Consider the following 72089-nt stretch of genomic DNA (forward strand, 5'->3'; position numbering starts at 1 on the left):
GCTTGTCTGCCAGCTGTTTCCTGTCGAGCACAGACCTCCATAGTTCCTCCGGGGAAAGATTTTCTTCTGCTTCATGACAATACTGAGGCTATTATGCTTTCTTTTACGATGATTAGTTTATAAATTGTAACTATGTTAAGATAACTGATGTTCCAAAAGTCAATCTTTTCCCAAAAATATCCAGAAAAAATGAAATTTTATTAATGGAGGCATTTCTTAATTTCTCCTTAAAAGGTTATTAGAACCTACTAGTCAGATATTTTAAAATTATTGTCTTAGGAAGTTGACATTCCTTTAATCAGCACTTTGGAGACAGAGGTAGCCTGATCTGTGAGTTTGAGACCAGCCTGGTCTACAGAGCAAGTTCCAGGACAGCCGTGGTTACTCATAGAAACTCTCACAAACAAAGAAACAAACAAAAAAGGTCATAATAAATGTAAAGAAGAAAATCAGATTTTCATTCACAATTTGTATTCTTAATTTAAATCTAAATCAAATTAGTGTATTTAGAATTTTTAATTTGAGAATGAATATAATTTAACTTTGAAGGGTCAGCTCCTGTGAATCACACTAATTTTTTAAAATGTTTTTATTTATTGAGAATTTCGTACAGTATATTTTGATCATATTCTTCTTCCTCTTCCAACTCCTCCTAGATTATCTCCTACCTTCTAACCTACTGCTTCAATGCTATCTCTCTCTTGAAAAATAAAAAAAAAAAATAGTGTCTGACTCCTCCTGAACATAGGTCCTGCCCTATACTATGGTCAATACACTTAGTATCACTATATTGAAGAAAGCAAGTTCTCTTTCTCAGCAGCTATTCACTGTGAATTAACTGTGCCCACTTTCCCTCTTTACATCTCAGTCTTCAATGATTTTTATTCTTGAAAACAGCAGAGAAGGGAACTCATAATTATTTGCTGAGTGAATGATGGTTGCTGAGCAAAGATTAAGGAAACAGAACTTCTTTACAAATCTTGTTCATGTTTGAGTGATTGAATTTTCTGTGTCATACTATCCTTATACTGTAGGCTGGCATGTCCATATTTTGTTTAACTTGAACTCTTTTTATAATACCTGTATATTGATAGAGAAGTTTAATGACATAAAATATAAGAGAGATTTTGCCTTCCAAGACCCCTCATTTCAGAATGGCTAAAACTTCTGAGAGTGATGGAATTAAAATGAGGAAGTGATGTCAAATTACACCCTGATGAATACAAAAATAATATTTTATCTGTTCATTTAATCATTTTTCCTCAAGTATATATGATTTGCAGTATAACAAATAACTCAGTAACCCATGTTGAATAATGTCAAAATAGTTTATGAGATCAGCTCACAAAAGAACTTTACCTGTCCACTGATTGGGATTAGTGAAGTTATTAAAGCAGGTGTTGGCATTTGAAACACAAGAAGATCATTGTGCATAAGTAGATACAGAACTTGAACTTGTTACTTCATGTGTTGCTGAGACAAAACAGTTTACCAAAGCCATTTACAAAGGGAAGAATTTGGGCTGGAGAGATGGCTCAGTGGTTAAGAGCACCAGCTGCTCTTCCAAACGATCCTGAGTTCAATTCCCAGCAACCACATGATGACACACAACCACCTGTAATGAGATCTGGTGCCCCCTTCTGGCCTGCAGGGACACATGCAGGCAGAATGCTGTATACATAACAAATAAATCTTTAAAAAAAAAAAACAGTAACAAAAACAAAACAAAAGGAAGAATTTATCTTGGCTCATGGTTTGATGGTATAGTCCACCACACTGGAGAATTGTTCATGCAAAAACTTGAGGTCGATGATAATGTTGCATTTGCAGCCAGGAAGCACAGAGGGAGCTGAGTTCTGTTATTCGGCATACTTCCCTCTTTTATGCAGGTTATTGACCTGAGCCTATGAAATGGTGTTGCCCAGAGTGAAGGTAAGTATCTTCATTTCACCTAGCCTAGTCAATCTAGAAACTCACTTGAGACAAACCTAGAGGCTTGTGTTTCTGTTGATTCTAAATCCTGCTAATCTGACAATCAAGATAATTATCACACACCTGTAACTGGTGTGAGTGTGTTCAAGAAATAAGAAATAACATAGACTAATGATGCCAAAGTAGAAAAAAAACCTAGAAGGTTGGTAGTTTTATCACTCCAGACAATGCCTTAGGTGTTATCTGTGCGTTTTTCTGCATGTGTATCTGGTAAACAACAGAACCCATCTTTTAAAATCAAGTCTAATATATTAAATTATTATACATTATTCACCCAATGTGTACATTTAATGTTAAGCAAAAAAATCAGTAAAACATATTTAACAAAATAAAAACTTCTTTGCCTTGGGATAAGAGCATCTGCAATTCAACCATGAGGACCTGAGTTCATATCCCCAGAACCAACATACAAAATTAGGAATGGAAAGTCATCTGTGTATGTAAACATAGCATTATGGGAAGCAGAGACAAGAGGATAACTGAGAATTGGACGGCTGTCATCCTAGATAAGGTTTATGAGACTGTGTCTTAAGGGAATAAACAGTGAGCAATGCGGAAAGATGTCTGACACTGTCTGTTGGTTACTGTGCATGTACAGGTGCATGCACATGCATACACTTGTGTGTGTGTACCACGTACACTCATACACACACACTTCCATATGTTCCAGCAATAATATACCCCTGGATCTATCTATCCATCTATCTATCTATCTATCTATCTATCTATCTATCTATCTATCTGCAATGTCCAAACAAACAAACAAACAAACAAACAAACCAAAGCCAACTCACTCTCAAAATACATGAATGCCTGTATTTATCACAATACTATCCACAGTAGCCAAATCATGAAGTCAGCCTATATGCCCATCAACTGTTAAATTAACAAAGTATAGTATAAAAACATAATGGAATTTTTACTCAGCCAAAAACAATTAAACTGGCTGGGTGGTGGTGGCAAATGCCTTTAATCCCAGCACTCAGGAGGCAGAGCCAGGTGGATCTCTGTGAGTTTGAGGCCAGCCTGGTCTACAGAGCAAGATCCAGGACAGGCACCAAAACTACATAGAAAAACCCTGTCTGGATACCATGATGAATGAAGACCCCAGGGGAATAGGAAGAAGCAGAGTGCTAGAGAGGTCCCCAGAAATCCAGAAAGGTACCCCCCACTGTAGACTACTGGCAATGGTCAAGAGAGTGCCTGAGCTTACCTGCTCTGGTGATTGGATGGCCAAACACCCTGGCTGTCATGATAGAACTCTCATCCAGTGTCTGGTGGAAGCAGTTGCAGAGATCTACAGCCAAGCCCCAGGTGGAGCTCCGGGAGTCCCGAGAGAGAGGAAGGATTGTGTGAGCGAGAGATATTGAGACCATGACAAATAACCAAACTAGTGGAAACATATGAACTGTGAACCAATGGCTGAGGAGCCTCCATGGAACTGGACTGGGGCCCTCTGGATAAGTGAGACAGTTGATTAGCTTGAACTGTTTGGGAGGCCCCCAGGCAGTGGAGTCAGGACCTGTCCTTGGTGCATGGGCTGGCTTTTTTGGAGCCTGGGGCCTATGCTGGGACACTTTGCTCAGCCTTGGTGTAGGGAGGAGGGGACTGGACCTGCTTTGGCTGAGTCTACCAGGCTGGGCTGACTCCCCAGGGAAGACCTTGTCTTGGAGGAGGTGGGAATAGGGAGTGGATTGGGGGGAGGGATGGGGGTGGGAGGAGGGAGGACAGGGGAATCTGTGGCTGATTTGCGAAGTTAAGTTAATTATAAAATAAAAATATTTAAAAAAAAGCAACAACAACATCAAAAAACAATTAAACTGTATCATTGCAGGAAAACTGATAGACTTGTAGAACAATGTTAAGTGAAACAGGCCAGTCTTATAAGAGAGTACATGGCATCTCTTCTGTGGATTCTAAGGGAAAAATAAAGGAAGGTCATGAAAGAAGGGCACTTCATTAAGGAATATGGAAGCTGACATGGGAAAGAAGGTTTGAGACAGGAAATGGTAATAGATGGATTGTGTATGCTTACATATGGAAATACAACAGCTAAACCAGTCACATTTTACAATTAATATACACTGATAAAAATACAAGTGTCTCCTATATTCAAACACAGTTTTTAAAGGTGTGTGTGTGTGTGTGTGTGTGTGTGTGTGTATGCTTCTGTGCTGAGGTGTGCATACAAAGGTAAGTGGACAACCTAATCACTTACAGAAGTCAGCCTTCTCCTTGTACAATGTAGGCATAGAGGATGAACTCTAATTGTCAGGCTTGGCAGCAAAAGCTGTCACCCACTGAGCCACATACTGGTCCTTACACGTCACTTCTGATGCTCTTCACTACATTTGGCAGATCAGAATTACATTATGCAGAAATATTTATTTCAACGTTTCTTTATTGAAGATGTGCTGAATTTTTCTGTCTAGTGGAATTTATTTTAAGGTTTCTTTTAGTTCATTAAAATGTTTAATCACTGCTAATATTTCTTTTATTTTACGTGACTATCATTTAATAAATAGGCAACTTACAATGTAGTGTTTTCATCATAATCCTCTAAAAATTAATATCTTAGTTTATTTTCCTTTTTCTATGATAAAGCACTCTGAAAAGGCACCTTAATGGAGACAGAATTTATTCTGGTTCAGTCTGAGCACATAGTGGTCACTGGCAGGGAAACAGAGCAACAGGAGCTTTCAACAGCTAGGCACATCCAAACCATAATCAGGGTAGAAAAAAATGAACGCATGCTGCTGCTTTGCGCCCTCTCTCCACTTACATAGTTCAAGATTCCAGCCAGGACACGGACCTACCCATGGTGTCCTGGCTTTCATACATCAGTTAATACAATTAAGATAATTCCTCAGAGGCACATTGCGTAGGTGTTCCTAAAATCTGTTCAGGTGACAATGCCAACCATCATATATATCATATTAATTTAACTTGTCATTATATAATTTTGGGGACTTTTGTATGTGAGAATATAATAAGTTAATATAATTGACATCTCACTTGTTTACTCTGTACTGCTATGGTTACTTTTAAATTTAAGCAAGTGGGTATTCATACATTTGAATTAAGAACTCAAAATAGAAAGAAAAGACAGAAAATAGAGAAAGGAGGGTTATTGGAGGATAAGGGCTAAATACTGATAGTAGTTTTTTAAATCTCAGAACACAAAATTCTCCAGTGAAAAAATATTTAAAAGAGCTTCAAATACTATGCCAAAGATTTACATAGAGCTAAGTACAGGCAACATTATTCATTTGTTGAAGATACCCAATATCTTGTATATTGAATTTTTTATTAAAAATATTAGCAATTAAAATATTGGAGAAAAATACATGAAATAAGTACAATTTAAGCACCAAGCATTCCAAAACCACTTAAAACCACTGACACTGATCATGGAAGGAAATACTGTCAAGAAAAATACATCATTTCAACTTCAATTTCTAGGTAGAGATTTCCAAAATCTAAATGAGGTTTGCCTCATGTACAGATAATGAATTATTGAGAAAGCAAATGTAATGACAGATTTAAAAAATTGTACTTTCCCAATAATAAACATTAAATAATAAACAAATATAACCTACACCATACTACCTATTTCCAGTTGCCTTGAGTATTTAATTTGGAGATGAGTATGTATGAGTAAATATATGCTGACTCTTTTCCTAAACAAAGCATTGTAGACATTTTTGTCCTAAGAAAATGGCAAATCAGCAGTGGAAATTTCTTGAACAAATGAGTAGCAGCCGAAAGGAGTGATTTACGAAGCCTGTTCTAGTGTCTAGGCTGTTCGAACTATCATGACTTAGGGGAATTCTACAGGACTCAGTACTCAGAATTTGAATCCTTTTCAATTTATCTGGATTGCCACAGCTCCTTTTCTTTGAAAGATGGATTTTTTTGTATGTGATCCTTTGGGATAATCTTAAAGGGTAAACAACTTGGAGTATTATTTCATCAGAAAAAATCTATCAAGAGCAGATATTTTTATTGTGAATACAAATATTGAAATTTAGTCTCAGAATACTCTAGAGGACAACCAAAGTCTGCAGAGTAAATTAACCACCAAATACCTACACTCCTTCTCAGGAGCAGCAGAGCTTGACAGTGCTCTCAGGTGACTTTATCAGACTTCCTCAAATCATGACAGTTTACAATTTTATACAACTTTCTTTTTGGAGAGTAATTCAGTCTATTTCAGATTACTATAAGGTACAGATGACTTGGGGTATAAACGGAATGACAGTGTGTATCAGAGATTTAAAAGAGTTTAAGTGGATCCATGAAATTTCTTTCTCAAACCATAGGTTATTAGATGAAAATTCCAGTTACCAGGGATGGACTATTTTCCTTTAGGTGGTTGGTAAGGGAGGCCTCAGTGGCCCCTAGTATATTGACATTTGCTTCAGCTGGTGACTGCCCACTAGATGTTAAATTTTTAATGTTGAAGATACTTTATGCTTTGGTCCCATGATGTGAAGAAGTCAAAATGGAACTGGGCTGGAAGCCTCCTCCCTGCTGAGTACCTTTCATAGAGCCAGGGTGTATGCTGTGGGAGAATTGCCACCAAACATCTTACTCCGCTAGGAACCCAGTGTCCTATACTATTGACAATCCAGTCAAGAAGTGCCTGCTATTGCAATAGTGGCAAATCATTAATTAGCATAATCAGTTGATTACTGACCAGATTTGAGGCATGATGCACAAAAGGAACTGTAAACCTATGCAAAAATGCTTGCCACAAGGGGTCTTTGGCCCTAGTGAGGAAACAACTGTTATTATTCAGTTTAAAAAGACAGGATGACATACACATTAGATGCCACCTAAATAACAATGTTTGTCCTTATAAACTTGCAATATGGTCAGATTTGGTCACAGATACTTCCCTCTGAAGTGAGCAATGGTCACTGCAGAGGCTCATAATGGCTCCAATTGTTGATAAATGACTGCTGAATACTGAGCCATAAATGGATCATTGTAGAAAGAATGTAAGAACAAACAAAGATCTGGAGGAAGCAGTTGAGTGGGGGTAGAACACTCTTCTGAGCACAGCATCCCTATTCTACTCTTGATTCCACAGCAGTTGATATCACTACTAGAAGACCTGTGAAGGGTGGAGCCTATCTGTCCCCAAACCTGAGAGCACACAGAGGGATGGCAGCTAACAAGGAAGGCTCCCAATGCCGCCCTAAGTATCGCTAGGGTTTAATGGTGGCTGAGGAAGGAAGCTTGTTTTCCTCAGTGTAATCACTGGGAAGAAGTCCATGTTCCTATGAATAATCTTTCAATGGAGAACCTGTGTACTTCCAGGCCTTTCCAAAATAAATAAATAAACAAGAAAGAAAGAAAGAAAGAAAGAAAGAAAGAAAGAAAGAAAGAAAGAAAGAAAGAAAGGAAGAAGAAAGGAAGAAAGAAAGAAAGAAAAAGAAAGAAAGAAAAAGAAAGAAAGAAAAAGAAAGAAAGAAAGAAAAAGAAAGAAAGAAAGAAAAAGAAAGAAAGAAAGAGAGAGAGAGAGAAAGGTGTGAAAGTAGAGTGGCTAGGTGGGAAGGGGAAGGCTACTAGCTGAATGTAAGGGGAATAGGAGAGGGTAATGGGAGATGGATGTAATAAAAATACAATATATGTACATGTAGAAATGTCATGATGAAATTCATTATTGCACATAATCATCATATTCTAGCACAAAATTACAATCTTTAAAAAAGGATAAATGCAATGAATGGCAAAGAAATGTCTGCCTTACATTTTAAATATTGTTCTAAGTCTACAGATGTTGCTTGCCATGAGTAGCTAATTAAATTTACACTTAAAATTAAGTCAAGCATTTGGTTTGTCAGCAACATTGGCCTCATTTCAACAGTGGCCAGGTGCTTCTGTTTTCACAGAAACTGTGTTGTACCACAACCTGGGTTTTAAGTATCTTCCAAAACTAAAATAAGTCTGAAAGTAATTTGAGAAATTATGATAGCAAAATGTTTAATATATTACTGCCTGTTTTTATATTTGTGTGTAGTTTATATAAACAATTGTATCTATCTCCATATTTCAAAACCACTCATATCTAATGTAGAGATTCTGAAAGTGTGATCATTTTGAGAGGGGTTTTCCATATTAAACTGTAGCTGGAGTAAATAATGAGTCATTATTAACTGTTGGTAATACACAGTGGTGGATTCATTCACAGAGGTTGCTATTGGCAGTAATGGAATGACTACAATGGTCTGTTACCACTTCCAATTAAGCCTGAAAATAAAACATGTAATAAGTATCAACATTAATTGACATTTAACGGTCTGGCACAGGCCATGGTACAAGACATGGCTCTGGTCGTGAGGTGGAGGACGCTGCTTGACAAGGTTCCAGCGACACTTCATCAAGAGATTCAGTCAGCGTGCTGTCTCCTGCTTCACGTTTAGGAGCAGTTGTTGACGTAATGGGGAGTTTCCTGCTTATGCAGTCTCTGGGGAAATGTACTCATGTCCCTGAGAGAAAACTTTGAAGACATGTGTCATAGCCTGAAAGAAGAGTCACAGAACGGGGAGTCTTCCTTGTGCTCAAGTATTGTGGCACCGATAGGCTGGATTCTGAGAGATTTCTTGATCAACTCTGGATACAAGATGTCCCAAGAATGTCCATTCCCTATACTGGGGACTCTATAGAGGGAAAAGGAATAGTGTGGGTTGATGGAAAAAGAGTGAGATACCAGAGTCTGCCTTTCTGGGAGCGCATGAAAACAACAGGGCTAAAGAACAGGAAAATGCTATAAGCAGCCAGTTAAATGGTTATTATGAGATAATTTGTAAAGTTTGCATTTTAGAAAATATCAAATGATTCTACATGTAACTTGGTTAAGGTAAAATAATTTCAGACTATATAACATATTGTAAACCCATGAGCAGTCAACCTAGACCTGGTCTATAATTAAAAATAGAAGGTTCCATGTTTTTCAGACCCTGAGAAATTTGTAGCTTCCTGATTTAACAAATGCTGTCTGAAGATGTTGTTTAGGATAAGATTGTTTGTTTTGTGCTTTGCTTTTTAACCCTGGGCATTTAATGGGGAAATGAAAAAGAGATCTGAGGCTCTGATGAGTGCTAAATGACTTACGTAGTCAATATGCTATATAAATTAAGAGTCATTCTTGTTGAGAAAAAGAGCTGCTGAACACTCAGATGTGCATTCGTCCCTTTCCTCCCCCACCAGTTCCACACCTCCTTTTTGAGACATGAATCCCTCTAAAGCTGGACTTCAGCAAGCAGTCTATCAGATTTGCTTATAATAATTGTGAATTTCTCAATTTGAAAGCTAAGTGATTGATTAAATTAGAATAATATTAACAAAAATTCCTAAACAAAAGTATAAAATAGATTTTCTCAAAGACATCTGGTCTAAGTAAAGTAAATAAAAAATTTATTTTTTATTTAGTTTTGTTCACTTCTGATAAAAAAAACCTATCTGAAGTTTTTCTCTACATTTTAAGTCAAGTTCATGCATGAAATCTAATGTGACTGAAAGATATCAAAACTTCCTCAGACATGGATATGTTGAGTAATTTTATCCCAAGTAAACTTAGGTTCAATTTAATACATTCACATAATTTTATTAATAAAATGATTAAGATATTTATCTATGTGAGTATATAAATTAATGGGCTAATATCAGAATACAAAAACTTATCTAGAGTAAAAAGCAATGGAAAGAACATTTCCTTATTGGACTCTTGTCAAGAGGATAACAGAGATGGCTTAGTTTAGAAAAAAAGATGAAATCTAATACTTTGTCTTATCACCAAACATTCAAATATGGAGCATAACTTTCAAGGTTACACATAGCTCAAACATTACATTCAGGAGTATAGAAATGAATGTCCAGTAAACTGCACATGAACCATCAAAAATAATTCCTTTATACTTTAACAACTAGATATGTACTGAAGATGAAATTTACTAATCCAAAACCTTGATATTGCATACAAGCCACTAAATAATAAGGATCTCACCGCAACTTCATTGCTCATGTAAACATTTATTGTGGTTAAGTTCTATGTATCAAGCATTGTTCCTGAAACTAAGACTTACCCAATCAAAGTTTATCTTTAAGAAACAGAATGAGATCAAGAAGCAAATATTTTTCTTTCCTTGGAGAATGTTAACATTGTACAATTACAATACTTGTTACAAATGTAATAAGAGTTACAGTGAACATCTCTCTATAGAAAACAAATGTTCTAGCAAAGGCATGAAATAAATCATGTATTATTTAAATTTCAAAATAAATGAGTAAGAAGTGTCAACTGAACAGGTCTTGACATAGGTATTCTGAACAAAAGACACTACAAGCCTGTCAGTTCCTGCTGTATTCCCACTGCCTAGATATCAGATGATGCCCTTTTGGGTATCTCACATACTGTGCTTTTCTTCTACTTCTGAACTAAACCTCCTAAGAAACTTTAGAGCCATTTCCTTTGGTCTTTGACTTCTCTATATATACTCATAGTTAATTCCTGCCATCATTGACTATGATAGCAATCTTTTACTTTAGTGTTTCTACCCCTCCTTCCACATTGTTAAAATAGAGTGACATTATGAAATGTTAATGCTGCCCAGAGTGCTAGCCTCCAGGCAGCATCCAATGTATGAAAAATAAAATAAAATAAAAAAATCCAAGAATGCAGCAATGGCTAGACTTTTTCTGAGGGTTGCTAAAAAAGGAAACAAACACTTTCTGATGTTAATTTTCTCTTTTACTTCATCTTGAAAAATCTCTCTCTGAAAATCTCTCTGTCTCCACATAGCACATATCTTCTTCACCTCTCCCTTTTCACAGCTCTCCTCTGCACATCTACACATCTTTCCACACAGCTCTCTCCTGCACATCTTTATGTTATACACACTTCTTATCTCTATTCTGCTATATTCCTTCACACTTTAATACATCACTCACTCACTCCTCACTCATTCACTCACTCATTCTCCTCTACACATACATCTCTGTCCTACATACACATCTCTGTCTCCACAGCAAAAAACTCTGGACAAGTATGAGTTACATTTTTAGGGGCACAAAGCATTTCTTGAGTAAACAATAAGAGACAGAGCCATTCTGATACACATAAGAAATCACATAGTTTCTCTCAGACTTGGAATGTCACACTGACCAGCCAGAATGTAAGCAAGCACATAGCTCTAAGTGGTCAGCATTCCCCAACAGAGAGTGACATTGGAATTCAGGACTTAAACAATAAACAATTAGTTGGCTTAACCTTGAGTCTTGTATCATAAACTGAGGTTAGGAGTACATGCAGAAAGTCAATTGCTGCAGGGAGTTATGCCTTAATGTTATCAGCCTCACTTTGGTTCAACAAACAGACACCTGGGAACTTGCTCCTGTATAATTCATCTCCAGGGGCAATTTGTCTATTTTGGATTTGTTAAACGTGTAAAAGGCTGTCTTTGTAGGTGAGATTACTGTCATTTTCCTATGTCAGTCTGAGTTATAAAAAATATTTCAGTATTATTTCTAATCTTCAAAATTATACATCTTAAGAAGAAATCATCTTTCTTACCATCCACAGATATATGTTCCTCAAAGGTACAGAATACACCACCAATGGGCAAGGAAAGAACTCCATATCTGTTCTTTTTAGGGAAGAATTGTGACAGTACATGAGAAAAATTACAGACAGAAGCAACCAGTTTCCACAGCCAGTGACCCTACAGTCTTTGCCTAGTGGGGCTTTCTGCCAGAGAGTTATCTATCTGGTGGGTTGACACTTAAATTTATTATTATTATTATTATTATTGTTGTTGTTGTTGTTATTGTTGTGAGACAGGGTTTCTCTGTGTAGTTTTAGTGTCTGTACTGGATCTTACTCCGTAGACCAGGTGGGCCTCAAACTCACAGAGATCCACCTGGCTCTGCCTCCCAAGTGCTGGGATTAAAGGTGTGAACCACAACCACCCGGCGACACTTGAATTATTAATTGCTATCTGTTGTATATTCTTAATTGCCAAAGTGTAGTACTTTGTATGCTATTCTCTTAGCCTAAAAATTTTGTTTGTCCCTCAGTGAAAAGCATAAGCCATGATGATCTCCATCTCAACACAGGTCCCTTCTCCTGAAAAGCTGAATGGTCCTCTCATCTCATTCCCTAACCTGACATGTTCATTTTTCCATTACGGCACGGCATTTTATATTTTCTTAGCATTACATGCCACAATCTTCTCCTTTCCTTAGTTAAAACCCTTAACTCACCTATCAACAGTCAGCTTAAAGGTAAACTCTATCAATGCAGGTCTGGTAAGGTGTCTAGGGACCATCTCCCTCTTCTGAGTGCCTCTACTTTTCTCCACTTTCTTTTTTTTTACAATTTACTTAACATATTTTGAAATTACTGTAAGTCATGAAGCAGAAACTAACTTACGTTGTTCTCTACTTCATTTTTGCACCAGGCATATTGAAGAAGATTAATAACTAAGAAATAATAATTTTAATATATTTAATAAAATAATAAATTTAATATATGTGGACCACATTTAATTTATTTGTAAAATGAATAAGTTAGTACAATAGTTACATGGGAAGACTGTCAGATTTATTTTTCTGCTTCTGTGATAGATAACAGGTAACTTGAATATATAAAAAGCATAGATAACATGTCACCTTCCCATTTCACCTTCTACTATATTATACACCATAAACCCTTTAAGGTTGTTCATTTTTATAGTATTTGTATTCTTTCACACATAACAATTCCCAGTATTTATGAGATGAATAATTATTGAACATATGAAGTAGGTATATAATATTTTCCAACAATGAATTATTTTATATTTCCACATAATCAATTTTTTTAATGTATAGTGATAAGTTTTAAATCCCAACCAAGTAAGGACTCCATCACTGAGCTTCTTCTCCAGTATTGAAAAATAATAGTTATTTTGATGAGAAAACCATAGCATGTTGAAAACATTAGACTCTTTTTTGAAGCACGTGATGTGCAGTTATTATATTTTTTATTTAACACTTCTTTCACCATCTCAAACAGAGAACAAATCTCAAATCTCAAAAGGCAATGTCTATGTATGTTAAAGTCTATGCTTTGCATTTTCCTTTAAAAGAAAAGAAACTTGGAAATTTAACAGATGATAAGTAGATAAAATTTTATTCTCCCCAGTTGCCCACCACCACCACCCACTATTTATTCAACTGAAATATCTCCCTGCTGCAAAACTCAGGAGGTAAGGTGATGTACCAAGGTGAAGAAGGCTCATACCAGCACAGATCATAGCAACATGTGCATATAGAAGAAACAGAAACTCACTTTGTGAGTGTTCATGCTCGAGTGTCTACAACACTGGAAGAAAACTACAGTATGCTTAGAAGTAAGAAAACATGGTGTTAAGAGAAATAGGAGAATAAGAGAAAGTTGGGTTAGAAAGAAGAAAATAGGAATGGGAAATCAAAATTATGACTTTATTTTTATGCGTTTGACTATGTCAACCTCATCTGTGAAAGCATAGTATGACAGTCAAGATGTGTTTCTTGTATGTAGCAGAAGGATGGATCCTGTTTTCGTATCCATTCTGTTAGCCTGTGTCTTTTTATAGGCAAATTGAGTCCATTGATATTAAGAGATATTAATGATCAGTGATTGTAAATTCCTGTTATTTTTCAGTGATAGTGTTGTGTGTTTTTCTTCTTTGATATTTGCTGGTGTGGGGTTATCTATTGCCTGTGTTTTCATGAGTGTATCTAACTTCCTTAGATTGGATTTTTCCTTCTAGTGCTTCCTATAGGGCTGGATTTGTGGATAGATATTGTTTAAATCTGGCTTTATCATGGGATATTTTGTTCACTCCATCTATGGCGATTGAGAGTTTTGATGGATATAATAGTCTGGGTTGGCATCCATGGTTTCTTAGTGTCTGCATAATGTCTGTCTAGGTCCTTCTGGCTTTCAGAGTCTCCATTGAGAAGTCAGGTGTTATTCTGATGGGTCTGCCTTTATATGTTTACTTGGCCTTTTTCCTTTGTAGTTCTTCATATTTTTCTTTATTCTGTATGTTTCGTGGTTTGATTATTATGTGGCGAGGGGAGTGACTGGGAATGTGGTATTGTTGGAAGAGGCATATTACTGGGAGTAGGCTTTTAGATTTCAAAAGCCTGTGCCAGACCCTTTCTCTGTCTCTCTGTTTCTCTCTCCTCCATTTATCTATCTATCTATCTATCTATCTATCTATCTATCTATCTATCTATCTATCTATCTATCTATCTATCATCTATCTCTATCTATCTATCTATCTATCTATCTATCTATCTATCTATCTATCTATCTATCTATCTGTCTCTATCTCTGTCTCTCTTATCTGTCGCCTATAGATCAGGATGTAAATCCCTCAGCTACTTCCCCAGGACCATTCTGTCTGTTTCTGCCATGATGATCATAGAGTAATCTTCTAAAAGTATAATTAAGCCCTCAATTAAAATTTTTCTTTTAATAGAGTTGCCTTGGTCAAGGTGTCTCTTCACACCAATAGAACCGTAACTGAGAAAAAAACTAAGAAGTTAGTACTCGTTGGTATTGGTGCCTGGGGTATTGCTGTGACTGATCTTATCATCCTGTTCATTGTAGGAACATGAAAAACTCAGGGACTTAGGAACAGAAAAACTGCTGAATGCATTATAGCAGCTTATTGGGTCATTCTAATAGGAACATGGAAGACAGTAATGTTGAGGGCATTAAGGATTTGCTAAGCATAGCTCAAAAGGATTTAGAGGGGAAAAATATTCTCTGTCCTAGAGACCATTCTTGTAGTATTTGTATATTTGGTAAAGAATGTGTCAGCATTTTTTTGTACTTGTCCTAAAAATTGGTCTGAGGCTAAATTGAAGATTTTTGGATTAATGGCATTGACAGAGGAGATATCAAGGCAGCCTAGGATTGAATGTGTTACTTGGTTATTAGTGGTCACTCTTATGTAGATGAAATGGATAAAGTGGTGCAAAGAGAAATACAAAATATATAATTTGAGGAGAAAAAGGGGCACTAGGAGATGTAATTTGGAGCCAAGTCTTGTGCTCAAAAGATGTGAAGTTTAAAGAAAAATCTGATGAAAAATGTAATAAAGGGCAAAACCTCACTCACCTAATCTTGCAACTTGTGAAAGGAAGATATCTGAGGGGTTACCTAGACCAAAAGAACAGCAGAAAACATATGCAGTGTAATTAAATGAAGAAAGCCTGTTCCAGCCCCAGGAATCAGAAGAACTTGGCAGCTTCAGCCACATGGTTCTGGTTTTGTAGTCAAGAAGCATGCACAAAAGGGACTTTACCCTGCTGTTAAGGAAAGCCACTGAGGCCAGGCATATGGCAGGGGAGTCTCTGCATGGAGGCCCAAAGGAGTGAAGCTGTGAAAATGAGGGACCTCAAGACATGGGAGATACCAGAACAGTGGGATATCTTCCAAGGAGAATTCTTAACAAGAATGGAAACAGTAGAGGGAATTGTGTTGCAGTCAGCAAAGCTGGAAAGGGAAGAACCATCTAATAAAGCCTTCAAAAACAGACATGGAGTTGTAGAATTTGGAGTGAGCACCCCAGGTGATAACCTTGCTAATTTGGGCTGGCTTTGGTTTAGTATTTTTTCTCTATTAAGTACAATGCAGTGCCCCCAAAATGGCAGTGATGGAAACAATGTCCTAAACAAAAGGACGTTGGCTCAGGAAAGCATAAAGGAGTTAAATTTTGAGCCTAAGCAGATGAAAAGTTTAAAAAAAAAAAAAAGCCTAATGTAAAATGTAATAAAGAAAGTGGTAAATTCAGGACCAGACAACACTCAGATAATTCTGCATCCTGTGAAAAGAAAGGTTCTGAAGTATTTCCTAGGCCTTTACGTCCACCTGTTGAACAGTCCAGTTCAGTGATTTCTCTGTTCCCTCTCCTGTACTCACTATCCCTTCTTTACTCCCTTTTGGAATTGTAGTATATATCCATTGCCATTACATGTTGGAAGCATGGGATCTGCTTTTTGATTTGAATTTAACTATAATACAGGGGATTATAGTTAAGAGATTGCCTCGAGTCTTGTAAGAGATTTCGGACTTTTAAACAGTGTTGACACTGGGGAAGATTATTGAAAATTTTGAAGTTGTACTCAATGTGTTTTGCATTATAATATGCCTACAAGCCTATAGGGACAGGGAGTAGAATGTGATTTGAGTGTGCATCTACCCCATATGTCCATGCCTTTGAATAGTTAGTTACCAGGAAGTGGAACTACTTAGGGAAGGATTTCGAGGTGTGGCCTTGTTAGAGGAGGCATGTCACTGAGAATAGGGTTTGTATTTTCATAGCTTTACATGCCATAATTTTCTTCCTTTCTCTAATTAAAATCTCTAATAAACTCTCAACAGTCAGTTTAGAGGTAAGCTCTACCAGTGATGGGCCAAGAAAGATGTCTAGGGACCATCTCCCTCTTCTGTGTGACTTCACTCTACTCCATGTATTTTTGTCAGAGTTTTTGTTTCATATTTTGAAATTACTGTAAGTCATGAAGCAGCCTTATTCTTTCTCTCTCTTTCTGCCTGCCCATTGTGGATAAGGATGTAAAGCTCTCAGCTACTACTGCAGCACCATGTCTGTGTGCTTCCTGCCATGACAATCACAGACTAATCCTCTAAAACTGGAAACAAGTCCACAATTAAATTGTTTCTTCTATAAGAATTGTCTTGGTAATTAAGACACCGTAGAAAAGATTTCACGCAGCTGTCATCAGAGAGGCGTCCTCCTGCAGTGGATGGGAGCTAATACAGAGACTCAACTGGACCAGGTGCAGAGGGTGAGAAATCTTGGAAAATTCAGTCTTAAATGGGGTGTCGTCATCAAATCCTTCACTTCAGGACTCAAAGAACAAAGAGAAACGGGAGGCAGAAAGATTGCAAAGGTCAGTGGGGATGCAAGACGCCAAGAAACCTGTGCCTCACAGTTACCACAGGATGGGCTTTCAGAACCGAGAGTGGAACTAGACGGGAGCCCCACTCCAGTCCCAGAATCCACCTCCACTTGGCAACTTCTCAAAAAGGAAGTCAGTTTTCTTCAATAGAGTCTTACTGGTTATACAAACCACAGTGAAGGGCAGGCCCCACGTCCAGCATGAAATGAATTCAGTGGTACTTTGGGAGACATTTTGTCATGTAATGTTGTTTAGGCAGTTTTTACCTTACTAGATTTTTACCTTTGCTTACATACTATGTTTTCTGATTATGGGTTTTAAGTGAGTGTATGTGTGTGTCTCTGGGTATGTATATATTCTTTTCTTTTTTCTGTTTGTTTTATTCTGGTTTGATCCTTTTATTTTAATTTGCCTGTTTGTTTTCTAATAGAAAGGAATGGAGTTAAGACAGAGGTGGAGAGATTCTGGAAGGAAACCATGGTCAGAACATATTGTCTGTAAAACGTAGTTTCAGTAAATAAAACTGATAAAAATGTGGTGCTCTTTATGTCACAAGAGCGCTACAGAAGCTGTCAAGTTAGCAACAGGGAAAGGAGACAACCTCAATACGAACCTCAGGAGATACCAATGATCTCCTGGGACCTGTTCTCCCCTAACCCCACTTCCACATTAATGCTCTCACCACTGAAGATGGGTTTTATGGCTTATACCACATGGAGGTGGGGTCTAGCCACTTGATAAAATGAATGGGAGAGTTAACGTACTTTTCCATCCTTGCCACAGGCTTGCAATTTCATGGCCGGTGCTGGGGATCTCCAGCTTGGGCCCCATTCCAAACCGGGCCCTCAGCGCGCCAAGTGGCGGCTCCTCCCCTGGAGCTGCCCTCTCCAGACCCTGCCCAGAGAAAGCCTGCCAGGCAGCAGCTCCTCTCCAGACCGCCTGCAGGGTATTTAAGGTCCCTCCATGTGGTTTCTCTTCTTCCCCTGGTCCCACCTGGGAATACTTTCCTCAGTTTAAAACCTGGATTTATTAATTTGGCCTGATCTGATTTATTGCAATCAACGGAGTTACCCACTACTGAGGGAGGGATATTTTACTGATCAGCCTGGACTGATGAAATGTGGGAGTCTTTTCTTGAAAATGAACATGTTTAGGGGCCAAGAGGGTTGCTCAGAGGCTAAAGGCACTGGGTCAATCCTAATGACGTGTTTGATCCCTGGAACTGAATCTTGTAAGTAATCCTCTAATCTTCACGTGCATGCTATATCATGTAAAGAAACACACACACACACATTAAGCAAATACGTTGAAAAACAGCAAAAGGAGGAAATTTTAAAATATTGATTAGAAAATAAAATTAGGTAGACTTATGGTGTACAATGTGTTAAGTTGAAATGTTATATACTAATGACAATTGAACCAATAAACACGTTCTTCACCGTCCATAGATACAAAATAATTGTCAAATCTAGAGTCACCTGGGAGATGGCCCTGTGGGAATACCTTTGGGAAATCATTTTGATTATATTAATTGAAGTAGGAAGACTGGTCTTAATTGTGCATAGGACCATTCCCAGAACAGAAGATCTTGGATTACATAATCTTGAGAAAGTGTGCTGAGCACTAGCATGCATTTGTTGTCTTTGTTCCTGAGTGTGAGTGTGTCAAGCTCTGTTCACCATGGCTTTCTCACCAAGATGGACTGTACCCTGGAACTGTGACCCACAACAGTCCCTTTCTTCCTTAAGGTGCTTCTGTTCCAGTTATTTATTACAGCAACGAGAAAAGAAACTAAGACATAAACTAAATAGATTTTGCCTTGAGATGACTGTAGACCTTTGAGAAATATAAATGTAAGGTTATGACAACGGTCAAACTAACAAGAAATGAATTTCCTTGGCAAGTTGACTGAATCAGGAATTGCCTATGAAACAAATTTCTGAGTGCGTTTATTAAAGAAAATTTTCAAGTTCTTTAGCTGAGTTGGAAAAGACCACTCTGAGTGTAGGCGGGACTACAATATATCCTGCTGTCTCAACTGAATGAAAAGAGAAGAAGATGGAAGCCAGCTGAGTGCCATTTACTGTCCTGTTTCCTAACTGAGGATACAACGTGGCCACTTGCTTCACATGTTTACTGCCGTGCCTTCCACACTGTTTTGGAATGCATTGCTGTTTGAGATAGCAGGTAAAGTAAGACCTTCTTTCTTTATATTCTTGAAGTAATGAAACCTGACAAATTATATAAATTTTTTCTGATTTTTTTTTATTTTTGTGAATTTGTTTTCAATCTTAAGTGTGGTAATAATTACTAACATGAGCAATTAAAATACTTGAAAAATATCTTTAGACTCTCGTGAGTTTTAACAATTATTGTAGTTTTCTTCTTGGTCATTTGGAAAACTTAGAACATAAGGCAATTATATTTAGTCCACTTTCAAATATATTTGCTTGCTTTTCATTCATGATTTTTCCAGGATTTAATGCGACATATTAAAAACATACTTCATCATAAACACCAGCTTACCAAAAAAATATTCTTGGAACATTTCTTTTTGGGGAAATAAGTATAAGGTTTCTCCTGAAAACATATGGCAAGTTTACAAATTGTGCTTTCGAAGGTGTTTAAAATGGGAATAATATTGCCTGTAAATTCTCTGGAAAGGATAACAGGTCAGTGCTAGAGATTCTATGTCAGTAAAGTCCCTTGTCCTCCCCTGACACATGTGGAAATGAAGGTCCCTTGGCAACATAACACCCTAGTTATAAGGGCTTAGAATCAGAAAATCTTAATTTTCATCCTAAATATTGCATATATTAACTGGACAAATTTGGGCAAGTTGCCCAGTATCTCTAGGCTCCATTTTTTTCCTTATGCAATACAATAATAGTATAATACCTATCTCATGAATTTCTAGTTAAATAGGCCATGTTGGTAGAATACAGAGTTTTATTCTAGAATTTTCAGGTTCTTGATAAACTTTCTGCCTTCATACTTGTTTAAAGAGAAGAGAAAAGAAAGCTTACAGAGCAAGCCAGAGATTTTGGAAGATAGTGTATTAGGGATGAATGTTCATGTATTTCCAAATTTAACTCAACAATGTTTATGTTAAAAAGATATTAAACTTAATTGAACCCTAAGGTAAGTCTTTATGTTTGATATTGAAATTTAGCATTATAAAGTCCAAATAAACTAAGATTATAAACACAAATTAACACACATTATATTCTGTGCTACTGATTTTGTATATGGATCTCTGGTTTAAAAGGATTACCCCTCTGCAACTTTACAGCCTGTGACCATCTTTCCTTACATTTGTGTTTCTGACGCTCTCTGAAAAATAGGTTCAGTGTCAGCACTTGCCATTTTAACTCAATTAATTGAGAAAGAACACCATGACATATAACATATTCTAGAAAGGTGACTTATTAATTAATAAATAGTACCAGAAAATAGATGTCTAAGGTTCAGTGTATACTACTTCACCCAAACATGAAATGTTGATTGGCTCATATGGAGCTTCAGTGTATATCCAACTATACTACAGAGAGGGACTCCAAAAAGCAACCTACTCTGAGTTGAAAACTTTGGGATCATGTGATACATTGGGCCAAAGTGTTGAAGGACATCCTTTGAGGGGGGTGGATGAGAAGAACCTGAAACACTACCCATTTTTCTTAAGATGCCACATTCCCAGCCTATCTTATAATTATTCTTGAGAAATACAATCAAAAAAAGAAAGTTGTGAAGATCCAATGCTACCCACAGAACTGATTTCACTCTAACCCAAGACTATAGATCTGTGAGCTTCAAGAGTTTATGTTAATGTCATGTATGATTCATAATTTTTCCTTTACTATCAGACAGTCCAACTGTAACACTTTAAGTCCCCAAATTATCAGCTAATTTTCTATCAGTCCATTCCTAATATCATGTTACAAAATTGTACTTCAAAATTATTTACTACAATTACATAGTTCAAATATTTTGAACTAAATGAGCTTTGTTTTTACTACTATCATCACTCAAATCTCACAATGGTGCACCTTCCCATGACTACAATTTAAACTGATTATATCCATGATTTTAACATACAGATCAACACTAAGAACAACCTTGATAGTCCATTGCTTTATCAAGCTATTATCCCATTCACATAGTGACTATTTTATACCTTCTGCTGTTTTAGGCTCCTTATTCTCTAATATCACTCAGACTTCTTTAATAAAGATCTGCTTATCATAAGCATGTGATCCTTTATTATTCAAAGAGAACTCTTCTTTTCCTCATATGCATTAGATCTCATCTCCTATTTGCTTTTACTTTATCTGTTCTCTTTGACATTGTTATACTTGTCCTTTTATTTAAACATTCTAACAATGGTCATGCTTTCAATATCTCTTCAGATTTTAATTGTCTAATTTCCTGCTATTCTTTAAGAAAATATTCTACTTCTTAACCTATTAACCTTTAGTGCTCATAATCTTGTCCCATTTTTCCACCACTATAAAATTATTTTGTTAAAATAACTTACATTTTATCAAATGAAGGGTGTACTTTGGCTTGTTTTTCTTGATATTTTCATGCTGCCCTTGTCCATTTTCCATCCTCTGCTTGCCTCACTGACATTTGAATTTTCCTTTTGATGTCATTCTTTGCCTCTCTGTTGCTTTCTATCTTTTCTAATCACTCTCTAAATGGGACAGTTCTTGCTTTTTCATCCACACTCTGCCCTTAACATCATGACTTATAAAGTATCATTTGGGTTCTTGTGAGTATGAAACTTCAATCTCACTTTCGCTCCACTTCTAATATAAAAAAAATGAAGCTACCTACTGGTTTTTAATGTTTGAATTTCCAATAGAAAAGTATTTCAACAAATTACTTTCTATATCTTTCCCCTTTATTACTGAAAAATACTTACTTCCATTTTGGGTTTTTAGCTAAAAAATCTTAAAATTATTTTGAGTCTTTGACTGCTTTCACGTTCAATTTGAGTCTTTAGTCTATCAGTAAACCCTATTTAAATATGTCTGTAAGAGATCTAATCTAATAGCCTTCTTACCTATATAATATTCTAATTTCTGAAATGTCTTTCACTTTTTGCCTTCTCCAATCATCTCTCTAAAGAAATTCAGCTCTTTAAGTAGAGGAAGTATTTTATAATTCATCTGGAGTTCATCAAAATTAGTGTGGTTGGATCTCAACAAAGCCCGTGTTTGCTTTTCCTCTTTTTTCACTGTGTTGCTCTCCCCCTGGTTAGCTAAGCTGACCAGTATAATGTCTGTTCTACCATGCAGAAGGGATTTTCTATTGTAAACTTTTACATTTACTTTAATTTTGTCTGGACTATCTTTTTAGTCCAACTTCTAATGGCTGGCCACAATTATTCCTAGGTTCATTATCAAGCCTCTTAGTCACTGATTCCTGTGAAGAGACACCAAAACAAAGGCAACTTTTACAAAAGAAAGCATTTAACTAGGGGCTTGATTACAGTTTCAGAGGTTTAGTCCATTATCATCAATGTGAGGAGCATGACAGCACTCAGGCAGCCATGTTGAGAACTAGATCCATAGGCAGAGAGAGATGATATCCTTGACCGGGGCCTTTAAAACCTCAAAGCACCCCCAGTGGCATACTTCTTCCAACAAGTCCACACCTCCAAATCATTCTAATCATTCCAAATGGTGTCACTCTCTGGTGACTAAGCATTCAAATATTAACCTATGCGGGCCATTCTTATCCAAACCTCCACATTTCATTTCTTGGACCCCCATAGGCTAGTAGACATATTAAAATGCAAAAATGCATTAAGTGCCACTTCAAAAGTCCCTATAGTATATCACAGTTCTAACACTGTTTAAAAATCCAAAGTTGAAAGTTTCTTCTAAGACTTATGGCAATCTCTTAAATTTAAACTCCTGTAAAATAAAAAAAAAAAAAAAAAACAGATCCAACATACAATGGCACAGAATATACATTGCCATTCAAAAAGGGAGTAAAGGGAGTGTAGTGATGAAATACTGGACCAAATCAAAAATGAAACCCAGCAGAGCAACTCAAAAGTCTGCAATTCCATGTCTGATATCAAATAGCTCTTCAGATCTTCAACTCCTTTCAGTTTTTTGCTGGCAGCACACTTCTATCTCTTGGGCTTTTCACTCATTGTTAATAGCTTTCCTTGGCAGGTATCCCACTATTCTAGTATCTCCTTCATCTTGAGTTCTCCAGCTCAATCCAGGCTTCTCCTTCATATTTTCTTCCAGTGGCCTCTCTGGGCCTCCGTGTAGGGACTCCCCTTTCACCTGTCTGGCCCTAGTAGATTTCTTTAGCAGAGGAGGGAAATTCCACAACCTCTTTCTTTTATTCTTGACTCAAAAGACAGAACCATAAGGCCAAAGATACCAAGTTCTGCTGACTGATTGGGCTGAAACTTGACCCCCTCATTATATTTATATCAGCTTTTTTTAAATTGATCATTCCCTTTGTTGCTTAAGCTTAACTTTAATGAGTGCTGTTTTGCCCTAAGATTACCACTCCTTTTATTCCACTTAGCATAAGGCATTTCTTTAAATTTTTTAATCTCTTTGAGCAGTGGACTTGGTACCAATAAAACATTTCCTGGTGCTCCTTTTTTCCTCACACTGTATATTGCATTTTTTCTTCCTCTTTTTCATTGTAGACCTACATAACATTGATCACTAGTAACAACATGGCACAGTCAATATTGAATGGTCTTAAAATATTCTCTGACAATGCCATTAACCCAAAACCATCTAATTTAGCCCCAGGTAGTGTGGTGATATTTTATTTGGGCTCTAAAAAACAAAGCTTGCCTGGGGATCAGAGGAAAAAGCCAGGCACTATATTAAACATAGAGGTCAGGCAGTGGTAGCACATGCCTGTAATCCTAGCATTCAGGAGGCAGAGATTCATCCAGATCTCTGTGAGTTCAAAACCATACGGGGAACAGAGCCAGGTGTGGTGGCACATGCCTTTAATCCTAGCACTAGTTAATTACAGAGGTCTGGAGGTCTGTACAGACAGACAGGAAGTGATAGAGCTGGGCAGAAAGAGGAACTGATGTAGCTGGGCAGAGAGAGGAAGTAAGATGGCAGGGCACAGAAAGGATATAGGCGTGAGTATACAGGAAGTATCTCTCTTGGACTGAGGATTGCCTAGCAGCAAGAACTTGTAGCTGGCTTGTTCTATTCCTCTGATCTTTCAGCTTTCGTCCCAATATCTGGCTCCAGGGTTTTTTTTAGTTTTTTTTTTTTTTTTTCATTAATAAGACCGTTTAGCAATTCGTGTTGCAAGGTAGATTTTGGTTATAAAGGGCAAAAAGCAGCCACTTTCTCTGACAAAAATATCACTATAATAATTTCTAATATTCTTCCCTTCTGCAACCTCTTGATCTGGGTCCCTACTGTCCACATTGCCTGTAGCAGGAGATTTCTCCAGTCCTGCCTTGCCCACAGTCAGGACAAATCTCTCTCACCCGCCAGTCGTGTAGCCGCTTAGACCCAACAAGTAAACACACAGAGACTTATATTACTTATAAACTGTATGGTCGTGGCAGGCTTCGTGTTATCTAGTTCCCATATCTCAAATTAACCCATGTCTATTAGTCTGTAAGTTGCCACGTGGCTCGTGGCTTACCAGTACCTTACATCTCACTTTTCGTGGCAGTGACTCGCAGCATCTCTCTCTCTGCCTCAGCCTTCCACTTCCCAGATTTCTCCTCTCTCCTTGTCCCACCTATACTTCCTGCCTGGCTACTGGCTAATCAGTGTTTTATTTGTTAACCAATCAGAGCAACACATTTAACATACAGAACATACCACAGCAATTGCCCTCAGCACAAGTCTGGGCATCTACTAGGATGGCTCAGTAAACCCCACATAAGTGTTCAACTGCTTTTCCAGTCCCAAGTCCATATTCTGCCAACAAGCAGCACAGTCTAGCCTGTCATAGCAACATGCCAGTCCAACTTCTGTCTTAGTCACTGTCCTACTGCTGTGAATAGATGTCATGACAAAAACAACTTTACAAAAGAAAGCATTTCATTGGGGGCTTGCTTACAGTTTCAGAGGGTTAGTTCATTGCCATTGTGGCAAAGAACATGGAGGCACACGTGGCAGGCATAGTGCTAGAGAAGTAGCTGAGAGCTACATCCTTATCTTCAGGCAGAGAGAGGGAAAGAGAGAGAGAGAGAAGGAGAGAAGGGGAGAGAGACTAAGCCTGGCATGGACTTTTGAAATCTGAAAGGACACTCCTAGTGACATAACTCCTCCAGCAAGGCAACACCTACTCCAAAAAGACAATACTTACTCCAATAAGACCACACTTCTTAATTCTTTCCTGATAGCTCATCATCTGGGAACCAGCATACAACTATATGAGCCTATGGGAGCCATTATTATTCAAACCATCACATTGAGATAATGCTTTTTAAGATGTTTGTTTGTAATAGATTTACTGACTTGGTGAGCTCCATTAGCAGAACCAATAGCAATTCTTTTACCATGTCATCCAGGTTAGCTTTTCTTGCAAACATTTGTCACATTGGGCAAATATCAGCTTTGCATGCTTGTTATGCATCCATTTCCCCATTGATAAGAAAATAAACTTATTCAATAAACAAGTAATATTTAACACAAATTTTACTATCGTTCTTAATATAGATTTGTATCAGTAGTCTACATTCCTGTCATTTATCCTTGTCTTATTTATTATTATTATTTTTGTGGACCTATTGAACAAACCCTGGGCTTGATGCCTGCTAAATAACTGTTCTACCTCTGAGATATATCTAACATGCTAACATTATATTTTACTCCACAGAATATGTGATTCTTTAAATTTGTCATCAGTTTCTTTCAACTGAAGTGTTACTATATTGATTGAAAATCTGTAAAGCTGTTTATTGTTTCATTTTGTTCTTCATAATACTCAGAGGCCAGAAAAAGGCAATCTTTTTAAACATTAACTCCTGAAAAAATTTTGTTTGCGAGTGGTGGTGGTGCACACCTTTAATCCCAGCACTTGGGAGGCAGAGGCAGGTGGATCTCTGTGAGTTTGAGGCCAGCCTGGTCTACAGAGCGAGATCCAGGAAAGGTGCAAAGCTACACAGAGAAACCCTGTCTCGAAAAAAAAAAGTTGTTCACATTTCTATCCCAAATAAAGTAGGTGATATCTAGTAATTCTCAATAAATAATTAAAGGATAAGTTTTTGATGTGGTCTAACATATATTCTTCTCTTTTCTGGTGTTTTGTTTTGATTTTGGTGTTTTTCCGATGAATCTCCTCCAACCAAGATCATATTCAATCTCTAAGGCTATCTCAGAAATGCTTCTCCCATTATTATTTAGCCTCTCAGTGCTGTGGGATGTCCTGTATGTTGTATATAAATAAAATGCTGATTGACCAGTAGCCAGGCAGGAAGTATGGGATAGGCGGGACAAACAGAGAGGAGAGGCTGGGAGGTGGAAGTCTGGAGGGGATGCCAGCCTGCCGTCCAGGGAGCAGCATGAAAAGGCACCAGGTAAAGCCACGAAACACATGGCGACATATAGATTAACAGAAATGGGTTGAGTATAAGAATAAGAGCTAGACAATGGTAGGCCTGAGCTAATGGGCAAGCAGTTTAAATAATATAAGTGTCTGTATGTTTATTTTATAAGTGGGCTACGACACTGCCGGGGCTAACTCCAGCTACATCTCAGCTACCACTGACCTCTTCTCCTTTGAAAAAAATTTCAGTGTCCCTATCTTTTTTGAGTTAATTATAAATTTTAGAAATATTTGTAATAAATAGTACAGAGTAATTATCTTATTCAGATTCCACCAGTTTTATACACATTCATGTAAGTGTATACATTCGTTTCTTTGGTGTGGGAATCTGAACATCTGTAGATATCTATGACCATCATCATAGCAAAGATGCAGTTTCAATCATAAGTGCTTTTAATGTAACTACAGTTGTTCCCTATTTTTTTAGCTCTTAATAATCACTAACCTATCCTTTACCTATGTCATCATCATTTTAACAATGTAATGAAAGTAGAATAATGGAAATTTATGACTTGGAACTAGAACTTTTTTTCATCCAGTGTCATTTCAATGAGACAATCTAAGTCTGGAGTATCAATAGTAGCTCCTTGCAGTTGCAGAGTATCATGTTATGGTATTGATACCCTATGGTTTACTTAACCCTTTGCACACTGAAAAACATTGGAGTAATTTCACATTTAGAACTATCATGAGTAAAATTGGTATAAATATTCATATACAGGATTTTTGTATGAAAATGATACTTTATTTCCTTGGCATAAATCTAAACAAATATTTGAGATTAAGAAATCAATTAAAATATTGTATGATTGTAAAAGGAAATTTTAGAGTCCCTATAGAAACAATTAGGGATAAGATAGACATAGAACACTTTCTTGCATAAAATTTCATTGTTTTTTTAATTTTTGAACATTTGTTATTAATATTCTTAATTATTACCCTACATTGCTAAGCATTCATCAGAAACAGCTACATCCACCATTAATTGTTCATAATTTGAGTAATAAAATATGTTTAACATTTGCAATATCAAATAACTTATAACAGTTGATAAAATGCAAAATCCCTGCTATTATTTTTGTCTCCTTTTAGAATTATAAAATCAATTATATACTTCTTCCTAAATTTTGCTGAGTTTTGTTTTGTTTTCTTTGGTGTGTCCATTATTTACCTGTCACATGATATGAACTATATAACTTCTAAACTGACTACCATACACTCTGTCTTATATTTATTCAACTTTTTGTAAGGACAATATTGTGGTCATAAGCATTTGAACACACACAGACACTGTACAAAAATGGAAAATTCAGTTTACAGATTAATTATTTGCCATGTATTTTAAAACATAGTTTTCTCTTATGTTGTTATTGAATAACTAGCTAAATTGTGTGTTAGTTCCAGACAACCAGATAATGAAAATTATTTTAGTGTATTTTAAATCACTTGCTGGTCAAGGTTAGATCATTTATGTAACTTTTTTCCCTATTAGAATTTCTGTGACAATTTTCCAAATGAGATATAGCTTTGATTTCTAATTCAATGAAAAGAATGAGGACAGTAACTGTACATCTCTCTTCCTTAATGTATTATTAGCATTCTTATTTTCTATTATTTCTTATCCAACATAAAATGTTATATACTTTGTCTTATGCTTTTAGAAGATAATATATGCCTTTGATTTTATACATATTTCAATTCTTTGTCCCAATTTTAATTGAGCTTCTCCCTTTTTTTATTTTTCCCTCCAAATTACAAAAAAAAACTTGATTCTGAAAAATTATTTTATTTACAACCATGGACTCTCTCTCTCTTTTCTTTTTAATTAACAGGCTTATCACATGCATTATTTATTACAAATTCCAGTCTTTATCCACCTATATCTTTTTTATCTCCATGAAGTTTATGTACCATTTATCTCACAGACAATAAGACAACTACAATTTTGACCAGAGCAGTCCACTGCTCAATAAAAAAAGTAATGCCTCTACTCTCATATTTTCTGGTACTATTGTCAACTTTTGTTACCAATCCCATTGAGAAAGCTGTATTTCTCAGCAGTGGTTTCCAGAAAAAATTTTGGTTCTAATAAATATTAAAGATTCAGTTTCTTCCCCATTACATTCTAAATCTCTCCTTTTTCTGAAACATGAGTGAGCTGGGCTAGTCAGGATGCTATTCAAGAGAAAGTTTTAAGACTGTTCTCAGACCATGCAATGGCACCTCAGCAGGAGCCAAGAACTAAAAGGGACAATAATGCCCAATTCATTATGTTCCATCATGCTTCCTAGACGGTTTCCAAATATAAAAGAAAGCACCCATATGCAGCACCAAGTAATGCCTTTTTTCTGATATTGGATACTGTATTCACACCCCTCCAAAATAAATATAACTAATATCTGCAAAATTTTCCTAATGGAAACAAAATAATTTCACAGGAAAAACTAGTTTGAGGATAGATAAGTTTAGGTAAATGAGTCTTCTATACACTTGATATTAAAAAATAGAGAATTTTGGTTCATAGATAGAAGTCATTAATGCTTTAAACACTTTGTTCTTTATAGTTATGAAGATGAATCTTGACCTAAAGTGTAAATTGGAAAGCAATGCCTTTCATTCTTCTGGGTCATACTGATGGTAATGCTGATGCAGTTTATGGAATTAAATGTGCATGCCAGGGATATCTTCTCTAATGTGGCATCTTTGTGAAAAAAAAATTTTCTTCCTATAGGACAATTCAGGTTATTTTCTTTAGTTTGAAAACTGAAGCCACCAAAATTAATTATTGTATGGAAAAGAAGAAAACCACAGCTTTGGCTATATACAATTTCACTTTCATCTCAGAGCATTACTATAAATCTTTGAGGCTGTAATTCGAAAAACCCTGTTCTATGACAATGACCTTTTGGCCTTGTCTTTCTCCTCTATTCACATCTTACTTTTACATATCCTCCAACATAATAAGCCTGCCACCACTAATGTTATAAAGTAGTAATTGTTCCTAATTGGTAGGGAGGCGACAGACCATTCTGGTAATGTTGTGAAACTGTAAGAAAGGGGGAGTGAGAACATTCACAGGCCCAGCAGTAATTATCCACTAATTTGGCCTGTTTGTGTGGGGACAGCTCATTATAGCCCTTAAGAAACCTCAGAATAAAGAGGGAAAGTAGGTAGGAGGCAAGGTTAAATAATTAGTGTTCCACAGATTTTTTTTTTAACGATCCAAAGAGTAGGATTAAGGGTGGGAAATGTGACTAGGGTAACAATTAAATGGTAGAATGTTTGGAACAACTGAGTTTTATGATTTTTGTGTGAGAAGGGGTAAGTCAAAGTCTTGAATTGGGGCATAAAAATAACATCATGCCAGTTTTGTCACACTTTTCCAATTATTATGACCATTATCACTCACTTCTAATTTATGGTACAAATCTCATGCTTAAGAAAACTAATTCTCATGAGCCCTGAAAAGATTTTCATAAACAAAAACATAAACAAAAGCAAGATGTTTTCTTACTCTTTTATTTTTAGAGTTTATAAACATATTTGGGGGCTTAAAACATTTGTGTACCATGCACAGGCAGCAAAATACAAAATTTCAAAATAAATAAATATTCAATTATTGTTGTGTGACAAGGCTGAATTTCTACATTTTCACACATCATTCTCCTATATGTGTGTTCAGATTCTCATATGTATACATACTAATTTGATAAAGAGTTTTTAGTGACTATTTTAAAGATTTTAAACTTCTCCATACAAAGTAATAACCTTTGGATCCACCCAGATCATTGTCATTGAACTGTTGCTTTGTTTTGCTTTTCTAGCTCATTGAAAGTCAAATAAGGAAATTGAGCATTTTTCAGTTAAATGATTTGTATAATTTTAGTTTCTCAAAAAATACACACATATGCTTTAAGTATACGGTCATTGAAAGACTGTAAAGATAATCCAGAATATTCTGAACCTCTTCACTCATCTAAGAATGCGTACCCCTGTCGTGTGTAAAGGAAAGAACTGTAATGATCCAGCATTATGATATTCTGGCTGTGGAGGATAAAGAACATGAAATGATTTTTTTTTTAATTCAAAGAAATCTTCCCTAAGTATGCACTAAGATGGAAAAAAAGTACTGTACTATTTTAAAAGGCAAGTCATGATGGCAGGATGATTAGATTCTTAAGATATAATGTTCAAAAATAATTCAAAACTGATCTGTAAATCAGACATAACAATTGACTAAGCAAGAAGTTTATTGAAAACTGAAGGATTTTAGTGTACGAATGATTAAATTCACTGTTGTCTGGTCACTTTTCTTTAAACGACAAGTTGACATTATAAAATATTACTTCATTACTCCTGAAACTTGGCATATGTCATTGAACTAAAAGGAATTTATGGGAAACTCCATGGAAGAGGGGGCAGAAAGATTGTCAGAGTCAGAGAATATGGAGGGCACTAGGCAAACATGGCCAACTGAATCAACTAAGCTCATAAACTTGAAACAGCAAGCACCAGGCCTGCATGGCTCTGTACCAAGTTCTTTGCAAATATGTAATGGCTGTTAGCTTGGTGTTCTGCGGGCCTCCTAACAGTGGGAATGGGTGCATCTCTGACTCTTTTGCCTGCTCTTGAGTATCTTTTCCTCCTCTTGGATTGCCTAGTCCAGCCTCAATATGAGGGCTTTTGCCTTGTCTTATTGCATCTTTTTTCCCCTCTTTGATTGTAAATCTTGAAGGCTTGTTCTTTTCTGAAGAGGAAAAGGGAGCGAGGAATGGATCTGGGGGAGAGGGAAGATGGGGGTAACTGGGAGGATTGGATGGACAAGAAACTGTAGTTCTGATGCATTATATGAGATAATAATCTATTTTCAATAAAAAAATGACACATTGGGAAAAGGAGTTAAAAAGGAATTTACTGCATAGCTTTTCTTCAAATATTTTAAATATTGGATTAGAGTAGTAAATTGCAAATCTAAAAATCTCATTGAATACTTTGCAGGATATTAGGACATATTCTGTTTTAATAATTTTAAGAAAATTTTATGTCCATGAATGTTGATCTGCACATGGAAATGTGCACCATGTATGCCTGGTACTTGGAGATAGCAGAAGAATTAGCTGGATATACTAGGACTGGAGTAACAGATGGTTCCAAGCCACCATGGGGGTACTTGGAACTAAACTTATGTCTTCTTCAAGAACACAAAAGGCTCGTAACTCTCTCTTGACTCATAAGTTGTTTTCTTAGCTTTTTAAAATATATTTGTATATATATATATATAAAATATAATTACATTTTTTGCTCCCCTCCATCAATCCATTCCATATATCCCAAATTCATGGCCTCTTTTTTTTTAGCTTTTATTACATATAAGTAGAAAGCATACATATATAACTACAACCTGCTGAGTCAATTAAGGTTGCTTATATGTATATGATATCACAGATGACCACTTGGAATTGGGTAAACTTTTAGGAAACTCCTTCCTGAGCACCTAATTCTTCCTCTCTTAGCAATCTTTAGTTGCCTGTAGATTTTCTTTCTCTAGGGGTAGAAATGCATAAGAATTCTCCCTTTCACAACAACATGTCAATTGGTGCAGTCTACATTCCGGTCCTGTCTAGGCAGCCATGTTGTTGAACTACGATGTATGGATTTTCCCTCTCACTTATAGGAGACATTGTCTCACAGTATAAATGGCTCTTACAATCTTTCTGCCACATATGCCATAATCTTTTTTTCTGAGCCTAAAGTGCAGAAGTTGTGTTATAGATATATCCATTCGGTCTGGGCAAACCAAAATCAGTTGTTGTCTGAATTTTGACCAGTTGTGGTTTTCCATAATGGCCTTCTTCTGTTGAAAATAGATGGGAGAGAGCACACTTATAAGTATTTTCAACACAACTAGGAATTGTGTTCATTTAGTAAAGTGGTAGTTGTAGGTCATTTGCTAACATTTGGGACTTGATTAGTCCTAGATAATTAGCTAGGTTTATGATGCTAAGATTTATCTTTTGTTAAGTTGCTAGTTACTGCCAAGATCTGAGTGTCATTATTGCATCTTGAACAATATATTGACTTGTTGGTCACTGTGGTTCATAGACGTAACTACTTCATAGGAATATTGATTCCTTCCAATCCTTGGAAGCTTTTCTAACACCTTTGAGTACTAGAAATACAGACCTCAGAGAGGAGGTTTCATGTCAGAACCAGCTCAGATCGTCTGGGTCCTTGTCTAAAGTGTGTGGTGTTTTAAGTGATAAAGATTTACCTTCAACCTCAGGGAGGCATTGAAAATCAATAGCAATAGCTTATATTGCTTTACAAAGTCTCTTGGACTCCCCTGCAACAACTTGGCTATTTTGTTAGATATTTTATGACTCTTGGGGGATATATTGTCAGCCAGGGTAGGAAAATTGCATTTAAATACAAACACGTACACACACACACACACACACACACACACTACACATATATGTAATTTCATGTAAGTAAAAATAATATGATTTCTTATGATTTTTGCTTTTTTCTTCTTTTCCATCCTTCTCCTTCTGCATTAGTCCTCCACCCACTCCCAGGCAAAGTGCATCCTCTTCCCATATTTTCTACTTCTCTTTTCATATCAATTCTTTCCTGTTATACTTCTCTCTAAGGCTTTTCACAATGGTCCCCTTTGATTTCCTGTTTTTTGTGTTTACTCCAGGCTGTCTACTTGTAGTCAGAAGATTTTCTCTGGCCCTGCCCAGCCCCGTGGTCCCACAGCTGTTTATAAAATAATCACTCAGAGGCTTGTATCAATTATAACTACTTGGCCATTACCTCAGGCTTATTACTGACTAGCTCTTTCACTTAAATTAACCCATAATTCTTATCTATGTTTCGCCATGTGGCTTGGTACCTTTTCTCAGTTCTGCCTTGTCATCTTGCTTCCTCTGTTTCTGGCTGACAACCCTCACTTCGACCCTCCTCTTCCCAGCATTCTACTAGTCGGATTGCCCCTCCTGTACTTCCTGCCTGGCTACTGGCCAATTAGTGTTTTATTAAACCAACATACAAGAGCATTATCCCACAGTATCACTTTCAAGGATTTGGATCTAGGAGCTACAGATGAGAAAGAACATAAAGCATATGTCTCTCTAGTTCTGGGTTACTTCACTCAATCTTTTACCAAGGTACTTTCCTATTCCTGTCCAAAACTTTACCTACAGAAACAACAACAATGTGAGATTTTTTTATTAGCTTACTAAAACATACACTACAAAAGCAGAAGACCCAGCTAATCTGTAAATAATTTTTTATGACTATACTGGATCACAAATATTTTTAAACATTTTCTTACTAATTAATTTCTAATTAATAACTAATTAATTACTAATTAATTTCCCAGACAGTTACCCCTCCCTCCCTCTTCTCCTCTCAGTCCTGTCCCCCAACCTTTCCTCTTGCCTCCCCGCTCCACTCCTCCTCTTTTCTCTTCACAGAAAAGGCAAACCTCCCATGTATATCCATCAGCCATGGCAGACCAAGTTATGGTAAGACCAGGCACCTCCCCTCCTGTTAGGTTGGAACAGGCAACCTAGTAGGAGGAAAGTGTCCCAAAAGCAGGCAACAGAGTAATATCTGATGCACAATCTTATCAACACGCCCTAGAAAATAAAGGTTCAAAGACCTTCCTGAGTTTTTCAGTTTAATTTTTCCTATTCTGCCAATAGGAACAAAAATTTGTAGTTTTATCTAATTCATTAAAATTATCCATGGCATTTTTTACACATCATAAAGTTTATATCCTTATTTCAGTATTTCTTATGCATTTGATTTATGTGTGACAGGTGATTCCTTAGGAACAAACATTAATACTCACCAACTATGCACTGTATTTTCTAACATCCCTTCCAGTTAGCTTGAAACCATGCACATACTTCTTTATTAATGGGATAAATGAATGCATGTTAAGCTTCACTTTCAGGAAAATTGAGAGGGAGTTTAATTGATTCACCTCATTGCAATATTATCTATTTTTGAAATGTCTGAGATTTCCATGACTACATGCTATCATTGTGACCCAGATTTTAGTCACTACTTAGCAAGCTGTTATCTTGAATTGACTCTCAATGTACAGTTTAATTTACTCAGTGAAAAGAAAAATGTATGTTGTATTATGCCATTGATACATAGAACATTTAATACCACTTCATAGCCTGGTCTTCCATAAGTGTTACTATGTATACTGACATTCTAGCGGTCCTAAAGTTCATTGTTAAAGAAAGAACTGATCCACAACTGAAGTTATAATATATTACAAGATTATAAATTAGATTAAAATTAAAAATTAAATTCAGTTTTAAATATGTAGTGCATTTTAAAATTTAGCAGTCAGGGACATGGAAGAACCATGAATTCACATAATCAAAAATCAAATAAGGGAAATAAGATATTTGAAATACTAAAACAACTTGCAAAAGTAGCCTTTCCCATGTGACATTTGCTTCTTTTTTTTTTTCCATTTCTTTTCTTTCTCTTTTTAACAGACAATAGGTGGGCAACTGAATACAAGATATATAAAAAATGGCTCTTTTGTAAGTCTCAAAAAACAGGAAACAAAGGATTAAAAATCAGAGTTTCTGGGCAACTTTGACAGGTTAGAAAAGCAGAAAGGCTAAGATCCTGTAGACAAATGGACATGCACTATTTAAAGGAACAGCTCTAAGTAAGAATACCATAGCTAAGCAAGTTTCATAGAACATTGGAATCAAGAATGTTATCTTTAAAAAAACTTAGAGAAAATAAATGCCAACCTTGAAACTTGAAATATATATTTATATAAAATATATATATATGTGTGTGTGTGTGTGTGTGTGTGTGTGTGTGTGTGTGTGTGTGTGTGTATGTGGATATGTGAACTCTCTCTTTCACACACACACACACACACACACACATATATATATATATATATATAAAGCACTTCATATATCTGTGTGTGTTTACGTATACATACACACATATATATACAGAAACATATATATATTTTATATATATATATATATAGAGAGAGAGAGAGAGAGGAGAGGAGGAAGAGGAGGAAGAGGAGGAGGAGGAGGAGGAGGAGGAGGAGGACTATGACAGAATAGGACATAGGCTGTAGGATAGAACTTACCACTATAATGAAGATAAACGGACACAGTATTAAGCTGATTTGTAATAAAGTAACACGTTCTTCAACTATCATCTAAGAAGCTTCTATTTATAGTAGATGGCAATTGCCACAATGGCCCACAGCTAATGAAGGTTCAGAGAATATAAGACAGCAGAATACTCTGCCCTACCGGAACACACATATTGCAAGCCCCTCTCAAGGCTCAGGGAGCATTGCAAAGAGGTATTGAGAAGAATGTAAGACTTAGTGAAGTATAAAAAAGAAAATGTTTAAATATAGGGAAAAAAGAAATCAGAGAATTATGGCTATAAAGGAAAAGAAGTTCAATATTTACATTAGACATAAATAAGCTCAATACACAGATTTTAAAATGTCCAGAATGAACTAAAGTAGAAACTCTAATTATACAATGTTTAAGAGTTCTATTCTAAATATAAAGATGAAGCATCCTAATTAATATATAGGAAAGGAAGGATATGCCAGAAGAAAATTCCTGTTGAATAGCTAATGTCTGAAAAAATTAGACTTAATACGTCATGCCAGATTTAAAGTTGGTAAATTCATAACACTTAAATGAACAAGTAATCAAGAAGACACAAACATTCTAAATGTTTCAGTTCTTACTAACAGAGCTAAGATTGATTTTATGCAAACAGTGCTGAAATTAATAGATTAGCAGAAAAATTTATAATCAAGGTAGAAGACTTTCTAGCTTCTTATAATTCTGATAGAAGGCAAACAGTGTCAGTAATCAGAAAAAAAGAAGAGAAATTCATTAATCTGATCTAGTTGGTGCTGATGGAGTACTGCAACTCATAACAGAACATGTATTTAAAAATATTAATCCAGCATTTTCCCAAATTCACAAAATGCCTGACACTAAACGAGATCTCATTACAATTCATAATACATTCAAGCACTCTATTATTTTAGGAAAACTCAAGTTCCAAATATTTTTGAATACTAAAATTATGTTCAAGACAGTTTATAAAGGATATTTTCCAATACCAGAAATGGAAAAGGGGACATCATCCACACTTCACAGTAAGCAAACCCCAACAGGTAGTATTTTGCAAAACCATTCCACCAATACACTTCAGAAGTAAGAGAAAATGTACAAATTCTTTAAAAATTAACGTGAGAAAAACAATGTGAGTGGCAGTAAGCCCTAATAAAGGAAGTGCATTTGATTAAAACACGCCTTCAGAAACAAATAGAAAAGGTCCAAATTTCCTGCAACGTTAAATGAGTGAATTGTGCCATATGGTAATTAAAATGGAAAAATTATCACTATGTCAACATCAAAAAAACCTTTTAAGAGTAAGAATACTGAATAAGAGCAACAAAAGCAAATTCTGTGTAAATCCATTTATACACGTAGAAGACACATAAAAGCAATCTACAACCTTAATTCACAAAAGGATTTACCACTGGGGTTGACCAGTGGTAAAAAAGTACAAGATGGGGCTTGCGGGATATTGGCAGTCACATGCTTTTCATCTGCCATTCCTTACCCTGGTGCACTCATATTTTAAGGACTCATCAATGTTGCTAATAAAAAACATGTGAATTTTCTGTATAAATCAGTAATTCTGAGCAAGTCTACCCCTACCCCTAGAGGACTTCTGTAGTCAAATAGAGACATTTTGTTTCTCTCAATTTCATGAATGTGCTACTGGCATCTAGTGGGCAGAAGCCAGGGATGCTGCTAAGTGTACCACAGAAGAGGAGGCTGTACCCTTCTGCAAAATTCCCAGCTCAAAATGTCAGTAATTCACTGCTGAGAAATTTAAGGCATGTCATAGAAGTTAACACAAATTTATTAAAATAAAATCATATAATTGCATATAGATAACCTAGTCTTATGTGAAATACATAAAAGACCAGTACTATCAATATATAGGCATGTAGAAAATTAATAAATCTTAAAAAATATAGAAGATTAAAACATTGAAGTCATAAGATGTGAGTTGCAATATTTGGATTTCAGAAAGACCAACAATAAATAGGAATATAAATCTAAGTCTATCATTATATATTCCTTTGTAATTCATATGTAAGGATTCTAAAGGGTTTCAAAAATCAAATTTTCTATAAAATAAAATTTTAAAGGAACTAGATAAATAATTATGTTCCAAATCTCAGAAATGTAACAATCAAGTGAGAATCTATCTTGAGTTTATATTTCTCCTAAGACAAATAAACCATGATAAGATACGCAATCTGTACCATCTGATGAAGTGATACATACTAATTATTCACATATTTGCACTTACAGGTTTTAAACACTTTAATTTAAAGGAAGTTCTTCAGATTCTGGCTATGGCGAATTTCAGGTTGGTGCTGATGGAGTAATGCAGCTCATAATAGAGCATGTACTTAAAAATATTAATCCAAGGTTTCCCCATATTCACAAAATGCCTGACACTAAACGAGATCTCATTACAATTCAAAATACATTCAAGCACTCTATTATTTTAGGAAAATTAAAGTTCCAAATATTTTTGAATACTAAAATTATGTTCAAGATGATTTATAAAGGATATTTTTCCAATACCAGAAATGGAAAAGGAGACATCACTCCACACTTCACAGTAAGTAAACCCCAACAGGTAGTATTTTGCAAAACCATTCCACCAATACACTTCAGAAATAAGAGAATGGATAAAGAAATGTGGTACATATACACAATGGAGTACTGCTCAGCTATAAAAAAAAATGACATCATAACATGTTCAGGCAAATGGATGGAACTAGAAATATTATCCTGAGTGAGATAACCCAGACTCAGAAAGACAATCATGGTAGTACTCACTCATAAGTGCATACTAGATGTAAAGCAAAGAATAATCAGACTACAACCCACAGCTCCAGAGAAGCTAGCTAACAAGGAGAATTCTAAGAGGGACACATGGATCACTCTGGGAAAGGAAAATAGATGAGATCTCTGGGGTAAACTGGGAGCAAGGGGGGAGTAATAGAAGGGAAGGAATGGGGGATGAGAAAATAGGGAACAGGATGGTCGAGCTGGGGACAGATGGAATGGGAGAACAATGAAAGATACTATGATAGAGGGAGACATCGTGGGGATAGGGAGAAACCGGGTGCTAGATAAGTTCACAGGAATCCATAAGGATGACCCCAGCTTAGACTACTACCAATAGTGGAGAGGGTGCCTGAACTGGCCTACCCTGGTAATCATATTGGTGAATATTCTGTTATCATAGAGCCTTCATCCAGTAACTAATGGGAGCAGATGCAGAGATCCACAGACAAGCACTAGGCTGAGCTCCAGAACTCCAGTTGAAGAGAGAGAAGAGGGATTCTATGAGCAAGCGGGTCAAGATCATGATGGGGAAACCTAAAGAGACAACCAAATCAAGCTAGTGGGAACTCATGAACTTTAGAACAATAGCTGTGAATCTTCCATGGGACTGGACTCCATGGATCTCTGCATAAGCGAGACAGCTGTGTAGCTTGGTCTGTTTGAGGGGCTCGCTGGCAGTGGGATCAGGAGCTATTCCTGGTGCATGAGCTGGCTTTGTGGAGTCCATTACCTATGGTGGGCTGCCTTGCTCAGTTTTGATGCAGGAGGGAGGGGCTTGGTCCTGCCTCACCTGAGTGTACCAGGCTTTGCTTACTCCCCATGGGAGGCTTTACCCTTCTGGAGGAGAGGATGGAGTGGTGGGTCAGAGGCAGAGGAGGCTGGGGGAGATCAGGAGGAGGGATGAGATGAGAAGGGGATCTGTGGTTGTATGTAAAATGAATAAAATTATTTCTTAAAAAATGAAACTCGTGGATAATCTATAGTGGGTCATTGTTAGTATAATACTGACTTCAACTTTTTTCTTTTAATTTTAATTTAATGAGTGGTTGGAGTGTGCATGCCGCAGTGCACATGTGAAGGCCAGAAGATAACTCTCTAAAGGTGTTTCCCCCTGGTACCTGGTGGGACCTGGGATTACTCAGGTTATGAAGTCTGCATGCAAGGGCCTCTACCCTCTAAGCCATCTCACTGGTCCTGACTGCCAAAGTTGTAAAGAAACTGCACTTTATAAAAACATGACTTTGTTCACTCAAATCTCAAATGAAGTCAAAGTGATGGCACGAAATGTGCAATGATGGACGTTCCCTGTATGTCCAAAGAAAGTGATGAGTTTGGGGTGGCTATGGGCATTAAAGGCTGAGGGACAAATTCAGAACTGCCTTGGGGGTTTGGCTCACTCAAATGACCCCTTGTCATGGCACTACGTCACAGCAACAGAAGAGTAACTAATAAAGACGTGTGGATGAGACATGGGGTTGTTCATGTGATAAAACTAAGTATTTTCTTTTGGTGATAGAAGAAGACTTCGGAATGAGGGACAAAAATAGTTATTGAGTGCTAGAGGCAGAGATTAATGGGCAACTCTTGTGTGAGCTTGGAAGACAGGCATACAGAGATGAATGCAGACAGTAGAGGCCCAGATCATGATATTTAGACAAAAAGGACTCTGTCAACAATAGGGTTAGTGGACATTTATGTGATCTTTTGGCAAAGAATCTCACTGCAATCTGCCCAGATTCTATGTAGCTGAAGTTTTCCTGTGTGCCACCTGGCCCATGTTCAGGACAAATCTCTCTCACCCCAGTCCTGCAGCAACTTGGACTCAAGTAAACACACAGAGACTTATATTAATTAATACTGCTTGGCTGTTAGCTCGGGCCTACCACTGACTAGCTCTTATATTTAAACCAACCCATAATTCTTATTTATGTTTAGCCACGTGGCTTGGTACCTTTTCTCAGTTCTGCCTTCACATCTTGCTTCCTTTGTGTCTGGCTGGCGACTCCTGACTCAGCCTTCCAGTTCCCAGAATTCTCCTCTCTGCTTATCCTGCCTGTACCATACTTCTTGCCTGGCTACTGGCCAGTCAGCATTTTATTTATCAACCAAATCAGAGCAACACACATTTACAGCATACAGAAAGACATCCCCAGCAGTTCTAAGAGGTTTTTTTTGTTTGTTTGTTTTTTTTTTTTTTTTTTTTGTTTGTTTTTTTTTTAAGCTGAATTGAAAAATAGTGAACTAATTTCTTTGGCAGTGGAAATTTCGAGATCATATAAAATTGAGTCTTTGTGGGTCTACAATGAATAAGAACAACAAGTGGGGTAGAAATAAACTAAAAATGCAGTTTGGAAAGGAAAAAAATCACTATTAATCCTAAGGTTACAACGGACATGTGTACTTAAATTGAAGGTGTATTTGGTAAAGAACTCGGTGCAGTTTAGGAGAAGTCTCCTTCTCTACACAACAGGCAATGTGCTGTGAAGATGTGACTCTACACAGTGAGGGCTTCAACTTCCAGGAGGAGAGAGCTTCTGGAGTTTTCTGGCCCTGGAAAGCAAATATCTAGGGAAGGTTTCACTAACTTCAGCATATGGAGCTGCAACAACTGTGTTCCAGGGAGGCCAGGCTCCAAGCAGAGCTGGTAGCAGAAGGTGGTCGTGGTATCTACGTAGGAGTGATTTTGTAGTCATAAAAAAAAATGCAAAATTTACGAAGTCTTGGATTTTTCCACCCTAGATTTATAGAGTGGCTGAGGCCATGCCGCTTGTGTTTATGTTGGAGTCCCTATAAGAAGGCCGTGAGATGCTATGGCATGAAATTGTGAGGGTAAAGCCTTGGTTTCCACAGAGATGCAAAGATGTTGGAAAATCCAGAGCCATCAGACATCTGTCAAGGAGGGCTGCACACAGGGAATAGAACTAGCCCAAGGGAAAGAGTAGGATGCAGCAGCAAAGCTGGAGGATCAGAGACAGACACCAGATACCAGACACGGAACTACAGAATTTGGTGTTTGCCCTTCTGGGTTTCAGTCTTGCTTTGGACCAATATTTCTTCACTATGTCCCCATTCCTATCATTTAGCATAGGAAAAGTATATTCTGGGCCATTGTAAGTTGTAAGTTCACATTTTTTTGATAGGGTATCACACTAAGTGATAGCCCTCAGGCTCAGATGAGGTTTCAGATTTTGAACTTTTGAAGTGTTGATTCTGTTAAAAACTAAGGGGAATTTTGAAGTTGGACTAAATGAATTGTAGCATCATGAAATGACCTGGTGCCGATAGAGACCAGGGTTGGAAAACTGTTACTTTACAATGAAATATCTCCATTTTTAAAGCTGGTGGTGTTGATGTTGGAGAGCTTACAGAATGTTTAATGGCTAGAGCTTTTCTAGAGGAAATATATCATTGGGGTTGGGTTTGCAGGATTTATGCTCTAAACCCACTTCCTGTTCTCTTTTCTATTTCTCTCTCTTCTTCCTGTATGCAGATGAAATATTATCTGACAGCATCATTCTTCTTCTGTCATACCTGCCCTCCCATGATGGACTTCATTCCTTCTGGAACTGGGAAACAGTACAAACTCTTTCTTCCCTGACTTGATTTTTGCCAGTTTTTTTTTTTTTTAAATCATAGCAACAGGAAAGTAACTAATACAGCAAGGGTATGAAAAGTGGTGTCCTACACCTTTGCAGGTCTGAATTTTACTAAAAAGGTTAATAAGTTTAAAAGCAGAGTTCTCTTTACATCTTTCAGATAGGAGCTTATACCAATAATTAATTTCAGCCATTTGCTGCCAAGTGATTCTCATTTCATACAAATTTCTCACCTACAGAAATTGTGAATTAACAAGTAGATACTGCTTTAGATTTGCAAATTTTGGGGCCATTTTTATTTTAGAAATTGAAAGTGAATATTATAATCTTCATACTTTTCTTCCATTATAGAAACATTAGTTAAATAGATAACTTGATAAATAAATTGCAATCCCATGAAAATGGCTACAGAGAAAAGTAATAACATCGTGATTTTTGTTTGGCTATTTATAAGTATACTATGTTTGTGCAAAATGTATTTTATAAAGGTGTGTTTGATATCATTTAATCCTCAAATTTCCTTCTCTCATTTCATCCTGCTTCCTCTGACTAATAATATTCCTCTTTACAAATAGTCCATATTTGAATCCAGTATGTGAAATTCCAGATAAAAAATAATAAAGTCTATTTCCATAAAATCAATGATTTCAGTAAGAGAACAAACAAGTTAATTGAAATAAGGAAATCAATTTAGTGAAAGTCAGGAACAGAAGACAAAAGTTAAGCAATGATCCAATATCCGTGAACCAATAAATTTTTGTTTTTAAGAAATACAGCCCATAGGTAAAATGAAAGCAAAGTACAAGGAGTACAAGGAGTAGCTATGCTTACATCTCATAAAATAGAACTCAAGCAATAATTAGTAGAGGTGTGTGTGGCTACCACACATTAATAAAGTGAACAACTTTTCAAGATAATGTAATGATTATAAATATACTCTTACTGAAGATTAGAGAATACAGGTTTATTTAAAAAGCAAAAATCTTTTGGAAAAATACTGGAAATAAAGGTATATAAAGGTCATTATGTAATGATAGTTGTTGACTTTGATATTCCACTCACATCAATAGATAGGTGTACTGGCTTGAACAAGATTGATCTCCATAACCTCACACATTTGCATGCATGCTTAGTCCCCAATTAATGAGCTTTCAGGGAGGAATTAAGAGCTGTGGCCTTGTTGGAGGATGTGTCACTAAGGGTGGACTTTGAGATTTCAAAAGCCCAACACCAAGTCTAATCCCACCCCCTCTCTCTGCTGATTGTGAATCGGAATGTAAAGCTCTCAGCTACTGCAGTACCATCATGCCTACCTGTGTGCCATCATGCTCCCCACCATAATGATAAGTAACTAACCCTCATAAACTGCAATTAAACTCCTAGTTAAATATTTTGTTTTGTAAGAGTTGTCCTGGTCATTGTGTCTCTTCACAGCAATAGAGCAGTGACTAAGACTGCCAGTAATCAAGATAAAAGTAACCTACTAAAAAGTTTCAGAGTTAAACTCCATCTCAGATCAAATGATTTAACAACTTGATGGGTAATATTCCATTCAACAGAGCTGTGAAATACATATTCTTCATAGGATCCCATTGAAGTTTCCCTAAAATACATGACATTTTGTCATAAAGTAAGTCTTAACAAACACAAAGCTGGGCGTGGTGACACACATCTTTGATCCTAGCACCTGGGAGGTAAAGGCAGGCAGATCTTTGTGAGATTGAGGCCAGTATGGTCTACAAAGTGAGTTCCAGGACATCTAGAGTTTTTACACAGAGAAAATCTATCCAAAACAACAACAACAACAAAAACAAATATTTCTTGTATTTTCCCACATCTCAGTGCAGTAAAATTATAAACTATTAAGAAAATACATTATAGATATCCTAGCAACATATGAAGATTAAACAAAAACACTTATTTGATAAGTAGGTTACTGAAAAAATTAGAGACGATTTAAGAAAATGAATAAAACAAAAATGAATTGAGTTATCAAAACCTTTGAAATAGAGCAGTTCATTTTTAGAAGAAAATTTACACATGTGAATGTTTACCATTGAAAAGTAGAGATCTCAAACTAATAGACTAATGGCTCACTTCTAGATCTAAAAAAAAAATCAAACAAAAAATTAGTGGTTGGAAAGAAATAATTAAAATCAGAAAAAGAGTTAGTGAATGGAACATGAAAGAACAATGCACAGATCCAGGAGAAAGGGTTGATTTTTCTAAAAATGAACAGCAAAGTCAAGTCCTTGTCCAGAGTAGCTAAATCATGACAAAGAAGACCTAGATAAAGGTATTCATAGAGTAAAGGGGATGTCACAACACCTATCATGTAATCCAGAAGGTCACCAGGGGACATAATATAGAAAATCTAGGTGAAGCTGACAGATTCCTAGATACATAAAGATTTATCAAATCTAAATGAAGAAAATATATCTGGGAGTAGGAAGATGACTGAATAGTTAGTGATACTTCTTGATTTTCCAGAGGACTCAAGTTTGCTTCCCAGCACTTATTTAAGGTGGTTCACAACAATCTAAACCCCAGTTCCAGGGCTTTATATACTCTCTTATGACTTCACTGGGACCTGACACACATGTAGCACATTTACACAATACACACAGATACGAGTACGCATGTGCACATGGTAAAAATATTCAATAGAAAAAAGAATATACGCTATTTGAAACTATTAATGATTAGCAACAAATTTGAAGTATTAATAAGAAAATTCTTCCAACAAAAAATTAAGACCCGAGATAGAATATTGAATACTATTAGAACTTTAAAGAATATTCCTCAAATTTTTTCATAACCTATAAATGAATAAACCACTTTCAAACTTATTCTATGATACAATAATGAACTCTATACTAAAACCTAGTAAGTATACAATAATGAAAACAGAAAATTATAGATCATTGTTCCTATCAAACATACACACAATAATTCTCAATAAAATACTTCAGTTCCAAATTCAATAGACACTAAAAGGAACACACAACATGATAAATTTAGTTTAATTTTAGAGATGCAAAAGTTGTTTAACATGCATAAACATAAATGTAATACAGTACCTAAATACAAAGATAGAAATTATATCATCATTTCAATAGGTGCAGATAAGGGCATTGACCAAGTTTAGTCTTCCTTCACAATAAAAGCTTTAAAAAATAGGAAGAGCAGAAACACATTTAAAATAAATTGTCCTGTGTTTCTTTTTTTTTTTTTTTTTTTTTTTTTTTTTTGGTTTTTCGAGACAGGGTTTCTCTGTGTAGCTTTGCGCCTTTTCCTGGAACTCACTTGGTAGCCCAGGCTGGCCTTGAACTCACAGAGATCCGCCTGGCTCTGCCTCCCAAGTGCTGGGATTAAAGGCGTGCGCCACCAACGCCCGGCAGTGTTTCTTTTGATGTGATAAAATACCATGACCAAAAGTAACTTGGGAAGGAAAGGATTTATTGTTCCTATGTATTCGAGACTATGGTCCATTGAAGAAAAGTCGAATGGAATTTCCAGGAAGGAACCTGGAGGCAGGAACTGAAGCAGCATCCATGGAGGAGTGCTGCTTACTGGATTACTCACTTTGCCTTCTTATCTGCCCCAGGACTAACTACCCAGGGACTGAATCACCCACAGTAGGCTAGGCCCTTCCATGTCAATCATCAATCAAACCTAAGACACCCCTACAGTGAAAATTTTAAAGAAATTGAAAAACATACAAGAGTATGGAACAAATTCCTTCATCTACTGACAGAATTAACATTGTGAAAGTAGTCATGCTGCCAGAATCTGTCTTCAGATTCAATACTATCCTAATCAACATTCTAATAAAGTTCTTTATAGAAACAGAAAAATCAACTTTAAGGTTCACATAGCAGAAAAAAGACTCTGGACAGCCAAAGAAAGCATAAGGAGGTATTCATCTAACAGAGGATTAATATGTAGAATCTGTGAAGAACAGAAAGAATTAAATATGAAAGAAATCCAATGAAACAGATGGACAAGTGAATTGAACAAGCAGTTCTCAAAAGAAAAAATATCAATGTCAATAGATATCTGAAAAGTAACTAACATATTTAGTCATCCAGAAAAGGCAAATTAAAAATTCATTGTATCTGACCCTGGTTAGAATTGTTCTTTTCAAAAAACAAACAGAATAAAATAGCAAATGCTCCACAGTGTCTAGTGATGAAGGACCATTCTATCTGGCTAGGGAGTGCAAGCCAAGGAAACAATTGAAATCAACATGGGTTTTCTCTAAAACCTTGGCATACAACTCCTATATTATTCAGTTACCTCACCCTTGGGTATGTATACATAATGAAATCCAACTCAGTATATCACAATCAGACATACACATCCATGCTGATTGCAGCACTATTCGTGATAAGCAAGGTACACACACAGTCCAGATGCCCATTACCAGATGAAGGGATAAAGAAAAATGTGGTATCTATACACAATGGTGTTTTAGAAAGTTGTAAAGAATAATGAGATTATTTGAAAGAAAATGTATGTACATTGATAGAGACGATCATTTTAAACAAGCCACATGAAAGAAACACAAAAGACTCATATTTTTCTTTGTATGTAGAATCTAAATTTTATTTATCTTTATTTTATCATTTGTGTGTGTGTGCACACACAACACATGCCTACACCCACATGCCCCCCAACACACACACAGAAATGTGTTTGCAGTCGCTTATTCTCAGCACTTTGACCAGTTTTGAGTCTCTGAATTAACCTTGTCCCCTGGCATAAAAATGCTCCACTGACATGTGCTGAAAACAGCACTGATCTGTGGGAACAAACATACATATTTAGAATGCAATTTGACTACATGCCATTTGGCAAAACACCAGTAGTGGATTTCCCCCCAGAGCCTCTAGTCTCCTCAGTGATGAATTTCTGACCAAGTTTACAGTGTCAAGCTTATATTTGTCCCATGGAGTAGATCTCAGATCCAATCAGAAAGAAATTTTGTATCCTCAAACCAGTGATGTCACTATGGCATTGGTGGGTACCTCTTGACAGGTGGGAAAATGTTGAAGCATGAGGTCCATAGCTGAATTCTCTCTCCTGGATGCCTATTATGGTATGTCACATGCTAGCCAGCAGGAATGAAACTTCCAGCTCAGTTCCAGCTTGATTTCTTGAGTCCTGAATTTGAAGTTTTCAGCAATCAGATTTCACTATCTAGTTTTGGTTGGTAACCAAGAACAAAGGCAATATTTGCTCTACTGGTTGAGCAGTCTGGGGCTTCCTGGTCAACAACATGTCTGATGGTATCCTGTACCTGGATCAGAGATTTCTCTTTAAAATCAATGGCTCTTGCAAAGCAGTAGTACCTTTGTGCAAACTCTTCCTTCTCTTTTCAAGATGAAAATATAATTAAATCATTTCCCCTTTCCCTTACCCCCCTGCAATCCCTCCCATGTGTCTCCTCTTTCCTGTCTTTCAGTCTTTAAATTCAAGATCTCTTTTTAACATTTTATAATCGTGTGTGTGTGTGTGTGTGTGTGTGTGTGTGTGTGTGTGTGTGTGTATTTTCAGAGTTGACCACTTCCTACTGGCTAACCAGTTTGTATGCTCTTTCCTAGAGGTGACCGAACAAGAACAATACCAATAGATGTGCTGCTAATGTGGACAAGTGCAAGCTGATTGGGCCTCAAGCCAGGACAAAGATCTACAGACAACTATGGACATTTTTTAATGATATCTTTAGTTAGTTTATAAAGCAGTAGTTTTCTAAATGCATTTTTGTATACATCCTGAGTTTACTTGACCCCCGCCCCTTACCCTACAACATTCCCTCTTTTCTCCATCTCAACCAGTATCTAAACTTTCTCTCTGCTTTCCTGTTACATAAGCTGTAATACCCACCAGGACTTTCAGCTCTTCTCCCATCCTGTTGCTCCTGGTTTCTGCAACATTTCAACTTAAACACAAATCTTAAAATTTGGAGCTAACCTCTGCATTTGTGAGCAAAAGCATTACAGACCTGGGTTACCTCAATATAATAATTTCTAGCTCATCTATTTGCATGGAACGACAATTTTTCTTTAATGCTAAGTATATGAACCACATTTTTTATAATCAGTTCATCATTTAATGGACTTCTAAGCTCATTAATTTCCTACATATTGTAAGTAGAGCAAAAATGAACTTGGAGATACAAGTAGAGTTTAGAGTCCTCTGGGTATATGTCCCGGAGTGGTATAGCTAGGTCATCAAGAGTTCTACTTTTAGCTTTTTGAGAAGGCCTCACACTAATTTCCATAGTGTTTGTACTAATTTACACTCTTGCCAACAGTGAATAAAGTCTCCCCTCTCCCTATACTCTAGCCAGTATTTGTTCTCCTTTGCTTTCTTGAGGATAGGCATTCTGACTTGAATGAGATGGAATCCTTTTCTTTCTTTCATTTTTTATTAATTTGTTCTTTATGTCTTTCACATCATGTCTCCTGATCCCCCTCATCTCCCTCCCCACTCCAAAATGAATGAATGAATGAATAAATAAATAAATAAAGTTTAAGAGAAAAAGAGGTAAAGAAAAAGTAGGAAGAAGGAGAAAGTCTCATCATGAAAGCTGAGGTGTAACTTAGTGAGTCACCTAATAAACCCCTTTATCCATATATGTTTACATGCTTATGTTTATCGTGAAGAATCAATGGTGTAGTTCGAGGCCTCTGGTCTCTGTTGCATCATCAGTGCTGGTCCCTTGTGGTGGTATTTTACTTGTACTGAAATGTGATTTTAATTGTATGTTAATAAATAAAGTTGTCTGGGGGTCAGAGCTATTAGAGCCATAGCAAGTGCGTGGCAGTGGTGGCGCATGCCTTTAAGGACCTGGAGGGCGGTACATACAGGCAGTGATGAGGCAGTCACATGTTTGGGTTTACAACCAATGAGGAAGGCAGAACAGCTAGAGTATATAAAGACATACACACAGGAAGTAGGTCCCTTTCGGAGAGCTCTCTTGGCTGAAGAGGATCCCTGAATCAGGAAGGGTGAGGCTCTTAGCTCTGACCTCTTGGCTTTCTTCTCTGAATCGGCTCTGTGTTTCTTATTTAATAAGACGGTTGGTTACATCTACATTTGGCGCCCAACGTGACAAGAATCCATTAAAAACCGCTTAACAGGGCGGCCGGCAGGTCCGGTTTCCCGCCAGGGCAGCCAGCAGGTCCGGTTTCCCACCAGGGTGGCTGGTTCCCTAGCCTGGGCCCAGGTCAGCTTGGCCTCAGGCCGGACTAACCTTGAGCTACTTGCTTAAAGTCAGTGCTACAAACAACTCAGGCCTGCCCTGCCGAACAGGGCCCCTGCCTGTAAAGCCAAAACACGTGGCTGGACCTTAAGGTAGCCAGAGCCAAGGCTTGACTAGGCTCAAGCAGGAACACGTGGCTGGATTCAAGTTCTTAGGAAGAACTTGCGGCTATGGTTCTTGCGTGTTCTTTCTCTCTCTCTCTCTCTCTCTCTCTCTCTCTCTGGATTCACACCTCAGACACTAGGTGGCTGTTTTGAAATTCCCTCGGATTGGTACTGTTCTACGAGGACTTGGTAAGTCACTTAACATATCAGATATTTTAAAGGAAACTATTTAAAAGAGAAATTTTTTTCCACATTAAAAAAAATGGGTTTTCTGTGTTCATCAGAAGAAAATTGGACTTTGTTTGCAATTTTAAGCAGTCTGACAATGGAACAGCTATATGAGAAGATTAATGTTGATCATATTATGCATTTTATTACTATGCTTATCCTCATTTTACTATTTAAAAAGATAGTCAATTTAAGTGCCAGGGTGACAGCTTTAGAAAAACTTGGTAAACCTGTAAAAACTCAGACAGAAGAAACTAACAGTGAAGTTGCTTCAAGATTGGATCATAGGGTTACAGAAAGAAAGCCTGTTTTCACACAGTCACCCTTAGTTTGTCCAGTAACCATACAGCAGTTACCTGATCAAATGACTACACAAAATATTTGGGCTCCAATTGAAATGTTAGATTTACGAAGGTTTAAGGAGGCAATAGTATCTTATGGCATGCATTCCCCATATGTAAAGCAAATGTTAAACTCTTGGTCAACATATAATAGGATTGTACCACAGGACTGGCGGGAGCTGGCACAAGCTGTTCTTGAACCCAGTCAAAGGCTTCAGTGGCTAACTTGGTTCAAGGATGAAGCTAAAAACATAGAAAAACAGTGGAGGGATAAAGGAATACAAGTCTGCCAGGATCAGCTTATTGGAGAAGGTCAATATGCTTCAGCACAAACACAATGTTTATATGATGTCCAAACCCTAGCTTTATGTCGAACAGCATCCTTGAATGCATGGGACAGAGTTGAGGAACCAGGAAAAAAACCTGAGTCATTTACAAAGGTTGTACAAGGCCCAAAAGAATCTTTCACAGATTTTTTACAAAGACTGGCTTCAGCAGTAAAGAGAATGGTCCCGGATTCAGAAGCTAGTCAGATAATAATTGAATCTTTGGCCTTTGAGAATGCAAATGCAGCATGTAAAACAATAATCAGGCCATTAAAAAAAAGATCTGCACCTTTGGAAGATTGGATTAGAGACACGGTTAATGTTGAAGCTCATGAGCATGATGATACGTGGGTAGGAGAAGCAATTTCAAAAGGTTTGAGCAATGTTAGATGTTTTGGATGTGGAAAGCAAGGATATTTGAAAAGGGACTGTAAACAGGTCATTCCTAGAAACAATGTTTCTTCAAGGAACAATGGCAGAAGAATGCCCCTTCCTTCTGGAGTATGCAGAAGGTGTGGTAAGGGAAAACACTGGACCAACGAATGTAGATCAACAAGGGACAGACAGGGTAATCCTTTGCCTCAGTCTTCGGGAAACTCCCAGAGGGGCCTCATGCAGGCCCCAATAGCAAATCCAGTTCAAACCTTTCCATGCAGTCGTAGAGGACACCCCTACTCAGAGCAATTAAATAACCAAATGCCTATTGGAATAAGTCATGCTGGTCAGGATGATGAAACAGAGAGAATAGAAAATTCAGGAGAAAACATAGGGAAAATTTTTTAGCAAACTTCTATTAATGAACAAAGACCAAAATTATCAATAAAAATAAATGGTGTTTTGTTGTCTGGTCTGGTAGACACAGGTGCGGACGTTACCATAATTGCACCAGAATTTTGGCATCCAACTTTGCCTCTTCAGGAGGTAAACTTTCAACTGTTAGGAATTGGGACGTTACCTCAGGTGAAACAGAGTGAAAGATGGCTTGAATGTATAGGTCCAGAAGGACAGAGAGGAAAATTGAAACCATATGTAGCTAACATAGCTATGAATCTGTGGGGATGAGACTTGTTGCAACAATGGAATACTCAGATTAACATCCCTCCAATCTCAGAAACAAATCATAAACTAGCACATGTTTCTGAGAGAAATATTAGAAGGCATTATTCTGAGTGGTCACCAGCCATCCATATTATACAAGAACAGGCACAACAACTGATGATCTTCCAAAAGCAACAACAGCTCTACCTTTAAAATGGTTAACAGACAAGCCTGTATGGGTCCAGCAATGGCCTTTAACAACAGAGAAACTCCAGGCTTTAGAAGAGCTGGTAGAAGAACAGTTAAATGCTCAGCATATTGAGGAATCAACCAGCCCTTGGAATTCTCCTGTATTTGTTATTAAGAAGAAATCTGGTAAATGGAGAATGGTAACAGACCTTAGAGCAATTAACAAAGTAATTCAGCCAATGGGCTCTCTACAATCTGGAATTCCTTTGCCTACTCTGTTACCAAAACGATGGCCTCTCATAGTTATTGATTTAAAAGACTGTTTCTTTTCAATACCCTTACAAGAAAAAGACAGAGAAAGATTTGCTTTCACAGTGCCTACTTATAATAATTCTCAACTGGTTAAAAGATTTCAATGGAGGGTCCTCCCACAGGGAATGTTGAATAGCCCAACTCTGTGCCAATATTGTGTACAACAGCCATTGGAAGTGATACGTAAAAAATTCCCTAAATCTATAATTTATCATTATATGGATGATATTTTACTAGCTGACTCAAATGCAGATACTTTAGAAAGAATGTTTGAAGAAGTAAAGAAAATTTTGCCTTGCTGGTGATTACAAATTGCTCCTGAAAAGATACAAAGAGGAGATTCTATTAATTATTTAGGATATAAAATAGAGCTACAAAAAATTAGACCCCCAAAAGGTGCAAATTAGGAGAGATAGACTACAGACTCTTAATGACTTTCAAAGATTATTTGGAGATATTTCTCATCTACGAACTATTGTTGGGGTAAAAAATGATGAACTGTGCCGGGCGGTGGTGGCGCACGCCTTTAATCCCAGCACTCGGGAGGCAGAGGCAGGCGGATCTCTGTGAGTTCGAGGCCAGCCTGGTCTACAGCTCGAGATCCAGGAAAGGCGCAAAGCTACACAGAGAAACCCTGTCTCGAAAAACCAAAAAAAAAAAAAAAAAAAAAAAAGATGAACTGCATAATTTGTTCAAAACCTTAGAAGGTGACAAGGACTTAAATAGTCCAAGAGAATTATCACCTGAAGCTGAGAAAGAATTGGCCTTGGTAGAAAAGAAAGTACATAAAGGGCACGTGGATCATATTGATCCAAAGCTGGATTGCATTTTGGTTATTTTACCTTCTAGGCATACTCCTACAGGAATATTAATGCAGAGGGAAGATATTATATTAGAATGGATATTTTTACCAAATACACCAAATAAAAAATTAAAAACTTATGTGGAAAAAAATCTCTGACTTGATTTGGAAAGGAAAATTGAGACTTCGTCAATTAGCAGGAATAGACCCAGCAGAAATTGTCGTACCTTTAACTAAGGAGGACATTGAAAAATTATGGACAGAAAGTGAACCTTGGCAAAGAGCTTGCAGTAATTTTTTGGGAGAAATTAACAGCAAATATCCAAAAAGTGATAGAATTGATCTTATAAAGAGAACTGATTGGATCTTGCCTCGAATTGTACGGGAAAAACCCATATCTGGAGTTCGTACATTTTATACAGATGCCAACAAACAAGGAAAGGCAGGTTACAAATCAGAAAATTTAAGTAAAGTGGTTCAAAGTCCTTATAATTCAGTTCAGAAATCAGAATTGTATGCTATTCTGTTGGTATTAATGGATTTTTCAGAAACTCTCAACATAGTTACTGACTCTCAGAATGCTGAAAGAGTAGTATTACATATTGAAACTGCAGAATTTATCCCTGATGCTTCAGAATTAACTTCACTATTTATTCAGTTACAAGATACAATCAGGAAAAGGAGTCATCCTTTATATATAACTCACATTTGATCCCATACTGGTCTGCCAGGCCCTTTAGCACAAGGCAATGATGAGATTGATAAATTATTGATAGGAAATGTGCTGGAGGCCTCAGAATTTCTTAAAAAACATCATGTCAATAGTAAAGGTTTAAAAAAGGATTTTTCCATAACCTGGCAACAAGCCAAAGAAATAGTAAAGAAATGTCCTACTTGTTCCTTCTACAATCAAACGCCATTACCAGCAGGATGTAACCCAAAGGGTACTCTAAGGAATGAAATCTGGCAGATGGACGTGTTTCACTTTACAGAATTTGGAAAACTGAAATATGTACACCACACTATCGATACTTATTCAGGATTTCAGTGGGCAACTGCTTTGAGTTCTGAAAAAGCTGATTCTGTAATCACTCATTTGCTAGAAGTTATGGCCATCATGGGTATACCTGCACAAATGAAAACTGACAATGCTCCATCATATGTCTCTGTTAAAATGAAACAGTTTTTTTGCTTATTACAATATAAAGCATATTACAGGCATACCACATAATCCTACAGGTCAAGCAGTTATAGCAAGATCAAACAGAACTCTAAAGGATATGCTAAATAAACAGAAAGGGGTAACAAAAACCCCCAGAAACAGACTGCATAATGCTCTATTAACTTTGAATTTTCTTAATACCAATGATAAAGGAACAACAGCTGCAGAGAGACATTGGATAATAGAAAAAACTACAGAATTAAATCAGCCTATATACTTTAAGGATGTGCTGACCTCAGAATGGAAACCAGGGTATGTGTTACGTTGGGGACGAGGTTTTGCTTTTGTTTCTACAGGAGAAGATAAGCTGTGGGTACCATCAAAACTGATAAAGGTTCGATTTGAACAAGAGAAACCTCTTAATTAGAGGAGGTGATAGTTCTTCAACCAGCATGAACATCCAATTAAAACTAACTTATACCAGTAACACATGTCTTTTCATTTAATCAGATAATAACTTGCCAAAAAGGAACATCCCCAAAATTAGTCTTGGGGAAAGGTTTTTGTTTTTTGTCTTTTAGGAGAATGAAGGTTAAGGAATCTGAAGAACACTGGACAAATGAGACAACTGAAGAAAAGGGACAAATCGTCTATCCCAGGAAACAGAGTGAAACGGCATATGGGTATATATTATCTAAAAAATTTTATGTCTTCCTAAAGGTTTGTTTCTGCTTTTCTCTAAAAATTTAACACTATTGGTCTTCTAATAGTCCCAGTTCAATTAAAATTTAAAGCTGACTTTGGAGTTGGAGAATGGCTCTCTCCTTCTTTAAACTCAAGCATGTTGTTAAAAGGAAAATGCAAACTCCCTGTATCATGCCAGAATAAAAGAGCCATCTTCTGCTATGGGACAGGAGAAAAGCCAAATTAATTAAGGGACTATTCTATTACTAATCTCAACTCTTTGATTCTATTCTGATTATTTAAAACTTTTCTTCAAGTATAAATTTTATATCAAAATTTACAAGATTAATATATATAGATATATAGATATATATACATTTTAAACTTTGTTAAGATATGAATGGTCATATAGAGTACTAACTAATTCTAGAAAAAAAGGCTTCAATTAGCTGCATATATATGTCTTTGTGTTCGAGTCTCTTATCAGTTTTCTGCAGGAAATCACGGCCAGGCCTAACATCAACTGAAGTCTCCAGGAAGAAGTTGGGGCCCCACAACAACAACAATTCCACGTGGACAATAATAACATCACTAAGCTGACAAACATCATCTACAGATCAGCTTTGAACTACAAGGTGCTCAGAGCAATTTTGAGATGACTAGCTGAGATGATCCAGTCTCAAAGACTACTTGAATAAGGACTTGAGATAAACCCTGACCTTTGGCATTATACACAGACTGGATAATGAAGGATATAGTTACCTTTCCTAGAATTTGACAATTAACCTAAAATTTTCCTTTCAGGATAAAGATACCTTCGCCCATACCCAGCAGGAAGCAATTTTAAGAATACGACGCCCACATTCCCAAAGAGGTTGTGTGGGGCAGGTGGTTTTTTGGTCTTTTTAATGGGTTTTGGGTCTGGGATAATTTTCATTGTTTAGGGGGGTTGGTTACAAGTTGTTATCAAGGGTTAGGAAAAAGGCTAAGCAAAGCAAATTAGATTTAAGGTTCTTGTTTAAAAAAAAAAGAGAAAGAAAGAAGAAGAAAAAGACAGTTACTAGTTTTAAATACTTTACATTGGATTGGATAGTTTTATATTGTATACAAATTATATATATTGAAATTGATATTGTTAGAAAATGCTATATGTATATTTTTAATTGTACTTATACCGTTCATTTAACAATGCAATTTTCTGATCCTTGAATGTTATTATTACCAACTATTAGGATATAAAGAAATGAAAGTTAGTAATTAGACATTACAATAGAACTTGTAGTCATATTAGATATGTTTTAAAAATTGAGCAGATATATTTTAGACAGGTACTCTTCAAACCCTTCAGAGAACTACAGAATATGGCATTTAAAATGTTTAAATAACTTAGAAAATTTTTCTTTTTTGTTATGACTATGAGACATGTCGCTCCTGGCAGTACCTATCTACTTCAGAGAAAATATGGGCATTGAAGAAACTGTATATGGAGTTAGCTTTCATTGTGGCAAAAGTTAGCCACTGGACAACAAAGTATCCTTGAATCAACTGCTGACAAAATGGAGAGACAGGACATGAAACAAAGGACTACTGATTCTTGCCAAAACAAGTGTGGTTATGGCTTCATCAAAAGGCATCTTCTGAGGCCAGGACAATATGGCACCATCCCTGAAGTGGCCTTCGCAATTCGGAAAAGGTACAGTGCCCTTTTCTTCGAAGGTAGCTGAACAGGCAGTGGGCTGATGGCTTCTGATGTGCAATGGAACAGCAGCTGAAACAGTTATTCTTGAAGAGTAACTAAGCTCACGCCTCTCAATAGTAGACTGGCATTTGATAGAGGGATGTGGAGAAGAATGGGATGCTGAGATGAAGCCATATATACACAGCCAAGAAGGATGGACAGTTGAATTAAAAAACCATCAACAATTTCCAGAATTTAAAATCCTGAATCATGACATGACACTAGTGGAATTCAGGTGTTTCTGGTACATGGACTGCTCTCACCCAATGTGAGGTTGAACTGTTGACCTTGTGTACATCCTACTTCACAAATGAGTCTGTCAGAGATGCTAAGCCTATAGGCTGAAGATGATGCCCCAGCATTGCGGAGAAACCTCAGGTGACTGTCCAGGCAGCTGGCTGTTTCTGTCAACTCACAAATTTTTTGGAAGTTGCTTGCATGCACTTCTGCTGTGGGATGGTCTGTATGTCAAATGTGTTGCTGATTGGTCAATAAATAAATCACAGATTGGCCCGCGGCCAGGCAGGAAGTGTAGGCGGGACAAGGAGGAGAATAGAGCTAAAAAATGGAAGCTGGATGAGAGAGACACTGCCAGCCACCATGATGAGAAACAACATGTAAAGATGCTGGTAAGCCATGAGCCATGTGACTAAGTATAGATTAATGGAAATAGATTAATTTAAGCTGTAAGAACAGTTAGCAAGAAGCCTGCCACGGCCATACAGTTTGTAAGCAATATAAGTCTCTGTGTTTACTTGGTCGGGTTTGAGTGGCTGTGGGACTGGCGGGTGTCAGAGATTTGTCCTGACTGTGGGCCAGTCAGGAAAACTCAAGCTACACACTTCCTGTTTTTATTTTTGTTAGCTAATATTATTTCCTTCTTGGGTCTCTGAGAGAGTTGAAGATTAGTTAGTTATAGTTGAAGGTTAGTTATAGTTGAAGATTAATTAGGATAGAAAGTGAATTAGATACATTTTGGACTTAACAAAATAGGATAGATAATGAAATTATTTTCTCTGAATTTGTCAAATACAAATGGACTAGACATTGTTTAGGCATTTATTACTTGTATATATTGTATATAGTCATTGTACTTTTGTATATAGTTTTTCTTTTGTTAGTTATAACCTTTTTTTCTTTTTTTTCCTTTTTATTAAAATAGAAAAGGGGAAATGTGGTGGTATTTTACTTGTACTGAAATGTGATTTTAATTGTATGTTAATAAATAAAGTTGTCTGGGGGTCAGAGCTATTAGAGCCATAGCAAGTGTGTGGCGGCAGTGGCGCATGCCTTTAAGGACCTGGAGGACGGTACATACAGGCAGTGATGAGGCAGTCACATGTTTGGGTTTACAACCAATGAGAAGGCAGAACAACTAGAGTATATAAAGACATACACACAGGAAGTAGGTCCCTTTCGGAGAGCTCTCTTGGCTGAAGAGGATCACTGAATCAGAAAGGGTGAGGCTCTTAGCTCTGACCTCTTGGCTTTCTTCTCTGAATCGGCTCTGTGTTTCTTATTTAATAAGACGGTTGGTTACATCTACAGTCCCTCACTAGGATTCTCCCGGGACATCCTGTTGCTGCCCTGTGTCATGGAGATCCTGAAGCCCTGGCCCCACAGGACTGACCATCCCCACATCCCCTGCCCCCAACTAACCCAAGATGTTGAGATGGGCCAATACATAAACCTGGTTCTGGGCCAAGGTTGGTCAGCCCACCAGCTCTCCCCTGTCTTCATCACCAGTGTGAGCTCTCCAGCATTTCCCTGGCTAGTTTACCCCTTGCCTCAATGAGCAAGGGGGTGGGACCAGCTCTCTGGCTTTCACATCCTCAGGGTTGGTTCTCTCACACCTACACCTTCAGGGCCAGCTCTACTGTGTTGCCCAGGCAATGTGTAGGGGCCACTCTCTGGAGTGCTGCAGCTGATGAAGTATGGAGCTAGATGGTGCACTCTAAGGACCTCAGAGCCAGCTCTCTCCCCGGTCTCAGGCATTGAAGCTGGTGCAGGGACAACTCTCCCCAGCCCATACCTCCCCTACAGATGAGTAGTGGGGACAGCTTTCCCATGCCCGCAACCTCAGAGCTGACTTTCCCACACCTCTACCAATGGGATTTGCTCTATTGTACTGCCCAGGCAAGGTAAAGAGCCTGCTCTCTGAGTGTTACAACTGGTGGGGGACAGGGATAAGAGCTGGAATCTAAAACCAGTTTGACTTTGCATTTCCCAAGTGTCAAATTGGAGGAGGTACCTGACTTTCTGTGCTAGCAGATAATCACTAAGGGAAACAGGAATTTAAACACACAGGGTTGTTCCTTTGAAGGAGGGATGTATATCCTGTTATCGGCTGGAAGACTGGGAGTGGACACTGTTAACAGCCTGGTAAACTTTTTGTGCTGTTTGTGTGTCCAATACCACTCCTGATGTCCCCACATCTCCTTATTGTGAGCTTGTCAAGCTATAGAACCTTTCTTTATGGAATGTATCACATGTAGTCAATTTATAGAACCCATTGTTATGGAAGATGTCACATGTACTTTACAAAGAATTTTGGCATAGTCATATCTTAAGCTCTATTGTGACATGGTATTCAGTTAATTATTTCCAGGAAGGGTTTTACCAAATTGTACTGGGCTTAAATATTCCTAAAACAAACTACCCAGGGTCAGACTCTGGATGTTTAAACAACACTGGCTACTTACTGGTGTTGAAGCAAACTTCCTTTTTGCCTGCCATGGACCCTTAGTCTTCGGGCTGTGGTAGTCACAGAGACCAACCAACAGCTAATGTCAAACAATTTTTAAATTTTTATCAATCATCTGTATTTCTTTTGTTGAGAACTTTCTGTTCATGTCTACAGTCCACCTTTAATTTATTGCTGTTTGTTTTCATACTGTCAGTTTTTGAGATCTTAGTATACTTTAAGTATTAGATGGCTAGAATCTATTAATATTATCACACCTCAATACTCTACACATTGAGTCATGTTTGAACAACTGGTGCTAATGAACTATATAAAGATTTGAAAGTAACTACATATACATGTACATTAAAACCAACAATAAATATATGTATAATACAGTTATGTCTTGGCACATACGGGAAAATGTCCATACTCACATGCTAACTGTGGTGAAAAGAGATTCACAGTGGAAAGTGACAACAGCCCTAACTGGTTGTTAATCTTCTTTTGCTCTCATGATTTTCCAAATCTGCATGTCCAGAGGATCAAATTCCAGTTCTCAGAGCACAGGGAAAGTCCGTAAAAATGAGGTTTTCTGAAGCTCAAGCAGGCACCACTTACTTAGGAACACATTAGAAGAGAATGTAGTCATTTACTTTCAAAGATCTGTAGTGGGTTAGCATCTATGATGAGCTGTATTCCAACTTTACTTAGGAATTTAGGTTAAATCAGGCTTTTGGTAACAAATGAGGAAATGGAGAAATAATTAGCAGTTCATGAGAATACTTCATAATTGCTGCTCTTACTATAAAAGGCAACTGATCAAGGTTGTGAAAATTGTTTATTCTGTTAAAAGCACGTAATTCAGAAAGGAAAAAAATCCAACTGATTTTTTAAACAATATATTGTACTTAATTTATTTGATTATCTCTTCTCGAAGCAAGTTATAATGAATTCAAATATTGATTACTTGTATGTGAACACTTTTTCATATTTATAAACTAAATTTTTGTTGCTATGCTTCAGTGAGCAACACCAAGCATGTCCATCAGTGTTTGATAACAATTGGAAATCAGGGTTTGGCAGGAAATGTCTTAGTAATTTTAGAAATTATTTTAGATTCGACAGTAACATAGTCAAGTGGGACAGGCAGATTGTATACCTGTAACACTCCCACATAGTTTTCCTTTTAAACAACTTTTTCTCTAATATCAGAGGACAGAAGTAATAACAAACAGTAACTATAGGATTGGGAATATGGTGCCTAAAGCCACTTTAATCTAACAAATATTCTTTTGGGACAATTCATATTTAAAAGTGAAAGTTTCCATGTTCCTGTGAAGAATGAGTTTTAGTCTTTATTTTTTTAATTGAGTAAAATATAAGAGAACTTTTACATTTTCTCAAGCTTTTCTGTTAGAAATATATTTCTTACCAAGTAATGTGTTTCTCTTGTGTATACTTTCTATATGTTTTAGTGGTTATGGATAACTTCTTTTTTAAAAGGAAGAGAGGAAGGGATGAAGGACAGGAAGGAGAGAGGTAGGAAGGCAGAGACAGGAAGGAAGGAAGGAGGAGAAGGAGGAAAAAGCATATTGTAAAGAAAATTGTTTCTTTCATTCATAACTAATTGCATAAACCAATGGTTTTAAAGAAGGAATATGGTGTGTGTGTGTGTGTGTATGTGTGTGTGTGCATGTATGTGTTTGTATATTTATGTATTTATGTGTGTATATGCGTGTATGTCTATGTATGTGTGTAGTATATGTGTATGTGTCTATGTTCCCAAATTTGAAGAAAATTTGATTAACTAAACATAAAGAGTAGCGTGAGACAGTATTTTGAAAACAGAAGCACTTGAGAAATATTTTTTATTTTTAAAATAGGATAACTATTTGCCAAATGTTTAAGTTGGGTGGCTGCTACAATATTTAAATTTTGTGTGAAATTACCAGTCTTTTGGCAAAAGAATTATACAAGACAACTGCCAGATTAAAATACATACACTCAAGCTGTCCTTTAGCTCGCCATTTATCCCCTCCGCCTCTGTTTTCTCCTGCTTCCTTTCCTGTTCCTGTAATCAGTGAAATAAAGTGTCTTTTTATCATCAGAAGTGGAAATAAACGCTGAAAGTGTGAAGACTGAATGAAATGATTAATCACAGACCATTCTGGGTTTATTAAAAGCATTCTGCAGTGATTTTTAATCTAGACAAATATATTTCTTGTTTATAGAGAATCCAAAATAGCTCAGAAGGAACATATGCTCAAGTATAATTTTTAAATGTCCACATTAGAGATGCTTGCTTGTTAATTTCCCAGCTCAATATAAGAACATTAGGAATAACTGTTACGAATTAAATCTGGTCTTTTGAAAAAGCAGATAGAGGAGGATTTGAACAATTTGACCTTTCCATCTGAGTATATTTTCCTGAAAAGCAGAAAATATATGAAAAGCAGAACACACACACATACATATGTAATATATATATATATATATATATATATATATATATATATATGTACATATGTATATATATACATATTCCCACATACATAGAAACCTCCAGGCCAATATTTACATAGATTTACATTTACACATCTGTATTTTAAGAATTGGCATTACATCAATTGGCTAGGTGCTGGTGGTGCACACCTTTTATCCCTGCACTCAGGAGGCAGAGTGAGACAGATCTCCAAGTTTGAGGCCAGCCCATTGGTCCACAGAGCAAGTTCCAGGACAGCCAGAGCTACAGAGAGAGCCCCGTCTTGAAAACAAAACTGTAGATGTAACCAACTGTCTTATTAAATAAGAAACACAGAACCAATGCAAAGAAAAAAGCCAAGAGGTCAGAGCTAAGAGCTAAAACCATACACTTCCTCCTGTGGTGGTCCTACCTCTCCAAAAGAGAGCTACTTCCTGTGTTAAAGTCTTTATAAAGACTTTCGGTTCTGCCTTCTCATTGGTTGTAAACCCAACCACAGGACCGCCTCCTCACTGCCTGTCTGTATAGACCTCCAGGTCTTCTATGGTTGGTATTGAGATTAAAGGCATGTGTATCCAATGCTGGCTGTATCCCTGAACACACAGATATCTACCTAGCTCTGCCTACCAAGTTCTGGGATTAAAGGCATGTGCCACCACTGACCGGCTTTCCTATGGTTTGCTAATAGCTCTAACCCCTGGGCAACTTTATTTATTAACATACAAATAATATTTTAGTACAAAATAAAATATCACCATATTTCCCCTTTTCTATTTTAATAAAAAGAAAAAAGGAAAAGGTTATAACTAACATAAGAAAAACTATATGCAAAAGTACAATAACTATATACAATATATACAAGTAATAAATACCTAAACAATGTCTAATCCATTTGTATTTGACAAATTCAGAGAAAATAATTCCATTATCTATCCTATTTTGGTAAGTCCAAAATGTATCTAATTCACTTTCTATCCTAATTAATCTTCAACTATAACTAACTAATCTTCAACTCCCTCAGAGACCCAAGAAGGAAATAATATTAGCTAATAAAAATAAAAACAGGAAGTGCATGCAAACAACTTCCAAAAAATTTGTGAGTTGACAGAAACAGCCAGCTGCCTGGACAGTCATTTGAGGTTTCTCTGCAGTGTTGGGGCATCATCTTCAGCCTACAGGCTTAGTGTATCTGACAGACTCATTTGTGAAGTAGGATGTACACAAGGTCAACAGTTCAACCTCACATTGGGTGAGAGCAGTCCATGTACCAGAAACACCTGAATTCCATTAGTGTCGTGTCATGATTCAGGATTTTAAATTCTGGAAATTGTTGATGTTTTTTTAATTCAGCTGACCATTCTTCTTGGCTATATGTGTATGTGGCTTCATCTCAGCATCCCGTTCTTCTCCACATCCCTCTATTAAATGCCATTCTACTATTTAGAGGCGTGAGCTTAATTACTCTTCAAGAATAACTGTTTCAGCTGCTGTTCCATTGCACATCAGAAGCCATCGGCCCACTGCCTGCTTAGCTACCTTCGAAGAAAAGGGCACTGTATCTTTTCTGGATTGCGAAGGCCACTTCAGGGATGATGCCATATTGTCCTGGCCTCAGAAGATGCCTTTTGATAAAGCCATAACCACACTTGTTTTGGCAAGAACCAGTAGTCCTTTCTTTCGTGTCCTGTCTGTCCTGTTTGTCAGCAGTTGATTCAAGGATACTTTGTTGTCCAGTGGCTAACTTTTGCCACAATGAAAGCTAACTCCAATTGCAATTTTTTCAATGCCCATATTTTCTCTGAAGTAGATTGGTACTGCCAGGAGCCGACATGTCTCATAATCATAACAAAAAAGAAAAATTTTCAAAGTTATTTAAACATTTTAAATGCCATATTCTGTAGATCTCTGAAGGGTTTGAAGATGACCTGTCTAAAATATATCTGCTCAGTCTTGAAAACATACCTAATATGACTACAAGTTCTATTATAATGTCTAATTACTAACTTTCATTTCTTTATATCCTAATAGTTGGTAATAATAACATTCAAGGATCAGAAAATTGCATTACATTGTTAAATGAACAGTATAAGTACAATTAGAAATATACATATAGCATTTTCTAACAATATCAATTTCAATATATATAATTTGTATACAATATAAACAATCCAATCCAATGAAAGTATTTACATTTTTCTTTTCTTTTATTCCTGCACTCAGGAGGCAGAGTTAAACAGATCTCCAGTTTGAGGCCAGCCCATTGGTCTACAGAGCAAGTTCTGGGACAGCCAGAGCTACAGAGAGCCCTGTCTTAAAACAAAACAAAACAAAATCAATCACAAAAACTGTTACTTCTAGTTTTCTTTTGTTTTTTAGTTTTGTGAGATTATAAATACATCCGTTCCCCCTTCCCCCTCCTCCCTCCAAACCCTTTAATACATAGCTCCTTGCTCTCTTTCAAACACATGGCCTCTTTTTTGGATTGTTATTACATACATATCCCTACTCAGTCTGTAAAATGTTACTTGTGTATATGCTGACAATTGGCACTGGTTAAGCAACTTGTGTGCTCTTCCCTGGAAGAGGCTACCTTCCCACTCACAGGTTTTCTTAGTTGCTTGTAGTTCTTTGTGGAGACTGAGGTTTCAGTCTTTCCCATATGCAGTTTAACAAAACTATTTTTGTCCTTGATCAGCTGGTTTTTAGGCAGTCACGTTGCTAAGACCCTCTGGGTATAGCTCTGACGTTACTAGAAGACACAGTCTCACAGGAAACTTCCTGATCCTCTGGAATCTTACTGCCCCCTCTCCTACGACATTCCGTGAGCCTCAGGTGCAGGAGGTATTTTGTCAATGTATCCCTTGGGACTGGATTCTGCAACTGTGCATTTTAATCGATTATGGTTTTCTGTAGTGGTCTCCAAAGAAGTTTCCTCAATGAAGGATGATGGCTACACTTATTACTGGATATAAGAACAAATATTTAGAATATATTTATTGATTCTGCTTTTAGTAAAGTGGTGATTGTAGATTCTCCTCCAAGATTAATGACCTCAGTAGCCCTGGGTGACTGTCGATGTTTCCAGTAGCAGGTATAATTTTCCTCTTGTTAAGCAAGTCTTTAGTCCAATCAGAGAGCTGTTGGTTACCACCAAGGTATGCATGCCACTGTTGCATCTTTAAGGTTATCATACACATATTATGAATTGCTATCTACTTTTTAATATAAAACTTTAACCATTCTGTCCCATTACTTGATACTCTTTTTTGTTGTTTGAAATATTATTTCTCATTAGGCATTTATACCATACTTTATTTAATAAGTTCCTTTTTTATTGAACTCTCCCTGAACAAAAATGCTGAACACACATACACATAAAAACACACACTGTTGTTTCCCATAGATTTATCCAATGATCTGTGATGAACCACAAATTCTATACTAACTACCTACAAAGCTATAAAGCACTTTGACACTTCCTGTCACCTACTAACATTCCAGCTGACATACAACCATGGGACAATATGTTATTTGTGTATCTGTCATAAACCCTGTACTGCTGCCTGTCATATAATATATCACACATATTTGATCAGTGCAAAATACTCATTAATTATTATATGAGAACAAATCTGAGATTTCTAAGGTAAATCAACTACAAAGAATAAAGACAAGAAAGAGGTCATTTTGACTCTGAGCTTAGAACTAATTTTTTTTTAAGTGAAAGAAGGAAGTAGTTGCTACACAGCCCATTTCTGTATTTTCAGAGTCCTCCATTAAGGTCACATCTCTTTCTGCTTAAGAACAAAGGAACCAATAAGAAGCCCAAACATCTCTTCATGGACTGGTTTCATATTCAAGGTCATTGCCACTTCACTTTGTCATTCATTTTTTTCTACACCCAATGATGTTTCAAACACTGATTTACTTTCCTCTCTTAAATTTCTATTAAGCATTCTAGCATCTTTGGATATGTTTCCAGTAGCTGATAGCTTAGGAGAATTGTACTAGGATTGAACATTTGATCCTCTCCTCAGTTTCTGTATAGTTCATTTGAAGTATAGTTTATTTGAAGAGAACTTTCAGTCTCAAAAGTTTGACAACAATAATGAATGACTATATTAATGATTTGTATACCTACTATACTACATTTACTTTTATTTAAAATAAACTCCTTGTTTTTTTAATTATCGTATTTTTGAAATTAATATAATTACATCATTTCCCACCACCTCTCCTCCCTTCAATCTCAGACACTCCTCCTTGTTGTCTTTCAAATTCATGGACCCTTTTTATTAATTGCATATATATATCTTAATACATAGATGTATCCTATTTAGTCTGTAAAATGTTACTTGTATTTTTCATGGCTAAGCAATTGATGTGTGCTTTTCTGGGGAAGAAGGAATTAAAATGGTTTGCTCTGAAGCACTATGCTGTGATTGCTCGGCAATAGCCTCATTTACAGTCCCTGGATTTCTCCAGGACTTGTTTAATCTTGTATTTTATTGCGCATAGCTCATAAACATATAAAAATTCACTCTCATTGATGCCAAATAGAAACTATCAACTGACTAACCTGGAAAATGAAATGTTAAATCATGTGAAATCAGTGTTGTTACTGCTCATTTGCCAGGCAGGCCCGTTCCACCATTGTTATGCTGTAGACAACAAGGACAGTCACAAAATGCCGATGAAAGTCCTACTGCAGTAAAGAGGTAAGAGTAATAGAATTTTGAGAAAGGTTGATGTAACATTTGGAGAGACTTCTAATGGCCTTCAGACCAGGCACACAGTGTATTCTCAGGCTGCAGACACTATAATAATCCTGGTCAAAGCCAAATATCTTTCCTACATAGTAGGAAGAACAAACAGAATGAAAAATTTATCACTAATTTTGGGTTATTCAAGTGATTCAAGAATCACTCATTAAAAAGCATAAAAATAAACAGGAAGTGCTAATCTGAAAATAACCAAGCACCTTTGAAAGCATAGCCAAGTTGAACGCAGAAAAAATCTGCTCATCACAGCTCATCCTGAGTATGTGAGAATCCTATGTTCTCATAGCAGGCAGTTCAGTGAGAGTATCACTCTCAGTGTACTTTATCAGTAATCAATGCAGGATTGCACACATAGACATATATGTATGTGAAAAGATATCTAACATATTTTATATTATTTCCATATGTGGAGGTAGAAGTTTCTGTCCCATCAGCAACTCCCAAATACCCAGCAGCCGCTTCCAAAATTACCACACAGAGGCTTCTACTAATCATAAATTCTTGGCTGGTAGCATAGGCTTATTACTATCTAGCTCTTACACTTAAATTAACCCATAATTCTTATCTATGTTTAGTCATGTGGCTTGTACCTTTTCTCAGTATAGCATTCTCATCTTGCTTCCTCTGTGTCTGGCTGGTGACTCCTGACTCTGCTCTTCTTCTTCCCAGAATTCTTAGTTTGGTCACTCTGCCTATACTTCCTGCCTGGCTACTGGCCAATCTGTATTTCATTAAATCAATTTGAGTGACAAACCTTTACAGTGTACAAGATTATTCCACAGCACATATGTATTCATAGGGATTGTTTTGGATAACATCAAATAATATTCTAAAGTTTATATTGGTAAAAATCATATACTTAACACATTTGTTAATACTATGTAGCAAATTTATTTCTCAAGTAATTGGAAAGATGTCTTGATAATGTTTAATATCTTTTGTGAATACTCATTGAATTTTAATAGTATAACTAATGTTATTTTAGCCTTACCTTTGTTTACTTCCAAATTGCTATTCTTATTTATTAGCATGACTGGTAAGAAATACTATATTTTGTTTTTCCATTTATTCTGTGTTTTTTTCATAGTGGGGTACATGCATTTTTTCAGTTATCAAAAATGTAAGGCTTTGTTGCTTTCATTATCCCTAGTGATATATTTCATTTTTAAGGAATTTATTCATAAATTTGTGTTAATTTTTAATCTTCCATTTTCTAACTACTTCTGATGGTTTTGTAGATGTTTTTAAAAGGCCAGATCCCTTGGTATTATTTTCTACAATGTGTGTGAAATTTCTAATCATTTTATTTTTCTCAATATCTCCAAATTTTATTTCAAAGATTTTTTTTTAATAACAACTTACTCTCATTTCAAGAATATTAGGTTTAGCTTTATTACTTTAATAAATCTGAACATATTGTTTTAAAAATTTTTTTCAGGTTTCTTTACTTATTAGTATTTTGGGAAACATTTTCTATGATTGGTGATAATATTGAATATACAGAAGGATCTAAATTATTCCACATTTTCAGACAAATTGTGGATCACAGATAAGTTATATTATACATAAATAGATAAGTAAGAAAGGTGAAATGATAATATCCCAATTATACTGCAGTTTAATGAAATAATGTACAGGAAGTTTCAGACATGTACCAGTACAAAGTTGTTGGATAATGGATTATAGATCATACCATTCAGTCAATACTAAACATCATGCTGTTTTACTATAAAATTATAAAACCCTGTTAACATATAATTTACTTTATAACTATTTTAGTTAGGGTTTCCATTGCTGTTAAAAAAAGAAAAAGAAAAAAAAAACCCACCATAACCAAAATCAACTTGCAGAGGAAAGCATTTTTTTCAGCTTATAAATTTCAATTCATGCTCCATCACTGAGTGAATTCAGGTCAGGAATTCAAGGCAAGAATCTGAAGGCACAAACTGACACAAAATCTAGAAAGGCTGCTTACTGGCTTACTTCTCATGGCTTTTTCAGCCTTCTTCCTTATAGTGCACAGGAACACCAGCCCAAGGTTGTGTTCCTTTGTGTCAGCCTTCTCTCGTCTATCAAGAAAGTGCCCAGAAGACTTATCTACAAACAACTGGATAGAAACACTCTCTCAATTAGTAGTCCTTCCTCCAAGATGGCCTGAGTTTTTGATAAACTGACAAAATATTTAGCCAGCATAACACCTTTGTTGTATGTATAAAATATTTACAAGTAAGATTCTCAAATGGGTTTAAGTCAGTACAGGTATAAATGACTAAATTCATGGTATTAGAACATTACTGAAGTAAATAAAAGGTAACAGCTGTAATAATCGGCTTTCAGGCCTAGATCATTAAAACTATTAAGGTCATACAGCATAAACTTGTCTTATTCCAATGGATAGCTACAATAGAATGTGAGCTAGAACCCCCAACAAATACTTACTCTATTCCTTGAATATAGAGTAGCACCAAGTGACTCTGAGATATGTCTGATAGAAAACACTGACTTGGAATAATGTCCAAGAACTTGACAAAATCTATATAAAAATATCTATTAGTGTTTACACTGACTGCAAAATCATACCTAGATATATGTTAAGTGTAATTGGAAATCATTAATCTTCTAGCATTTTCTTCAGTTTGTTTCTTCAGTGTTATAAAATTGTTGCTGTAAGAGTCTTTAGCTTATTTAGTTTGGTTTATTCTAAATAAACTTTTGCTCGTTTATTTATTTATTTTTGTTTTTACATCCCAACCAAAGTTTCTCTACCCTTCTCTCCTTCTAGTTCCTACCCCCCACCTCCCCTCTGTACCCACCATCCTTTCCTTCTCCTGTCTGTCTTCAGATATGGGCAGACCTCTCATGGATATCAACCAGCCATGGTCCATCAAGTTACAGTGAGACTAGCCTCCTCTTCTGTTAAGGCTGGACAAGGCAGTCTGGAAGAAAGAAAGGGTCCCCAAAGCAGGAAACAGAGCCAGAGACAGTCCCTGCTCTCATTGTTAGGAGTCTCACAAGAAGACCAAATTATGCCATTGTCACATATATACAGAGGGCCTAGGTCAGTCCTGTGCAGGCTCCCTGGTTGTTAGTTCAATCTCTGTGAGCCCCTGTGAGCCCAGGTTAGTTGATTCTGTGGGTTTTCTTGTGGAGCCCTTCATTCCACTGACTCCTACAATCCTTACCCTGCCCTTCAGCAGGATTCCCCAAGCTTAGCCTAATGTTCAGTTGTGAATCTCTGCATCTGCTTCCATCAGTTGCTGGGTGAAGCCTCTCTGATGACCATTGGTCTAGGAAACAATCTATGAATAGAGCAAAATATCATTAGGAACCATCTCATTTACTTTTCTTTCTGTTTCTATACTAGGTCTCTGGGGTATCCTGCCTTTGAGTCCTGGACTACAGGAAAGAGCTCCCTCTCAGCTAGTCATCCGTTGGTCACTTTTACAGTTTTGGTACCATTCTCATTCCAGCACATCTTGTAAGCATTGCAAATTGTCAGTCAAAGGGTTTGTGGCTGGAGTGGTGTCTCAGTCTCTCCACTGGAATAGGACATGACCAGTTCAGGTTCTGTATCCCCTGTTGCTAGGAGTCTTACTAGACTCAGCCTTGTAGATTGCTGGGGTATTCAGTTGCCCTTAGTTTCTAGCTCATCCCAGAGATGCCCCCATTTCCTGTTGTCTTCCCAGTACTCTCTCCATCCACCCTCTCCTCACCTGATCCCTGTCGTCTGATTGCTGTGGGATGGTCTGTATGTCAAATGTGTTGCTGATTGGTCAATGAATAAATCACTGATTGGCAGTGGCCAGGCAGGAAGTATAGGCGGGACTAACAGAGAGGAAAACTGAGAGAACAGGAAGCTGGGGGGGGAGACACTGCCAGCCACCATCAGGATAAGGAAGATGTAAAGTACCGGTAAGCCACAAGCCACGTGGCAAGGTATAGATTAATAGAAATGGATTGATTTAAGCTGTAAGAACAGTTAGCAAGAAGCCTGCCACGGCCATACAGTTTGTAACCAATATAAGTCTCTGTGTTTACTTGATCGGGTTTGAGCGGCTTGGGACTGGCGGGTGAGAGAGATTTGCCCTGACTGTGGGCCAGGCAGAAAAACTCTAGCTACATCTGATCACTAATCATCCCTTCCAGCGCCCTTCCCCATCCACTGGCAATGTCAATTCTATTTCCCCTTCACAAAGAACTTCATAAATAGCCCCTTGAGCCCTCCTTGTTATTTAGTTTCTCTAGGTCTGGAGATTTCGGCATGGTTCTCTTTTACTTTACAGCTAATATCCACTTATGAGGAAGTTTATACAGTTTGTCTTTCTGGATCTGAGTTGCCCCACTCTGGATAATCTTTTCTAGTTCCATCTATTTGCCTGAAAATTTCACAGTGTTATTTTTTAACATCGGAGTAATTATCCATTGTATAAATATACCACATTTTCTTTATTCCTCAGTTAAAGGATATGTAGCTTGTTTTTAGTTCCTGGCTAGTATGAATAAAGATGCATTGAACATGACTGAGCAACTGTCAATGAGATAAGATAAAACATCCTTTAAGTATATGCCTAGGAGTGATATAGCTGGGTCCTGAGGTAGATACTAATTTTCTGAGAAACTGCCATATTGATTTCTAAAGTAGTTGTACAAGTTTGCACTCTCACCAGCAGTGGAGGAGTGTTCCCCTTGCTCCACATCCTATCCAGCATGTGTGGGAGCTCACAAAGTCTCTGGCTTGATTTCCATCATGACTCAGAGTCAGAGAGTTCAAGCTTGTCTTTACCCTGTGGGACTGGATGGCAAAATGTTTGGCCAAGGGTATGGTTAACAGGTGTCTTGAGAATCAAGGAGGTGTTTACACTTGTTTGTGACTTGAACCATGGTTTCCTTTAGAGTAGGAGGTCTTTTGTCTCCCCTGCTTTGTGTATAGAAGGGCCCTGGAGGCAGACTCAGGGCAACTGTGATATTGACCCAGAGATCTTCTGATACTATTCTGTGTCTGTCTTTTTCTTTTATATCCTATACATCTCTATTTTTCATATCTATTATTTCTTAATCCTTACTCCTCCATTCAAGACTGTGTGATAGTCAGGTAGGACTATTGTGTGTGTTTTTTACTTTAGCCATTCTGATAGGTGTAAGATGTAATCACAAAGCAGTTTTGATTTGCATTTCCCTTATGGCTAAGGATCTTAAACATTTCTTTAAGTGATTCTTGGCCATTTGAGATCCCTCTGTTGAGAATTTTTTTATTTAGAACTGTATCCCCCCCTTTTTTTTTACATTGGATTATTTGGGTTTTTTTATGTCTAGTCTCTTGAGTTCTCTATATAAGCATATTATCCCTCAGTCAGCTGTGGGTTTGAAGGAGATCTTTTCCCATTCTGTGTGCTGCCATTTTGTCCTTTTGATGGTGTCCTTCTGTAGTAGTGCTATGTAGTAGCACTTAAAATCCGGGATGGTGATACCTCCAGAAATGTTTTTATTGTACAGTATTATTTTAGATATTCTGTTTTGGTTTTTTTTCCACATGAAGTTGAGTATTGTTCAAGATCTTTTAAAAATTGTGATGGAATTTTGATGGGATTGCATTGGATCTATACATTGTTTTTGGTAATTTTTTCTATGTTATTCCTATTGACCCATGAGCATAGACAATCTTTCCACCTTCTGATATCTTCTCCAATTTCATTCTTTAAAGACTTGAAGTTTTTGTCGCATAAGACTTTCACTTACTTCATTAAAATTAGAACAAGGTATTTTATATTATTGGTGGCTATTGTGAAGGGTGTTGTTTCTCTGATTTCTTTCCCAGCCCATTTATCATTTGCATGTAG

At 36.8% G+C, this 72089-nt stretch overlaps 1 long non-coding RNA gene across 1 annotated transcript; it reads left to right on the forward strand.

The window, feature by feature from the left end:
• The first annotated feature begins 10667 nt into the window (after positions 1-10667).
• On the forward strand, positions 10668-49206 carry LOC128113775 (uncharacterized). Its single transcript, XR_008219659.1, has 3 exons — positions 10668-11768; positions 16610-19146; positions 47716-49206. It is a non-coding gene; the product is annotated as an uncharacterized LOC128113775 (long non-coding RNA).
• Positions 49207-72089: the final 22883 nt, after the last annotated feature.

This window comes from Peromyscus californicus, unplaced genomic scaffold (assembly GCF_007827085.1).
Source record: "Peromyscus californicus insignis strain IS unplaced genomic scaffold, ASM782708v3 Scaffold_18__1_contigs__length_77618521, whole genome shotgun sequence".
Taxonomy (NCBI): domain Eukaryota; kingdom Metazoa; phylum Chordata; class Mammalia; order Rodentia; family Cricetidae; genus Peromyscus; species Peromyscus californicus.